The 71,379-nt window shown below is 44.2% G+C and overlaps 1 protein-coding gene across 2 annotated transcripts; it reads left to right on the top strand.

Annotated features, from left to right (window-relative positions):
- Nucleotides 1-13,196: 13,196 nt before the first annotated feature.
- Nucleotides 13,197-63,814, top strand: LOC149974505 (inactive rhomboid protein 1-like). 2 transcript variants are annotated; one of them, XM_090212738.1, is made up of 18 exons: nt 13,197-13,853; nt 31,662-31,814; nt 33,182-33,321; nt 33,596-33,742; nt 51,224-51,455; nt 51,917-52,123; nt 53,765-53,893; nt 54,047-54,216; nt 54,444-54,701; nt 55,244-55,355; nt 55,518-55,592; nt 57,318-57,479; nt 57,605-57,705; nt 57,814-57,972; nt 59,312-59,488; nt 61,269-61,422; nt 61,672-61,895; nt 62,415-63,814. In XM_090212738.1, exons 2-18 carry the CDS (start codon nt 31,698-31,700, stop codon nt 62,608-62,610), a joined length of 2,760 nt encoding a protein of 919 aa, XP_090068864.1. In that variant the 5' UTR covers nt 13,197-13,853; nt 31,662-31,697; the 3' UTR covers nt 62,611-63,814. The 2 variants fall into 2 exon arrangements, with proteins under 2 accessions (XP_090068864.1, XP_090068863.1); XM_090212737.1 differs by lacking the exons at nt 13,197-13,853; nt 31,662-31,814; nt 33,182-33,321; nt 33,596-33,742 and adding an exon at nt 35,559-36,315 and having other exon boundaries at nt 51,224-51,332.
- Nucleotides 63,815-71,379: the final 7,565 nt, after the last annotated feature.

Below are 71,379 nucleotides of genomic sequence, written 5' to 3'. Positions count from 1 at the left end.
CTTGGGATAAGGCAGAATGCCTTGTTAACGCCTTGGGATCTTGAGAGCAAGGTGGGACCCACAAATAAATAACAGGAATTTAGTTGAAACAAATAACTGTAATACTTGGTGGTTTGGTCCAGCCCTTTCTTATTGAATTAACACTTTATTTTGAACTGTTATACTGAGGAGGAGCACTGAGGTGAAGTGTCTAGAAAGCTTTAGCAAACGTATCTCTGTACAGTAACTTTTAGAATGGAAGAATTATACTCCTCTAATTTACAGAGAAAAAAACATCTCAATCTGTTTTTCTCCACTATATCCTGTAAGCCTTCACTCCATCCTGACCGACATAGATTGGACTGAAAGCTCATTTGTTCTGCTTGTGCATTGTATTCAGCTTATTCAAAAGGGAAGTGGCTTTCTGAATTTCCTGCACGTAGTTTAGGGCTCACACAGGCTACAAAACAATTAAAAGGGAGGGGAAAGGCCTGCATGCCTTATAAAAGCTATTACACGGTTAAATTTGCTCTCCCTCTCTCTCTCTCTCTCTCTCTCTCTCTCTCTCTCTCTCTCTCTCTCTCTCTGTCTGGCGTTCTATCTCACTGTCCCTCTCTTTCCTCAGTTAAGGTGTCTATACAGAGAGAGAGAAAGAGAATGAGTGAGAGAGTGAGAGAGAGAGAGAGAGAGAGAGAGAGAGAGAGAGAGAGAAAGAAAGAAAGAAAGAAAGAAAGAAAGAGAGTGAGTGAATGAGTGAGTGAGAGCGAGCGAGTGAGAGAGAGAAAGAAAGAAAGAAGTTGAGGGAGAGAGAAATGGAGAGATGAAGAGAGAGAGAAGAGTGGGGAAAAAGCTTTAAAAATAACTAAACGAGGTGGTGTCCCTTGAGGATTATTGACTCTGGGTAATACATTTACATTTGAGTAATTTAGCAGACGCTCTTATCCAGAGCGACTTACAGTTAGGGCATTCATCGTAAGATACCTCGGTAAGACAACCACATATCACAGTTGAAGCAAGTACATTTTTCCTCAATAAAAAAGTCAGGGCGGGATTCTGCCGAGAAGGTAGTTGCTCTGTTAGGTTTTAATGTAGTCTGGAAAGTCTCTCAGACCCTAGCTACTATCTACCCTGCAGCCATAATATCTCTTACATAGGCTTTTCATTAACATCTGAAGCCGCACTTTATAATAAGGAAATGTTTTAGGCTAGCGTCAGGCCACAACGTATTTGAAATGATCTAATAATAAATGGAAGTGACTGTGTAAAAGCTGACTTGCAGAATACATTATGGTCGTCCCTTGCATGGACTTCTGGTTGGTTTCATCTCGTCCCTTCTGTCACCACTGGCCCCAGTATTTTATGGGTCTGACAGTAGACGGTTAGGCCATGAATGTGGCTGCTTGTGATGACATGACCATACACTATTCAAAAGACCAGACCAGACACCCCCTGGCATGTGTGTGTGTGTGGGTCACACACAATGACAACGGCTGAGAAACAGGTACCATAAAGCATGAGAATGCTCCCCTCTGCTCCCTCTCTGACCTCTGTGGGTCTTTGTTATTCCAGTTGAGCTGCGCTCCACTGGGACTGACTGGCCTGTCCAAGTGGCTCTGTCTCGTACTTCCCAGACGTGGCCCTCCAACCACCGTAGTGCCATAAACCATCAGAAACTAGAGTTCTCTCTCTGTTCTGGCCAATTATCTGAGCAGCAGAGGTTCCCAGTAAATCTATTGTATGATAACAGGACATATTCCACAGACATTGGATTACTCTGGTTAATTATGGCATGTCTGTGTTTGTGTATACAGTATCTGTGTGTGCATTTGTATGTATACTGAACAACAATACAAACGCAACATGCAATAATTACATTGATTTGACTGAGTTACAGTTAATATGAGGAAATCAGTCAATTGAAATAAATTCATTAGGCCCTAATATATTGATTTCACATGACTGGAATACAAATATGTATCTGTTGGTCACAGACACCTTTAAAAAATGGGCCTCACAATGGGCCTCAGGATCTGGTCACGTTTTTTTTGTGCATTCAAATTGCCATTGAAAAAAATGCAATTGTGTTCGTTGTCTGTAGCTTATGCCTGCCCATACCATAACCCCATCCACACCATGGGGCACTCTGTTCACAACGTTAACATCAGCAAACCGCTTACCCACATCAAGCCATATACGTACGTGGTCTGCGGTTGTGAAGCCGGTTGGACGTACTGCCAAATTCTCAAAAATTATGTTGGAGGCGGCTTATGGTAGAGAAATGAACATTCAATTCTCTGGCAACAGCTCTGGTGGACATTCCTGCAGTCTACATGCCAATTGAACACTCCCTCAAAACTTGAGAAATCTGTGGCATTGTGTTACGTGACAAAACGGCACATTTTAGAGTGGCCTTTTATTGTCCCCAGCACAAGGTGCACCTGTGTAATGATCATGCTGTTTAATCTTCTTCTTGATATGCCACACCTGTCAGGTGGATGGATTCTCTTAGCAAAGGAGAAATGCTCACTAACAGGGATGTAAACAAATTTGTGCACAAAAGTTGAGAGAAATAAGCTTTTTGTGCGTATGTAAAATGTCTGTGATCTTTTATTTCAGCCTATGAAACATAAGACCAACACTTTACATGTTGCGTTTATATTTTTTGTTCAGTGTATATGTGTAGTGGTTGGTGGTGGTGTATGTGTGTAGCCACACTGCAGCAGCCCCAGTGCCCCAGCTCTCTGACCCTGTATTCTGTGAAGTGCTGCCAGAGCTGTTTCCTGCCCAGAGCCTCAGAGCTCCGGCAGGAGGAAGGGAGCTTTGAAGCGATCGCACAGCGGTGTGTTACCGAACATCAGGCATCCCAAAACAGGTCTGCAGGGAGGAAGTAGAATGCACACACACACACACACACACACACACACACTCAGCAGTCCTGGGGGTATAGATGCTAGGATGTAAAGAGGTTTAAATCATTTGTTGGAAGTCTCCCTGGTTCTTTATATTTAGGTTCTGACAAAGTTCGCAAGGTCAACCTGATGATTGGTTGGGCCTGTCTTCATAGGGTAATAGTATATCAACCTGTTATGAGATGTATTTTACTTTATAACTATTATTTTCTTTGACTGTCCCACAGTCTCAGTAGATGTCAGAGCAAACTGCTTGAGAGGCTCAATGTGATTTACATTTCACTAGAAATGAGTCTGCGCTGTATTACGATTGTATGATTGTATCACCCTGTCAGTGGATGTTAAAGGAAATGGTTGGAGAGGCTCTTGAAGTATTTATACAGTGAAGAATTAAAATATTTATACTGGACACGGCCACTCTTTAAGATACAATATTTGTGTTACCATGCAGCCAGGATGGTATCATGCTACAGAGCATTTGGAGACGGTCCCTGGCTGATGTTTATAATTTTCCCTCTCTCCGTGCCAAATCCATATTTTTCTCTCTGAGAAACATTCTCTGACACCTGCTCCAAAAGCAGTCATGCACCCAATGTACCTGACAGGCCTGTAGAGACATTAAAACAGATGTTATTCTTAACAAGCAGATTTTTTTTTCCCGGGACACAAGCAGATTTTTTTAATTGGATCAAGTCCCTGCTTTGCCTCTGTCCTTTCTTTCTTTCTTTCTTTCTTTCTTTCTTTCTTTCTTTCTTTCTTTCTTTCTTTCTTTCTTTCTTTCTTTCTTTCTTTCTTTCTTTCTTTCTTTCTTTCTTTCACAAGCTTGTCTCACTATCTTAGCTGGCATGCTTGCTGGCCAGTGGCGGCCCGTCATTCAGGGAAGGAGGGGACAGGGCCCCACCTGTTTTGAGCCCCACATTCAGCAAGCACCAAAACAATTATAGAAAAAAAAAGTTTGCACATCTCAATTATCATTAGAAACTACATTTGTTTAAGCAAGTCAGCCATATCAGCTATGTTTTTTTTAAGGCATTAAATAAGGCTGAATGAACTGTTTCGCTACCAGACATGGCTCGCTGATAGCCAGGTGTAGCAGTGGTAAGATGTTGGGACTGCTGGCATGCATCACACTTTCTTGGACGGAAAAGGACCCTGGACGCAGGTCGGGGAGTATCGCCGTCCGAAGGAGGAGATTGAAGCAGCAAAGGCGGAACGGCGACGTTACGAGGAGTTGGAGCAGCGATGCAGGAACGAGAGGCAGCCCCCTAAATATTTTTTGGGGGAGGGCACACAGGGAGATTGGCAGAGTCAGGGTTCAGACCTGAGCCAACTCCTCATGCTTACCATGGGGAGCGAGTGACCGGTCAAGCACCATGCCTTCAGTGCGCATCCACAGCCCGGTGCGCTCTGTGCAAGCTCCCTGCAGTGGCCGTGCTAGAGTGGGCATTCAGCCAGGACGGATTGTGCCGGCTCAGCGCTCCTGGCCTCCGGTGTGTCTCTTCAGTCCAGGTTATCCTGCACCAGCTCTACGCACGGTGTCCCTGGTCTGTTCCAGCTCCCCACACTTTATTTTATTTATTTTTTATTTTATTTCACCTTTATTTAACCAGGTAGGCAAGTTGAGAACAAGTTCTCATTTACAATTGCGACCTGGCCAAGATAAAGCAAAGCAGTTCAACACACACAACGACACAGAGTTACACATGGAATAAAACAAACATACAGTAGAAACAAGTCTATATGCGATGTGAGTAAATGAGGTGAGATAAGGGAGGTAAAGGCTAAATAAAAATAAAAAAAGGCCATGATGGCAAAGTAAATACAATATAGCAAGTAAAACACCGGAATGGTAGATTTGCAGTGGAAGAATGTGCAAAATAGAAATAAAATAATGGGGTGCAAAGGAGCAAAATAAATAAATAAATAAAATAAATACAGTAGGGAAAGAGGTAGTTGTTTGGGCTAAATTATAGGTGGGCTATGTACAGGTGCAGTAATATGTGAGCTGCTCTGACAGCTGGTATTTAAAGCTAGTGAGGGAGATACAGTGGGGCAAAAAAGTATTTAGTCAGCCACCAATTGTGCAAATTCTCCCACTTAAAAAGATGAGGAGATCTGCATGGAGGAATGGGCCAAAAATACCAGCAACAGTGTGTGAAAACCTTGTGAAGACTTACAGAAAACGTTTGACCTCTGTCATTGCCAACAAAGGGTAAATAACAAAGTATTGAGATAAACTTTTGTTATTGACCAAATACTTATTTTCGACCATAATTTGCAAATAAATTCCTGAAAAATCCTACAATGTGATTTTCTGGATTTTTTTCCCTCATTTTGTCTGTCATAGTTGAAGTGTACATATGATGAAAATTACAGGCCTCTCTCGTCTTTTTAAGTGGGAGAACTTGCACAATTGGTGGCTGACTAAATACTTTTTTGCCCCACTGTAAGTGTTTCCAGTTTCAGAGATGTTTGTAGTTCGTTCCAGTTATTGGCAGCAGAGAACTGGAAGGAGAGGCGGCCAAAGAAATAATTGGTTTTGGGGGTGACCAGAGAGATATACCTGCTGGAGCACATGCTACAGGTGGGTGATGATATGGTGACCAGCGAGCTGAGATAAGGGGGACTTTACCTAGCAGGTTCTTGAGATGACATGGAGCCAGTGGGTTTGGCGACGAGTATGAAGCGAGGGCCAGCCAACGAGAGCATACAGGTCGCAATGGTGGGTAGTATATGGGGCTTTGGTGACAAAACGGATGGCACTGTGATAGACTGCATCCAATTAGTTGAGTAGGGTATTGGAGGCCATTTTGTAAATGACATCGTCGAAGTCGAGGATTGGTAGGATGGTCAGTTTTACAAGGGTATGTTTGGCAGCATGAGTGAAGGATGCTTTGTTGCGAAATAGGAAGCCAATTCTAGATTTAACTTTGGATTGGAGATGTTTGATGTGGGTCTGGAATGAGAGTTTACAGTCTAACCAGACACCTAGGTATTTGTAGTTGTCCATGTATTCTAAGTCAGAGCCGTTCAGAGTAGTGATGTTGGACAGGCGGGCAGGTGCAGGCAGCGATCGGTTGAAGAGCATGCATTTAGTTTTATTGGAGGCCACGGAAGGAGAGTTGTATGGCATTGAAGCTTGCCTGTAGGGTTGTTAACACAGTGTCCAAAGAAGGGCCAGAAGTATACAGAATGGTGTCGTCTGCATAGAGGTGGATCAGAGACTCACCAGCAGCAAGAGCGACATCATTGATGTATACAGAGAAGAGAGTCGGTCCAAGAATTGAACCCTGTGGCACCCCCATAGAGACTGCCAGAGGTCCGGACAGCAGACCCTCCGATTTGACACACTGAACTCTATCAGAGAAGTAGTTGGTGAACCAGGTGAGGCAATGATTTGAGAAACCAAGGCTGTCGAGTCTGCCGATGAGAATGTGGTGATTGACAGACTCGAAAGCTTTGGCCAGATCAATGAATACGGCTGCACAGTAACGTTTCTTATCGATGGCGGTTAAAATATTGTTTAGGACCTTGAGCGTGGCTGAGGTGCATCCATGACCAGCTCTGAAACCAGATTGCATAGCAGAGAAGGTATGGTGAGATTCGAAATGGTCAGTAATCTGTTTGTTGACTTGGCTTTTGAAGACCTTAGAAAGGCAGGGTAGGATAGATATAGGTCTGTAGCAGTTTTGGTCAAGAGTGTCCCCCCCCCTTTGAAGAGGGCGATGACCGCAGCTGCTTTCCAATCTTTGGGAATCTCAGACGACACGAAAGAGAGGTTGTACAGGCTAGTAATAGGGGTGGCAACAATTCGGCAGATAATTTTAGAAAGAAAGGGTCCAGATTGTCTAGCCCGGCTGATTTGTAGGGGTCCAGATTCTGCAGCTCTTTCAGAACATCAGCTGACTGGATTTGGGAGAAGGAGTAATGGGGAAGGCTTGGGCGAGTTGCTGTGGGGGGTGCAGTGCTGTTGACCAGGGTAAGGGTAGCCAGGTGGAAAGCATGGCCAGCCGTAGAAAAATGCTTATTGAAATTCTCAATTATAGTGGATTTATCAGTGGTGACAGTGTTTCCTATCTTCAGTGCAGTGGGCAGCTGGGAGGAAGTGTTCTTATTCTCCATGGACTTTACAGTGTCCCAGAACTTTTTTGAGTTAGTGTTCCAGGTAGCAAATATCTGCTTGAAAAAACTAGCCTTGGCTTTTCTAACTGCCTGTGTATAATGGTTTCTATCTTCCCTGAAAAGCTGCATATCACGGGGGCTGTTCGATGCTAATGCAGAACGCCATAGGATGTTTTTGTGTTGGTTAAGGGCAGTCAGGTCTGGAGAGAACCAAGGGCTATCTATATCTGTTCCTGGATCTAAATTTCTTGAATGGGGCATGCTTATTTAAGATGGTTAGGAAGGCATTTAAAAAATAACCAGGCATCCTCTACTGACGGGATGAGAGCAATATTCTTCCAGGATACCCCGGCCAGGTCGATTAGAAAGGTCAGCTCGCTGAAGTGTTTCAGGGAGTGTTTGACAGTGATGAGTGTAGGTCGTTTGACCGCTGATCCATTACGGATGCAGGCAATGAGGCAGTGATCGCTGAGATCTTGGTTGAAGACAGCAGAGGTGTATTTAGAGGGCAAGTTGGTTAGGATGATATCTATGAGGGTGCCTGTGTTTACGGCTTTGGGCAGGTACCTGGTAGGTTCATTGATCATTTGTGTGAGATTGAGGGCATCAAGCTTAGATTGTAGGATGGCTGGGGTGTTAAGCATGTTCCAGTTTAGGTCGCCTAGCAGCACGAGCTCTGAAGATAGATGGGGAGCAATCCGTTCACATATGGTGTCCAGAGCACAGCTGGGGGCAGAGGGTGGTCTATACCAGGCGGCAACGGTGAGAGTCTTGTTTTTAGAGAGGTGGATTTTTAAAAGTAGAAGTTCAAATTGTTTGGGTACAGACCTGGATAGTAGGACAGAACTCTGCAGGCTATCTTTGCAGTAGATTGCAACACCGCCCCCTTTGGCAGTTCATTCTTGTCTGAAAATGTTGTAGTTTGGGATGAAAATTTCAGAATTTTTGGTGGTCTTCCTAAGCCAGGATTCAGACACAGCTAGAATATCCGGGTTGGCAGAGTGTGCTAAAGCAGTGAAAAAAACAAACTTAGGGAGGAGGCTTCTAATGTTAACATGCATGAAACCAAGGCTATTACGGTTACAGAAGTCATCAAAAGAGAGCGCCTGGTGAATAGGAGTGGAGCTAGGCACTGCAGGGCCTGGATTCACCTCTACATCACCAGAGGAAAAGAGGAGGAGTAGGATAAGGGTAAAAAAAAAGCAATGAGAATTGGTCGTCTAGAACGTCTGGAACAGAGAGTAAAAGGAGGTTTCTGGGGGTGATAGCTTCAAGGTAAAATGTACAGACAAAGGCATGGTAGGATGTGAATACAGTGGAGGTAAACCTAGGTATTGAGTGATGATGAGAGATATACTGTCTCTAGAAACACCATTGAAACCAGGAGATGTCATCGCATGTGTGGGTGGTGGAACTAATAGGTTGGATAAGGTATAGTGAGCAGGACTAGAGACTCTACAGTGAAATAAGCCAATAAACACTAACCAGAACAGCAATGGACAAGGCATATTGACATTAAGGAGAGGCATGCTTAGTCGAGTGATCAAAAGGGTCCAGTGAGTAGTGAGGTTGGTTGGGGTCACGGTGATTCAGACAGCTAGCCGGGCCATCGGTAGCAAACTAGCATAGGATGGAGGTCTGTTTTTAGCCACCTCGTGCGTTTCCGTCGGTAGGATTATTGGGGTTCCGTGTGGTAGAGGGGATCAATCCAATTCGCAAAAAAAAAATAGATATAGTTATAGAGGCCCAAGAAAAAAGAAAAAAATTGTCCGATAGGTCTATTCAGATAGCAGCCGATAAGACAGCTAACTATTAGCGGACCGCAGATGGGCGTTCAGGTAACGTTGCGACGGAGGAGCCAGCTGGATAACTCCCTCGGGCAGATAACGTCGGTAGTCCAGTGAAGGCCCGGTGGGGCTCCGCGTTGGCAGTAAAATGGGTCCGGATAGGTGATTGTAGCCCAGGATTGACTGATGGAACTCTTCAGCTGGCTAGCTCCGGAATAATTGATGTTTGCTCCGGAATCGACGTAAGCTAATAGTCACATGGATAGCAGCTAGCTAGCTGCGAGATCCAGGTTTAAATGTCCAGAGCTTGCGGTTGAAATCCGGGGACATGGAGAGAAAAATAGGTCAGGTATGTTCCGGTCCGAGCCGCGCCATACAAAACTGGAGATAGATTTTCGAGCTAAAGGATAGCTGATGACCACAAACCGTGGTTAGCTGAATGCTAACGATTAGCCAGTAAAGAAGCTAACTAGCTTCTGGCTAGCTTCTGATTAGCTTCTGGTAAGCTTCATGCCAGCTTCTGGCTAGCTTCTGGTTAGCTTCTGGTTAGCTTCTATGGAGGATTACAGATTTGTGGTAAATAATACTTTCTTTAAAAAAATATATAAATTGGTGAGGCGGGTTGCAGGAGAGTGCCGGGCTACTGGGGGTATCCAGCCAGGACGAGTTGTGTCAGCGTTGCGCTCCAGACCTTCGGTGCGCCTCCACGGTCCAGTGTGTCCTGCGCTGGCTCTATGCCTCCAATGCGCAGTCATAGCCCAGTGCGTCCTGTGCCAGCTCTCCACATTCACCGAGCTAAAGTGAGTATCCAGCCAGGATGTGTTGCGGTAGCTCCACTGCCAGTACGTCTCCTCAGTCCAGTGAGACCTGTTCCGGCGCCACGTACTAAGCCTCCAGCGACGGTCCCCAGTCCGGAGCCTCCACTTATGATCGGTGGTCTGGTTCCTCCGGCGATAATCAGCGGCCCGGTTCCTCCAGTGAAGGTCCATGCACCAGGGCCGCCACCAAAGCGGAGGGATCTGTGGGCGAAGGGGGGTCTACGTCCGCACCAGAGCAGCCGCCGTGAAGGCACCTTTGGGGGGTACTGTCACGCCCTGGCCATAGAGAGGTTTGGTTAGGCCAGGGTGTGACTAGGGTGGGCATTCTAGTTTCTTTATTTCTATGTTGGTGTGGTTCCCAATCAGAGGCAACTGTCTATCGTTGTCTCTGATTGGGGATCATAGATAAGTTGTCCTTTTTCGTTTGGGTTTTGTGGGTAGTTGTTTTCTGTTTAGTGTCTGCACCTGACAGAACTGTTTCGGTTTTCCCTCTTTGTTATTTTGTTTGAGTGTTTTGAGTAAAACATGTATCATGAACACTTACCACGCTGCCCTTTGGTCCACTCATTCCGACAAGAGCCGTGACATACATAGAATTAAGCATAATGATTATGGCTCTAGATTGCAGAAAAAACAAGTTTCAGTGTTTAGGAAAAATGCTAAAAATTATACTTCTGGACCATTACGTACTTTGTACCACCTCATATTTTGGGGTTGCATGATGCCCTTGAGTGAGTCACACAGTGATTGGTCATGATGACGAGTAACAGTGATCAGGTGAATAGATCAAATGTGGTATTCTGCTCTCAGGTGTTATCCACATCGATGGGACCGCAGTGGAGAAGGAGGAAAGCTTTGAGTTCCTCGACGTACACATCACTGACAAACTAAAATGGTCTACCCATACAGACAGTGTGGTGAAGAAGGTGCCTCTTCAACCTCAGGAGGCTAAAGAAATTTGGCTTAACACCTAAAATCCTCACAAACTTTTACAGATGCACGATTGAGAGCATCTTGTCGGGCTGTATCACCGCCTGGTATGGCAACTGCACCGCCCACAACCGTAAAGATCTCCAGAGGGTGATGCAGTCTGCCCAACGGATTACCGGGAGCAAACTTCCCGCCCTCCTGGACACCTACAGCACCCAATGCCATAGGAAGGCCAAAAAGATAATCAAAGACATCAACCACCCGAGCCACTGCCTGTTCACCCCGATATCATCCAGAAGGCGAGGTCAGTACAGGTGCCTCAAAGCTGGGACAGAGAGACTGAAAAACAGATTCTATCTCAAGGCCATCAGGCTGCTGAACAGCAATAACTAGCACACCAGAGGCAGCTGCCTATAGACATAGATTAGGAAGCACTGGCCACTTTTAAAAATGGATCACTGGCCACTTTAAACATGTTTCTGTATCAAATATTACTTATCTCATATGTATAAACTGCACTCCACACTATTCTACGGTATCTCAGTCACTTTTAAATTGTGTTTACATATTGCATCACCCATTTCATATATACAGTATATACTGTATTGTATTCTATACTACACCACTGACTGTGAAACAGCCATCTCCAGCACATCAGAGGCTGCTGCCTATAGACATACAGTTGAAGTCGGAAGTTTACATAAACCTTAGCCAAATACATTTAAACTCAGTTTTTGATTATTCCTGACATTTAATCCTAGTAAAAAATCCCTGTTTTAGGTCAGTTAGTATCACCACTTTATTTTAAGAATAAGAAATGTCAGAACAATAGTATAGAGAATTATTTATTTCAGCTTTTATTTCTTTCATCACATTCCCAGTGGATCAGAAGTTTACATACACTCAATTAGTATTTGGCAGCATTGCCTTTAAATTGCTTAACTTGAGTCAAACGTTTCGGTTAGCTTTCCACAAGCTTCCCACAATAGGTTGGGTGAAGTTTGGTCCATTACTCCTGACAGAGCTGGTGTAAATGAGTCAGGTTTGTAGGCCACACACTTTTTCAGTTCTGCCCACAAATTTTCTATAGTATTGAGGTCAGGGCTTTGTGATGGCCACTCCAATACCTAGACTTTGTTGTCCTTAAGCCATTTTGCCACAACTTTGGAAGTATGCTTGGTGTCATTGTCCATTTGGAAGACCCAGTCCCTCCTGCCGCAAAGCACCCCCACAACATGATGCTGCCACCCCCGTGCTTCATGGTTGGGATGGTGTTCTTTGGCTTGCAAGCCTCCCCCTTTTTCCTCCAAACATAACAATAGTCATTATGGCCAAAAAGTTATATTTTTGTTTCATCAGACCAGAAGACATTTCTCCAAAAAGTACAATCTTTGTCCCCATGTGCAGTTTCAAACCGTAGTCTGGCTTTTTTATGGCGGTTTTGGAGCAGTGGCTTTTTCCTTGATGAGCGGCCTTTCAAGTTATGTCGATATAGGACTCGTTTTACTGTGGATATAGATACTTTTGTGCCTGTTTCCTCCAGCATCTTTGCAAGGTCCTTTGCTGTTGTTCTAGGATTGATTTGCACTTTTTGTACCAAAGTACAGTCATCTCTAGGAGACAGAACACATCTCCTTCCTGAGCGGTACGACGGCTGCATGGTCCCATGGTGTTTATACTTGCGTACTATTGTTTGTACAGATGAAAGTGGTACCTTCAGGCGTTTGGAAATTGCTCCCAAGGATGAACCAGACTTGTGGAGGTCTACAATTGTTTTTCTGAGGTCTTGGCTGATTTCTTTAGATTTTCCCATGATGTCAAGCAAAGAGGCACTGCGTTTGAAGGTAGACCTTGAAATACATCCACAAGTACACCTCCAATTGACCAAAAATTATGTCAATTAGCCTATTAGAAGCTTCTAAAGCCATTATGTCATTTTCTGGAATTTTCCAAGCTGTTTGAAGGCACAGTCAACTTAGTGTATGTAAACTTCTGACCCACTGGAATTGTCATACAGTGAATTATAAGTGAAATTATCTGTCTGTAAACAATTGTTGGAAAATGACTTGTCACACACAAAGTAGATGTCCTAACCGATTTGCCAAAACTTTAGTTTGTTAACAAGAAATTTGTGGAGTGGTTTTACAACTATTTTAATGACTCCAACCTAAGTGTGTGTAAATTTACGATTTAAACTGTAGATTAGGAATCACTGGCCACTTTAGGGAAATTAAACACTAGCCACTAGCCGTATCATGCATTACTCATCTCATATGTATAAACTGTACTCTACACTATTCTACGGTATGTTAGTCACTTTAATTGTGTGTAAATATTGCATCACCCATCTCATGTATATACTGTATTCTATACTAAGCCACTATATCTTAGTCCAATGCTACTCTGACAAATATGTACTTATTCTTAATCCATTCCTTACTTAGATTTACGTGTATTTTGGGTATAAATTGTGAAACTGTTAGATATTACTTGTTAGATATTGCTACACTGTCAGAGCTAGAAACACAAGCATTTCACTACACCCTCAATAACATCTACTAAACACGTGTGACGAATACATTTGATTTGATTTGAGATTTTTTGATTAGACAGAAAAAGTAACCCAGATGTAAAGGAGGACCGTTAGACAGAACAGAACACGAATGGACACCCTGCCGTAGGAGGGAGAAAAGAGCCCACCTGGATAGGGTTTTGCCAGGAGGGGTTCTGTGGTGTTATTCTTGGCTTCACTGGTTAGGGTATCTAGTATCTGTAGGTATCCATGGCCCATCAGAGGTGAGGGGCTGCAATGAGTTTTAAAGGATAAGGAAAAATATAACATGCTCTCACAACTACATGAACCATATATGGCTGGCTCTCTATGGTAGAACGGTGTATTCTATTTCCTACTCACGCATAAAGAAGACGCACGCGCGCCTGCTATAGCACGGGCACACCGGTTGGCGGTGACGTTTGACAACGCTCGGTTTCTCTCCAGGACAGCACAGTCAACCTCGCGTGTCAACGGTACAGACGGACTGAAATTCCCCGCGGAATTAGCCGAGCCGATTCGGAGACAGCCAGCGGTAAGAGAATGTCTCTGTTATGGCAACGAAGAGGACACGGTTTGTGAGAGTGACATAATCCCCTCCTTTCGGATGCAGTTATAAAATAGGTTATATTGTATATGTCATCCTGCAGTTGCATGATTGAATCATGAAGTGACTTGATTTACACGGTATATTGTCCATCGGAGTGCGACCAACAAGGTGGAGCAAGCTGTTGAGGACCGGAGCATTTTCAGTAAGGTAGGTGTTCTGGCAATTATGAGACCATGCATGCTTTGGTAGGCTACTGTAAAAAAAAAAATAAAAGTGCAGAGAATTACAAACTTAACATTTAGAGTTTTCTACTGGAGATGCCAAATCTATGTTATGATGCACATTGTATAGTCTATTCGAGGGAAAATTGGATTTGAATAATGAGAGAGGATTGCATTTGGCCTCAATCCAACACATTTCAATTGTTCAAAACATGATTTCGACTGTACAGCCCACGGTGACAAGCCGATAGTATTGCATCCGTGATGCTGTAGCATACACGCTTGGGAAGTAAAGGAGCCAGGGCCGGAAGAACCTTTTGGGTCTTTGAGGAACTTCTGTGTAAAGATGTATTTAATTTCAATTGTCAGTGCAGTTTTTCAAAATACACTATAAGTATAAATGTCAAATCAATTTGGTTAAAATTCAAAACAATAAACAATTCAAACAATAAGTAATCAAACCAACTTAAGCTAAACAGGTCAAAATAAAAAACAACAAGAAAAAAAACATATATTCAGTGAATAATCAGGTGTCAATTATCAGTCCATCAATTAGTTAGTCAGTTAGTCATGGTTGGTCTGGTGGAGTGGTTGCCGGTGTGTGTCTTTGTGTTGAGGAGGAGAAGCTGTAGGGTCTGGGCTGGCAGTTGCTGGATGGAGGTGGTAGTTGTGGTTGGTCGGTGCTGTGTCCAGGGTTGGTGCTGCTGTTGGGGCTGGGACCAGGAAAACCTGGGTTGGTGTTGGGGCCAGGTTGGAAATCGTGCTGGTACCAGGGCTGGAAACCAGGGGTTGGTGCTGGTTTTGGTGCTGGGACTGGGGACCTGGGAAGAAACAGGAAAAACAGGAATTGGGAACCAAGAACCGGGAACGGGGGCAGGGTTGGCATCTATAGAGGGCAGGAAGGACAACCTGAGGAGCAAGCAGACACACAAGGGAGCCCTAGACCTGCAGGTCAATGGTGTAATTTCCCTGTGGGCTGCTCACTTCGAGTGAAGGTCTGGTGTTTGGTCCCTTCTCCACGCCTCTTCTGGTGGTCTGGTGCTGATGGTACTCCCCTGTCGCCTGCTTTAGGCGTAGGTTTAGAGTTTTGGTCCTTCCTCCGCGCCTCTTCTTGTGTGGTGATGAATGGTTCCTGGTTCTGGTCTGGTTTTGTGAGAGGGAACCAGACCAGGGGAGTACCAGCCAAAACCGTTCGGAAGAGTTTGTGCATATATTACAACAACATTATGTTAGTTTTGGACTTCGGTAAGTTTTTTTTTTTGGTTGTTCGTGCATACATTGTTTTTCTTGAGTCCACACCCCTTCATCTGTGATAGGTCAATAGTAGGGATTTTTCAGTGAAGTCTTTGTTGTCTTATAACAAGAGACGACTCGTTTTCATGCACATTTCTTAATTGCGAAACACTGCACCAAACATCTTAGTTAGCTGTAAAATTGAGTGACTAAGATCTCCTCTGCAAAAACATCAGTTAATGACACATTTCTTGAGTTATCGTAGATTAATTAGGACTATTTTGAGGAAGTGTATACTGGCTACGGCGCCTCAAAATGAACAAGCAGTACAGGTCTTCTGGTCGGGTCTGTTGTTGGTCTGTTGTTTGTATGGTCTTTTCCGTTTTGACATTTTTGACCACTTTGGGTCATCGTCTAAGAACTGGAGTTGTGAGGTGCGGGGGTAAAAACAAAGAATGATTCATGAATTTGCATACACCTCTATAAGCCTCATTGAAGCTACAAAACTGTTAGTGTTCAACCTTAACATGTGATGACAATACAACAAAACAGATGAACAGGAATGACATTTACTCCCATAGGTGGCCTAAAAAGATCTATCTGAAAGCCACGCCCCTACTAAGCCACACCTCCAGTCCAGGGTTCCTCCAGAAACCCTTTGCTAAATTGAAACATTAAAGGTTCCTCAAAGAACCCCTCAACTAGTCAAAGGTGCAAATATGAACCATTGACTAGCAATGGTTTCTTGAGGTTCTCCAGGGTGGTTCCTCGAGTCACCACTAATTCTAAGAGTGTACAATAAGTAGGCCTGTTTGCTTTCTGTTTTAAAGTACATGCATGACATTTCCTCAGGCACGTCAACACGCATGACATTAAGACAGGTTTCTGTCTACTGCCCCATCACTGTCAAACACACGCACGCACACGCACACACACACACACACACACACACACACACACACACACACACACACACACACACACACACACACACACACACACACACACACACACACACACACACACACACACACACACACACACAGGTCATTGGGGTGGGATCCCCAGACTTGCCTGAGGGAAGTCAACTATGATCTCATGTATTTATTTTGAGTCTTGTGAGGCAGGAAAGGGCAACATGATTTCCATATCCTCTACCTTTACTTTTACTGTCATTCTCTATTCCTTCTCACTGAATGTCTGATAGGGAGTTTTGGATGTAGGGACCACTGGATTATGATTTGGAAAAGAGCACCAATAATATTACCGATAATCCTCTTTTCTGCAAACTACCATTTCATAATCTCTATTTTATTACATCATCAATTGAGATTAGATCACACTGTGGCTGACTGAGTTATGAGATAAACAACACAATACCAAACTAAATATGCTCATTACACTTCAGACTGTGTCATGCCAACTCTACATTCTTAGAATAAAGGGTTCCAAAAGTCTGTCCCCATAGGATAACTATTTTTGGTTCCAGGTAGAACCCTTTGGGGTTCCAGGTAAAACCCTTTTTTGTTTCATGTAGAACTCTTTACACAGAGGGTTTAACATGGAACCCAAAATGGTTCTACCTGGTACCAAAAGAAGTTATCCGATGGGGACAGCCGAAGAACCCTTTTAGGTTCTAGATAGTAGCCACTGTGGGAGCCAGTCGCCAGAGAAGTTCTGTTCATACTGTAGCCAGGGGCCAGATAAGTTCTGTTCATACTGTAGCCAGGGGCCAGAGAAGTTCTGTTCATACTGTAGCCAGGGGCCAGAGAAGTTCTGTTCATACTGTAGCCAGGGGCCAGAGAAGTTCTGTTCATACTGTAGTCAGGGGCCAGATCCGAGTGTTGAAATGAAAGAAACAGGTGGAATGCCATCTCTTTCTCTCTCTCTCTCTCGCTCTCTCTCTCTCTCTCTCTCTCTCACCTTCTCTCTTTCTCTCTCTCTCTCGCTCTCTCTCGCTCTCTCTCTCTCTCTGTCTCTCTCTCTCTCTCTCTATCCTCCCCCTCCAATCCATTTTTGTGCTATTGATGTTTCCCTGGGTACAACTGAGACATGTGACCAGCACAGGAGACAGGTCATTGGGGTGGGATCACCAGACTTGCCTGAGGGAAGTCAACTATGATCTCATGTATGTATTTTGGTTCCAGGTAGAACCCTTTACACAGAGGGTTTTACATGGAAATCAAAAGAGTTCTACCTGGTACCAAAAAGGGTTCTTCAAAGGGTTCTCCTATGGGGACAGCCAAAGAATCCTTTTAGGTTCTAGATAGCAGCCACTGTGGGAGCCAGTCGCCAGAGAAGTTCTGTTCATACTGTAGCCAGGGGCCAGATAAGTTCTGTTCATACTGTAGCCAGGGGCCAGAGAAGTTCTGTTCATACTGTAGCCAGGGGCCAGAGAAGTTCTGTTCATACTGTAGCCAGAGGCCAGAGCCGAGTGTTGAAATGAAAGAAACAGGTGGAATGCCATCTCTCTCTCTCTCCTTCTCTCTCCTTCTCTGTCTCTCTCTCTCTCTCCTTCTCTCTCTCTCTCTCTCTCTCTCTCTCTCTCCTCTCTCTTTCTCTCTCTCTCTCTCTCTCTCTCTCTCTCTCTTTCGCTCTCTCTCTCTCTTTCTCTCTCTCTCTTTCGCTCTCTCTCTCTCCCTCTCTCTCTCTCTCTCTCTCTCCTCTCTCTCCTCGCTCTCTCTCTCTATCCTCCCCCTCCAATCCATTTTTGTGCTATCGATGTTTCCCTGGCTACAGCCGAGACATGTGACCAGCACAGGAGCATTAATAACTTGGAACATTCTCATTTTCCCACCTGTATATGTGAGTATCTGGCTGGTGATATATTTGAGGCAGGTATTAGCCAATCCCGTAGAATATTTGCTGATTAATTATTTATTTAACCTTGATTTATTTTTCAATTGTGCCCTGTGTTATAACAAACAACAATCCCGAAATTCTATACAGAATTTACCCCATTCTCACAACATGTGAGAGACAGGGTCAATTTCCTCTTATCCATCTTGCAGAAGGATGATAGTATCCCATGGAGAGATAAACTGACCCATAACCTCAACTGTTTGTTTTGTTTTCCTGTCTGACAGGAAGTGACTTCTGATGACTCAAGACTTCTCTGTAAAAGTAGTTATTAGTGGACGTCGTTATGGTCCTTCCATAGACTGACTCATCGAACCATCTGAATCATTTGGTCACACTCATTAAGAGTGCATACATGGTGCATTACGTATGGTGTTACATGGTGCATTACGTATGGTGTTACATGGTGCATTACATATGGTGTTACATGGTGCATTACATATGGTGTTACATGGTGCATTACATATGGTGTTACATGGTGCATTACATATGGTGTTACATGGTGCATTACATATGGTGTTACATGGTGTATTACGTATGGTGTTACATGGTGCATTACATATGGTGTTACATGGTGCATTACATATGGTGTTACATGGTGCATTACATATGGTGTTACATGGTGTATTACATATGGTGTTACATGGTGCATTACATATGGTGTTACATGGTGTATTACGTATGGTGTTACATGGTGCATTACGTATGGTGTTACATGGTGCATTACGTATGGTGTTACATGGTGCATTACATATGGTGTTACATGGTGCATTACATATGGTGTTACATGGTGTATTACATATGGTGTTACATGGTGCATTACATATGGTGTTACATGGTGCATTACGTATGGTGTTACATGGTGCATTACGTATGGTGTTACATGGTGCATTACGTATGGTGTTACATGGTGCATTACATATGGTGTTACATGGTGCATTACATATGGTGTTACATGGTGTATTACGTATGGTGTTACATGGTGCATTACATATGGTGTTACATGGTGCATTACATATGGTGTTACATGGTGTATTACATATGGTGTTACATGGTGCATTACGTATGGTGTTACATGGTGCATTACGTATGGTGTTACATGGTGCATTACGTATGGTGTTACATGGTGCATTACATATGGTGTTACATGGTGCATTACATATGGTGTTACATGGTGCATTACATATGGTGTTACATGGTGCATTACGTATGGTGTTACATGGTGCATTACGTATGGTGTTACATGGTGCATTACGTATGGTGTTACATGGTGCATTACGTATGGTGTTACATGGTGCATTACATATGGTGTTACATGGTGCATTACATATGGTGTTACATGGTGCATTACATATGGTGTTACATGGTGCATTACATATGGTGTTACATGGTGCATTACATATGGTGTTACATGGTGCATTACATATGGTGTTACATGGTGCATTACATATGGTGTTACATGGTGCATTACATATGGTGTTACATGGTGCATTACGTATGGTGTTACATGGTGCATTACGTATGGTGTTACATGGTGCATTACGTATGGTGTTACATGGTGCATTACGTATGGTGTTACATGGTGCATTACGTATGGTTACATTGCTTATTACAACGATGTTCCTATATAAAAGCTGGTCGATAGAGTGCTGGGGGTTTGAGACATCCCAAACCCATGCTGTTTCTGTTGTCAACATGATTAGTTGACAACAGATGGGATATGCCTTTTTTTCCAACACGATACTTAGCCTGAAACATAACACACTGGTCTTACACTGGACTAGGGCCTATCCTGCATGCACCAACAGATTGAAGGGCATGAAATCCAATGGTTCCCTGGAGGGAAATTCCAGTGAATGACACAACAGCTTCCGAATTCCTCTTTACAGCAGCAGTACTTTGGAATCAGTTATGCAAAGTGTTAACGCATTATGAAGGGTGTGGCTTGGTCGTGAAACATGCTCACATGTTGTTTATTATACTACAGAGAGAGAGAGAGGTAGCGTGATGGAGAAGAAAGAGATGGGGGGAGAGAGAGAGTAGATAGAGAGAGAGAGTAGATATCCATCTAACCTTTTCTTTGCTCTGTTACATATTGGTGTGTCCCCTTTTCTAATTACAGCGTCAACTTCAATCCCCCTACACACACACAGCAGCCATGGGAAGCGTGTCTGGGCATGTTTTCTGCTAGGCACAGTAGGCAGTAAATCAAATCAGTGATGGTATTTATCATGCTTATATCAGGGCTGATGCTGTTGTGCTATCCTGACCTGTCACCAGCGAAGCTGCTGCTGTAGTAGCAGCATTAGTAGTAGCCAGTAGTAATTTGGGCGGTGCTTATATTTGTCCATAGAAATGTGTTTTTTTTGCATATTCCAACTTCCCCTAAGACACGGACAGGGAGCAATTGGGGTTAAGTGCTTTGCTCAAGGGCACAACAATAGATTTTTCACCTTGTCTGCCCTGGGATTCGAACCAGTGACCTTTCAGTAGTAGTAGTAGTAAGTCAATATCAGTTTACTGTTTCCTCACCTGTATTGTCATCTCACCTGGCTCCATGTGACGATACTGGTTAGGGTCAGTTCCATTTTAATCCTGTCAATTCAGGAGATTGAAAAAGCACACATTTTAAAGATCATTTTTCCTATTCGTATTTTTGGTTGGGAATGATTTGAAATGGAGTCGACCCCATCCCTGCTGGCAGGACTTTATGTTGACATTATCATAACACCATTATGTAGTATGCTTTGTATTAGAAGGTTCAAGGAAAGTGTTGCTAGGATATTTCAGTGAATTGGTAACCCGGCCGGGTTACCAACACCTTAGCCATTACACCCAGAGGTACGAACTTCTTACACCCTTCCCTCTGTGAAGGGAGATTGGCTTTTCCATCAGATCATAGGAATATGACAGCACTGGCATTTACTGGGATTGTTGCTGTAGAACCATTTGTGGTGGTTGCTGTTTGTGTGGGCTTCCCACAGTATGACATGACCAAGATGTGATCTGCGATGTGATCTGAGATGGTCCTCCAAGATGTGATCTGAGATGATCCTCAGTGATGATGATCTGGGATGTGATCTGAGATGATCCTCAGTAATGATCTGGGATCTACTGCTATGGAGGCTGGGGGCAACAGTGGTGTGGGAAGAGTAGATAGATAGATAGATAGATAGATACGTTTCATTTAGGGAGATTGCTGTAGGTTGGGGATAGGGTTATATTTTGGCTAAGATGTGGATTTTGCAGAGAGAAAATACATGTAAATGTAGGTGTGTAATGGAGGCTAGAATCCCCCATAAAAATCTCACCAAACTTGAGTGGTTGAATGGAAAATGCTTCACCAAAGTCTAGTCACTTCTTTCATTGATGTCAATTAACATGGATGATGTCAGTGCTGTCACAAAGGCCAAAGTTATTCATGGTGACTCCAGACTGAGTGCTCCATTTCAAAGCAGCCACAATTATGACATTCTTCATTCTCCTCTCTAAATATTCTTTTCAGTGTCAGTTTTCTCCCTCTCCACCCTCTTTTCTCCAATGCAGCATCTGTGCGCAATTACCATTAGATGTTTTTATCCAGTGCGAGCCAACAGAGGAAGCTGTTATGTCTAAGTCACAGCATGTGGATGGTCCATAAGAGCTCTATTCATCAGAGCAGACTAAAGGCCACACATTGACTGTGACAATGGTCTTCACTTCCACCAGCTAGCTGAGACAAAGGAGTCTTCCATAAAGAGATTGGCTCTCTCTCTCTCCCTCTCCCTCTCCCTCTTTCGGTCTTTGTTATTAACTATGGGACTGTGTCATCTATAGATCTGTCATCTATCACATTCCCAGCAGACATCAGAAAGCCGTTGGTGCCTTTGGCACAATGACAGTGTACAGGCTAAATATCCATGGCACATGGGGCACATTTTCCAGCGAAAAAATAAAGTGACATTGGAATGGCCTGGTGAATGTCTGTGTTGGGCTTTTATGAGTTCATTAATAGATGTATTCGTTCGTGATAGATTCATTGAACTCGTAAAACTGCAACTGCGTGTCCTCTGAAATGTGTGTTGGGCCCCCAAGTCTCCTCCAGTCTCACTGCATATTAGTCAAGCACTAGCCGCTGGCTGTCAGTATCAAAAACAGCATTGTTGAACTGGAGGATGGGAGCAGATTGACCGCCGTTGTAACTGTCATTTACAGTGTAACGTGAGTGTAGAAGGTAGACCAGGCAGCAGCCGGAGTCCATTTGAACCATGTCATTTTACAAATATGACACCATGTCATAAAGTGGTGAAAGGTCAGTGGAGTTGTGTCTCCTTCAGGTTGAGTTACAGGTGGATCCTTCCTGCTGCATCATAGCGAACCAACGTAATGTAGGATTAGAATTGATTCACACCGTCATTAGTCAGTGGGCTCCATGAAGCTTATAGCAGCTTAGAGACAGTGCTCTCAGTGGATGTGTACCCCTATGAAACTGCAGCTAATGCTTCATAATTCCCTCTTTGCTAATGGACACTATGGGCCGTTACCTCTGGTGTGTTTCTGATAGGCAAACAGCTCTCAGAGTTCCATTCCGGAATGGAATGAAGCAGAATTGGAATACCGACTCCCAATCCATTCTGAGCTTGTTCCACACGGTCTTTATGGTATTGGATGACATTTTGTTGTCAGGTGATAGGACTGTTGGCTTGAGACTGTGATATGTGAAGCCACATCACGGTAGTGCACTATATGGAAAAGTGTGCCATGCATTTGAGCCCTTAGTCTGCCGACTGACTGGAGTGGGTTGTGGTGACAGCGGAATAGTGTTTATTTCCCCAGGCAGTTTGTTCAGTGCCAGTTGGAGAAGAGACCAACCCTCAGACTCCTAACTGTGTCTGTATTCTCTCCTCTCCCCCGAGGGACCGCTTTGTGGTAGGTCTGGCTATTTCCTCCCTGCCGCTCACTCTTTCCCTCTCATTCTGGGTCTCTGTTGTCAACTCACTGTTTAAAAATGACAAACTGACAGACGGGAACCAGGCTATGCCTTCTGCTGTGCCTTCTGCTCAGGCTTTTGAAGTAACTTGGTATGATGTTGGGGAGAATTGCAACTTTTTATTTCAAGGTTTCCTGGCAGTCAAATATGCTGTGATAAGATATTGGAAATGTTGGAACTGCAGTTTTCACTATAGGATTTTTTTTATATATATATTTTTTTGTTTACATTATTTCTGAGATATCTTCATAAACTTAGAACAGTCATTTATATTTCTAAGGTATGCAAATTGAGTGAATGTTATCTCAATAAGCTTGATTTAGAAGCAGACCTGACACAATCATGTTAGTGCAGGAATAAAGCAGTGCCTTGTGTGGGCTTTCCTTTGGCCATAGAGAGGCTTTTATTCTCTATTTTGGTTAGGCCAGGGTGTGACTAGGGTGGGCATTCTAGTTTCTTTATTTCTATGTTTTGGCCAGGTATGGTTCTCAATCAGGGACAGATGTCTACCGTTGTCTCTGATTGGGAATCATACTTAGGCAGCCTTTTTCCCACCTGTGTTTCGTGGGTAGTTATTTTATGTTTAGCTGCCTGACAGAACTGTGCACGTTCGTTTTTCTACATTGTTGTGGTGTTCGGTTTATTAAATATCACGAACGCCTACGATGCTGCACCTTGGTCTCCTTCTTCAACCCACGAGAGTCGTGACACTTGAACTCAGAAACTAACTGAGTTAAGGGGAATACTGCGATATTCTGGCAATGACTGGAAGTCTACAGCTACGATAGCGTATGCAATGGAAATGATGTCTGTGAGTTATCCAGGGGAAGAGACCCATGGCCAGGGAGTCCGAGGGCTCTGGAGGGAGGGATGGTGGGTCCCAGTAGAATTACCACCATGCTTCTCTTTCTTCTCTCTTTTCTTCTTCTTCAATACGTCCTGTGTTTTTCTCCACCCCACCCCCTTTGTATGTCTTCTCCTCCTGTTCATGTTCTCTCCTCTCCTCCTTCCTCTCCTTCCTTTTCCACGGTGATCCCCTGAGGGACTGAGAGCTTGGCTGATAACCAGCCTCTTACACATGCTGTCAGAGTGACATTCGGAGCTCCAGCAGGGCTGGAATCCTCCTGCAATCCTGAATACAAATAGTGTTTACTACTGTATATAAATGCCTGGTGTGCACTTTTTTTAGGATCGAAGGAAAACCCGCATTCACTGTAAATGGTCTTGAAAGATTCGACCTTGTAACTAGTGAGACCGTTTCGGTTTGTCGAATTCGGGGGTTCAGCATAGCAAGCCTGTACACTTCTGTGATTTTGACATACAGTATTAAACCAGCCCAGGACAATGAATGACTGAAACTGTTGATGTTTGAGGGCTTAATTTATGCGTGTGAATATTCTCTATTGGACTACTGAGAACTCTTATTGTGAAAACAGCTGGTCTTTTGCTTCGCCTGCATTTTCATTGCTATGGCTCAATAACAGAGTCCTAGGGGGTGAGTTTCCCGAAAGCCTCGTGGCTGAATCAGGCTGGCAGAGTGGTTTTGGTTCTGTAGCTGTACAGCCATGCCACACCATCACGGTTCACCAGAAACAGAACTGAGTGGGATGAAATGGGGTGGAACGGCCTGGTCTCTCAGGAGGGATGTGAGGTATTTCCGAGCATGTGCACCACAGAGTGTCGAGCCAACCAGGCGGTGCGCCATGACTATCAAGGGCACCACTACCACAGGACTTCTGGTATGGTTAACTTACCCTGGTCAAATAAAGGTTGAGAATGATCTGTGCTAGCTTGGTGGTGGTTTGTGCAGTAGAGGACTTTGATTATACCTCTACTTCCCTAGCGATACATAATGCATTATAGACCGGATCTTAACTTGAGGAATGCACACAACAGCCGTTCTCATAAATCTTGTATTGATGTGCATGGGATTTGGTTTTAAATTCGAGTTATGCATATACATTTACGTCAGGATTGGGCTTTATGAAAAAAGAGAGGAAGTCTTTAGTCAAAAGCTTATACTTCCCCTTGTTTCCTGGTTGACCACTGGGTCTGAGGGTTGAGACAAATAGAATGGACCCGTAATACCAGATTAAACTTGGTGACATATGTCAATAGTAGAATGAGTTGGAATACAAAAAAGATGACTGTATTTTCTCTTTATCAGATCATATTTTGGCTTGGTTTTGTTCTGCTGGGGATGATGACGGTGTGGGCGGTTTATGGAACAGTTAGTCCAAAATGTGGGTAAACCTTAGTGGAGTCAAACTAAAATGTGACCTCTTGTTTGAACTTCTTAAAAAATCCATAAGTTCTCTTTCCAATATGATAAGGAGATGAACTACTTTCTGTGCCAATGAGTGTACCCTCTTCTTTACTGTAGGTCAGGGATGGGCAACTGGCCGCCTGCGGCCCGCGGCAACCCTTTTGTATTCCCGCGGACCAATTAAATCAGGGTCTCAACTTACTGTTGAGAGTTAGAATAGTAGAAGACACAAGGTGCCATTTCAGCTATTCTATTTATCTATTGGTCAGTGAGTCTAGCGGCCAGCTATCTAAACTTGTAGTTAGCGTGGACGAATGACCAAACGGGGCGGGGTCCATTGATCATCAGCTATCATATTAAAAATGACGAACATTTGCCTCCACCCTGTGACAAAATGTATATAGAATTGCAGGAAATGTGTTAACTCTTCTCTCCGCCCCATGGCAAAATGTGTAGAATTGCAGCAAACTTGCTTTAAAATGGCAACATTTTCTCTACGCCCCATGGCAAAATGTGTAGAATTGCAGGAGATGAACTTTAAAATGATTTTCGCTGTCACTTGGGGGGGGGGGGGGGGGGGGGGGGGGTGCTAAAATGTTTTGCTCACAAGGTAGTGGTGTTTTTGTTGGGGGGGAGGGGGTATGGTTGTGGGTACGCAGACCCACAAGCCACTGCTGCCCCTCATAATGAGTTCAGTTTCTTTGTGGCCCCCACCCCCATCAAAGCAGCCCATCCCTGCTGTAGGTCATACGTTGATTGTGCATTCATTCTGTGGCTGTTTTCTCTGTTATACTCACTGTTGTTAGGTAGATGTGTTTTTTGCAGATGGCCTGAACGTGTGCTGCAGTCAAACAAAGCGAGGGTAAGGCACCGGAAGAGGGACACAACACAACAAACACAACACAGCACCACTCTGCAGAAAGGAAGCAACAAAATGAGGTCATCCATCGCTGGAGAACACACACACAAAGAGATATGACTGTAACATCTGGCACAGATCAAACCCACTACACAGACCTCTGATGATGTCACGGGGGGGACATAACTAGGACTTATCTAAGAGCAGATGGCGGGTTCGCTGGGGTTCGATTTTTCCAACACATCAAATATTGATTTCAGCCAAAGATTCATAACACACGAGTCCATTTACATGACACAAGAGAATAAATATCATCACTTTTTGAACTGAGATGATATCAGGCCCATTGCTTTGTCCATGGGGCATAAAGCATAACATGCAGAGCTCCTCTACAATACTTTGTCAAGCTGAAATGAGAAGAGGTGGTATTGGGCTCTGTAAGGTTACACTGACCTTATCCTGAGTTCTAAATCGAGCGATTGTTTCGCATAAAAAAAAAAAAATGCTATTTTGAGATGCAGCATAACACAGTCGGTGAAGGAAGTGTCAATTACAATGTCAAATACAGCTTGGCATTTCTGTACTCGAGCAAGGAAGGTTGAAATGAGAGAGGTAGAAAAAGAGATGAAGAGAAAAGGAAGGAAAGATGGAGAGAGAAAGAGAGAGAGAGAGAGAGAGAGAGAGAGAGAGAGAGAGAGAGAGTAGGAGAAAGATTGGTTTGGAAAGTGCAAGGCTATTGAAACAGACACAATGAGGAGTAACTTGAGCTCAGTTCAACCCCAGTACTGTCCGGTGCAAAGCTCTTTCCATGAGCACAGCAAAGAGGGTAGGAGAGGACAATGTTTGGACAACTCTTTTATGCAATGTGACATTCTGTTTAATTTCAGCAAGATGTGTCTGGAAGAAATGTCCCTGAATGCAAAACAGGCCTAAGTAGTTGATATTGGGCAGCTGCTTCTCCAAATCCATCCATATACTGTAGTTTACAGTATTTTGTGGGCCGTCATTGTAAATGAGAATTTGATCTGGCCTAGTTAAATAAAGGTTCATTATTATTATTTTTTTAAGTAGTGAAATCAGCACTTGCATAACACAAGATCAAATCCATTCAAACACTTTCATTCAGTTTCATTCAGTGATAACTCATTTCCATTCAGTTCCTTTTGACTCCTGGTGCAGGGTGACTTCCTGGACATTCTTTATGTTTCTCACCCGTCCAATCCATGTCCTGATCTCCTGCCAGGCTGACGGACAGGAGGAGGCGTATTATCACGTGGTCTACTGCAGGATTAAAGCCTGTCCGTTGGACCTTAATCTGCTTGTCTCACACACACACACACACACACACACACACACACACACACACACACACACACACACACACACACACACACACACACACACAGATGGAAAAAACTGACCGGGTGGAAGAGGGATAGAGGGATCATGGAATAGAAACAATGTGTATGTGTGTTGATTGCTGTTTTGCGTCAAAAGGGGATGAGAGAAAAAGGGAGTGTTTTCGTTATTTTCATTTTACCTCTCGTACTGCTAACTTCTGACTTAGGCCTTAACCGCAGTTTGTGTGCGTACATGCAACTGTGTGTGTGCATATGTTAGCGTTTGTGTGCTTGTGTATGTGCGTGCGTGTGTGCGGCCATAGGATATGGTCATATTGTTCTGGTGAGATGCTATTTGTAGGAGTGTGTTTACTCTCTCTGTCTCTGAAGGAGCACACAGGGTTCTAGAACCCGCCACAGAATGACCTTCAGAACACAGCCAGCTGAGGGATAACTCTTTATGTGCTGCTTTTCTCTGAATTCTTACCGTAAACTCCATTCCCTTGGGTTTGGAAACACACCCACTCTGACTGCCTGGCTGGCTAGTGTGTCGCTGCTGGTATTGAATAGCACACCGCTTGTTGGACTTGGCTTCAGTGAGTCTCAAGCCTCAAGAATCAATGATGATATAATAGACGATTGTTCTGTTAATGATTTCATGGCAAGACCAACGACTGTAATTTCCCTTCTGAGAAATATTTCAAAATGGACCTCAAAACCATCCACATCTGATATCTCCTTAAATGGTGGTTGTCTGTTCAGTCTTACAGATGCTGCATTCAGATGTCCTTTTCATGATCATCTCATGTTTAACTCTTATTTAACATTGGCTCTAGGACTTCTTTTCCAGATCATAGTTAGATCTCACATTGTCACCACACAGACATAGGACAGCCTCAATGCTCAATACGGCCTGCTGTTGATCAGCCAAGACCACCCTGCTGAATGGATGAAGGATTATGTGGATACAAGTTTGCTTACATCATATCTTAGCTCTTGACACATGGCAAACAATCTATTAGTCAACTGCTTCAGTGAGGAAGCCCTGCTTGTCTGGAGACAGTGTGGGTTTAGGTTTGACTCAGTGGGTGTGCTACTGTATGTGTACAGTACACCAATCAACGACTCTCTGTGGTTCTTCTATCCACAGGATTCCTTAGTAGTGTATGTTTGTATGTGTGGAGTGGAGCCCCTAAGTATACTGGGATTGAGTCAGGCTGATCCTTTGATGCAGGGGTTCTGGTGCTGACGGCTGTGTGTGTGTGTGTGTGTGTGTGTGTGTGTGTGTGTGTGTGTGTGTGTGTGTGTGAACATCCTCAGGGGTGGCTGAGTTCAAAGACAAAGTACTCGGGGCTCCTGAGTGGCGCAGCACTCTAAGGCACTGCATCTCAGTGCTAGAAATGACACTACAGACCCTGGTTCGATTCCAGGCTGTATCACAACCGGCCATGATTGGGAGTCCCATAGGGTGGCGTACAGTGTCGTCCGGGTTAGGGTTGGGTCGGGGTAGGCCGTCATGGTAAATAAGAATTTGTTCTTAACTGACTTGCCTTATTTTTTTAAAAATAAATAAATAAAGTACAACATTGAGTGGGGTTGGATGAGGAGAAGTTTTTGAGGCAATCAACGCCCCCTTGTGGGAAAATATACTAGTACAAAGTCTTAAAAAACACACAGTCCATGGAAATCATAGGTCTGCTTTGATATAAGCATTTCGCTACACCCGCAGACAGTGGACACAGGGCAGGCTGTGTCCAGACGGGCAGACAGACAGTGGACACAGGGCAGGCTGTGTCCAGACGGGCAGACAGACAGTGGACACAGGGCAGGCTGTGTCCAGATGGGCAGACAGACAGTGGACACAGGGCAGGCTGTGTCCAGACGGGCAGACAGACAGTGGACACAGGGCAGGCTGTGTCCAGATGGGCAGACAGACAGTGGACACAGGGCAGGCTGTGTCCAGATGGGCAGACAGACAGTGGACACAGGGCAGGCTGTGTCCAGATGGGCAGACAGACAGTGGACACAGGGCAGGGTGTGTCCAGATGGGCAGACAGACAGTGGACACAGGGCAGGCTGTGTCCAGACGGGCAGACAGACAGTGGACACAGGGCAGGCTGTGTCCAGATGGGCAGACAGACAGTGGACACAGGGCAGGCTGTGTCCAGACGGGCAGACAGACAGTGGACACAGGGCAGGCTGTGTCCAGATGGGCAGACAGACAGTGGACACAGGGCAGGCTGTGTCCAGATGGGCAGACAGACAGTGGACACAGGGCAGGCTGTGTCCAGATGGGCAGACAGACAGTGGACACAGGGCAGGGTGTGTCCAGATGGGCAGACAGACAGTGGACACAGGGCAGGCTGTGTCCAGATGGGCAGACAGACAGTGGACACAGGGCAGGCTGTGTCCAGATGGGCAGACAGACAGTGGACACAGGGCAGGCTGTGTCCAGATGGGCAGACAGACAGTGGACACAGGGCAGGGTGTGTCCAGATGGGCAGACAGACAGTGGACACAGGGCAGGGTGTGTCCAGATGGGCAGACAGACAGTGGACACAGGGCAGGCTGTGTCCAGATGGGCAGACAGACAGTGGACACAGGGCAGGCTGTGTCCAGATGGGCAGACAGACAGTGGACACAGGGCAGGCTGTGTCCAGATGGGCAGACAGACAGTGGACACAGGGCAGGCTGTGTCCAGACGGGCAGACAGACAGTGGACACAGGGCAGGCTGTGTCCAGACGGGCAGACAGACAGTGGACACAGGGCAGGCTGTGTCCAGACGGGCAGACAGACAGTGGACACAGGGCAGGCTGTGTCCAGATGGGCAGACAGACAGTGGACACAGGGCAGGCTGTGTCCAGATGGGCAGACAGACAGTGGACACAGGGCAGGCTGTGTCCAGATGGGCAGACAGACAGTGGACACAGGGCAGGGTGTGTCCAGATGGGCAGACAGACAGTGGACACAGGGCAGGCTGTGTCCAGACGGGCAGACAGACAGTGGACACAGGGCAGGCTGTGTCCAGATGGGCAGACAGACAGTGGACACAGGGCAGGCTGTGTCCAGACGGGCAGACAGACAGTGGACACAGGGCAGGCTGTGTCCAGACGGGCAGACAGACAGTGGACACAGGGCAGGCTGTGTCCAGATGGGCAGACAGACAGTGGACACAGGGCAGGCTGTGTCCAGATGGGCAGACAGACAGTGGACACAGGGCAGGCTGTGTCCAGATGGGCAGACAGACAGTGGACACAGGGCAGGGTGTGTCCAGATGGGCAGACAGACAGTGGACACAGGGCAGGCTGTGTCCAGACGGGCAGACAGACAGTGGACACAGGGCAGGCTGTGTCCAGACGGGCAGACAGACAGTGGACACAGGGCAGGCTGTGTCCAGATGGGCAGACAGACAGTGGACACAGGGCAGGGTGTGTCCAGATGGGCAGACAGACAGTGGACACAGGGCAGGCTGTGTCCAGACGGGCAGACAGACAGTGGACACAGGGCAGGCTGTGTCCAGATGGGCAGACAGACAGTGGACACAGGGCAGGCTGTGTCCAGATGGGCAGACAGACAGTGGACACAGGGCAGGGTGTGTCCAGATGGGCAGACAGACAGTGGACACAGGGCAGGCTGTGTCCAGACGGGCAGACAGACAGTGGACACAGGGCGGGCTGTGTCCAGACGGGCAGACAGACAGTGGACACAGGGCAGGCTGTGTCCATACGGGCAGACAGACAGTGGACACAGGGCAGGCTGTGTCCAGATGGGCAGACAGACAGTGGACACAGGGCAGGCTGTGTCCAGATGGGCAGACAGACAGTGGACACAGGGCAGGCTGTGTCCAGACGGGCAGACAGACAGTGGACACAGGGCAGGCTGTGTCCAGATGGGCAGACAGACAGTGGACACAGGGCAGGCTGTGTCCAGATGGGCAGACAGACAGTGGACACAGGGCAGGCTGTGTCCAGACGGGCAGACAGACAGTGGACACAGGGCAGGCTGTGTCCAGACGGGCAGACAGACAGTGGACACAGGGCAGGGTGTGTCCAGTTTGGAGGGCACGTTGTCTGTTTGTGTTAGACTGGCTGGCAGCATCACCTGCATTAGGATCAGCCAACATCCAATCATGAAAATTACTCCAAAAAGCTGCTTCATGTGCTCTGCTCTGAGTCAGATCACTGGGTTTTTCTGTAATACGGCTGCAATGTGTGTGTGTGTTCTGAACTTCTGTCTCAGATCTCTCCTTCTCTCCCTGTGTCTCCAGCTGGCAGGCGTAGCACGGTAGGGGGCGGTAGAGAGCATGGCTGAGCCAGGCCAGCCCCAGGAGAGCAGCAGTCTGCAGAGGAAGAAACCTCCATGGCTCAGAGTGGACATCCCCCCACAGCTGTCCCTGGATGAGCCCTCAACATTCATACAGGTATGATGACACATCTCTCTCTCTTTCTCTTTCTCTCTCTCGCTCGCACACTCACACACACACACACACACACACACGTTTGTTTTACTATACTTGTGGGGACCAAACAATTGATTCCCATTCAAAATCACATTTTTCCTAACCCCTATTTTACCCTTAACCAAACCCTAAAACTAACCCTAACCCCTAACTCCTAACCCTAACACCTAACCCCTAACTCCTAACCCTAACTCTAACTCCTAACCCTAACTCTAACTCCTAACCCTAACCACTAACCCTAACTCCTAACCCTAAACCCTAACCCTAACTCCTAACCCTAAACCCTAACCCTAACTCCTAACCCTAACCCTAACTCCTAACCCTAAACCCTAACCCTAACTCCTAACCCTAATCCCTAACTCTAACCCCTAACTCTAACCTCTAACTCTAACCCCTAACTCTAACCCCTAACTCTAAACCCTAACTCTAACCCCTAACTCTAACTCCTAACTCTAACCCCTAACCCTAACTCCTAACCCTAACTCCGAACCCCTAACTCCTAACTCTAACCCCTAACTCTAACCCCTAACTCTAACCCCTAACTCTAACCCCTAACTCTAACTCCTAACTCTAACCCCTAACTCTAACCCCTAACTCTAACCCCTAACTCTAACCCCTAACTCTAACTCCTAACTCTAACCCCTAACCCTAACTCCTAACCCTAACTCCTAACCCCTAACTCCTAACCCCTAACTCTAACCCCTAACTCTAACCCCTAACTCTAACCCCTAACTCTAACCCCTAACTCTAACTCCTAACTCTACCCCCTAACTCCTAACTCTAACCCCTAACCCCTAACTCTAACTCCTAACTCTAACCCCTAACTCTAACTCCTAACTCTAACCCCTAACTCTAACTCCTAACTCCTAACTCCTAACTCTAACCCCTAACTCTAACCCCTAACTCTAACTCCTAACTCCTAACTCTAACCCCTAACTCTAACTCCTAACTCTAACCCTTAACTCTAATTGTAACCCTAAACCTAAAAAAGCCTTTTTCCTTCTGGGGACCAGCAGAAGGCTTTCCTTGTTTTACTACCAACAGGTCCCCACAAGGAAAGTACACACACACACACACACACACACACACACACACACACACACACACACACACACACACACACACACACACACACACACACACACACACACACACACACACACACACACACCCCACACACATTCATACATACATGTACAGTTGCTGTAATCTGGCCTAGACACAGGTTCAATACAGATTCAATACAAGCGTACAATAGAGACCAGCTACAGTAAGTCCACTCAGCTGTTGAGGTGCAATGTCTTCTTGTTGTCTGGTGTGTGTCACAGCCGGTGAAGAGGCAGGGGTTCCTGCGCAGTGTGAGCATGCCTGGCGAGAACATACAATCAGGCATCGCAACCTTTGACCCCAGCAACTATCTCCAACCCCCCTTGCAGCGCCAGCCCTCCATCACACAGACCATCAAGAGGTGAGACCACACACACGCACACGTGTATCACACAACACACCTTCCACTCTACTTGCTTCTGCATTCCCTGAATATCTTTTCTAAATAACACTTTTACTAACTGACTCTTACTCTTTTCCAGCTGATCTGAACTTATACTCTTTTCATTTCCCTTTTTACTCCTCTCCTTTATTTCCCACTCTCTCTCCTTTCTCTTGGTGTCACTTCCTTCTCCTTCCCCGTCTGCCTACCTGCCTCCCCGGCTTTCCTCGGTCTGGTGTGTGTATGTGTGTAGTGAGAAGAGGGTGCATTTCAAGCGGGTCAACACGGTCCCTCCTAAGGGCCAGAGGGGCCCCCGACGGGTGTCTGTGCTGCGCAGGCGCTCCTGTGTCCCCAAACTGGTCACCCGCCGCCGCTCGTCCATCCCCAAACAAATCATCAAGTAAGAGTGAGAGAGGGGGGAGGGGATGAGGAGGGATATGAAGAGAGAGAAGGATGAAAGAAGGAACAAGGGAAGAGAGAGAAGGAACAGATTAAGATAATGTGTCAATACGACAATGTAAGAATCCTCACTACGACAATGTAAGAATCCTCACTACGACAATGTAAGAATCCTCACTACGACAATGTAAGAATCCTCACTGCGACAATGTAAGAATCCTCACTACGACAATGTAAGAATCCTCACTACGACAATGTAAGAATCCTCACTACGACAATGTAAGAATCCTCACTACGACAATGTAAGTATCCTCACTACGACAATGTAAGAATCCTCACTGCGATAATGTAAGAATCCTCACTACGACAATGTAAGAATCCTCACTGCGATAATGTAAGAATTCTCACTACGACAATGTAAGAATCCTCACTGCGACAATGTAAGAATCCTCACTGCAATAATGTAAGAATCCTCACTGCGACAATGTAAGAATCCCCTGATGATATAACGCAAACTTCCAGCAATTCGCTCACCAAATCATGTGTTTAAGGATGAATCGTCAGAGCAACACGCAGGGACCACATCTGCTGTGTGTTATGTTTTCATGTTTTTGACTGTGTTCCATGACGCATAGAGGATGCATTCACACGTTCCACCCACCACCCCTTATGCAGACACACACTCACACACACAATGACTCATAAAGAGTAGCTACCTGGCCTCCCACATCAAGGCCGCTGTGAATCCATCGGAGCGCCATGTAGCTGGCTTGTGTGTTCAGCTCATTGTGTGACAGTGGGCCAACACCAAAGACAGCTAGCTACCTCTTCAAAGGCCTGCCTGAACCTTCGCATTCGAAAGGTGGAACCACGGTGTGTGTGGTCCAGTTGGCTCCAGTAGGACTCTATCAATAGCATGACAGTAGCACACTGAGGGGGCACTTGTACTGGCAGGCTAAGGCCTGTGAGAGGGACAGGAATGTCAGCAATGCTAACTTTCTATTGACAGCTATTGTCACACCTATGGAGTTATATTCATAGACATGATGATACAGTATGTGACTGACTGAGTTTGAACCCCCGTGTTAGCAGTGTGTCTGTTACAAGACTGTGTTAGCCTGCTGAGCGAAAGGCAGTAGTTAACCTTTTTCACACCTCACACTAAGGTAGTTTCCTCATGATCATGCAAGGGGTTCATGACTTTGCTGCGTCAACCTTGTGTGCATTCTTTCTCTCTCTCTTCCTCATTCTCTCTCTCCCTCTCTCTCCCCCTCTCTCTTCCTCATTCTCTCCCTCCCTCCTTCCCTCTCTCTCTCTCTCTCTCTCTCTCTCTCTCCCTCCCTATTCTGTTCTCTCTCTCCCTCCCTCCCTCTTCTGTTCTCTCTCTCTCTCTCTCTCTCTCTCTCTCTCTCTCTCTCTCCCTCCCTCTTCTGTTCTCTCTCTCTCTCTCTCTCTCTCTCTCTCCCTTTGTCTCTCTTATCCTCTCTCCCTCTCTCTCTCTTGTTGAGACAGGTTCCACACACTCCCTCCACCGCCTGATATGTACAACCTACCTTGTTTTTTCTCTCCTTCTAATCTCTCTCTTCCTGGGAAGTGCTGGTATGTTAGTGGGAGCGTTGGCCAATTTACACAAACTCCCCAAACAGGGGGGGGGGCAGAGAAAAGGGGAGAGAGGAGGGGTTAATAGAAAGAGAGGGCTGAGAGAGAGAGAGAGAGAGAGAGAGAGAGAGAGAGAGAGAGAGAGAGAGAGAGGGAGAGAAAAAAAGAGGGAGAGGCATGTAGAACTAAGTGTGTTAGGGAGGTGAGAACAGAGATTCACAGAGAGCAGATATGTAGAGCCGTTGTCCATTCCCACTGAGGATCAGGCAGCTAGAGAGGATTCATGGAGATACAGGCGGAAGGATTTCACAACCTCAAGTTCAGAGAGACAATCTTCTGTTGAATTAAAAGGAATCCTGGAGAGAGAAGACCGTTTTGAGGAAAACTGGATACTCAATTCTTCCAAGCACAGTAGACGGATCACAGATCATAGCCTAGAGGTTATGGAACTGAAGACAGCAAATTCCTGTAATAGATACAGACTAGAATATCACACTGCGTCAAGATTGTCTCAAGTTCAGAGAGCACATCTTCTGTTGAATTAAAAGTCTGTTGGATTCTATTTCCAAGCACAGTAGACGGATCATAGTGCTGCAGGAGAAAGACAATTATTTCGGAGTCACACTGGAGTTCAGCCAGCTTCTAGACGACACGTTCTCTTAGTGTGATCCGCTGGTCGGAGGAACATCAACTTGGCCAGGCCGTTTGATTGACCCCCTCTCTGGGAAGAACATACTACTGAATGGAAGTACATTTCACATCATCACCCAGTGGATGTATAGCAGCTCTCAGCCTCAACGGACCTTCAATTATTCTCACCAGCTGTGAACCAGAGGGTGACTTGGGGTCAGACGTTGGACAGGAGTTAGGGGTGAGACCAGGACATTATGTGGTTGTGGCTCCAGGCTGCTGTAGCTCTGTGTGAGCCAGAGGCATGACCCTACCTGCTTCCTGGGACTGGGATGGACTGGACAGGTAAGAGGACTTTGGGTGGGGGGGGGGACAACATGGGAATGTCTGGACAGGTAAGAGGACTTTGGGGGGGTGGGCAACATGGGAATTTCTGGACAGGTAAGAGGACTTGGGGGGGTGGGCAACATGGGAATGTCTGGACAGGTAAGAGGACTTGGGGGGGTGGGCAACATGGGAATGTCTGGACAGGTAAGAGGACTTTGGGGGGGGGGCAACATGGGAATGTCTGGACAGGTAAGAGGACTTTGGGGGGGGGGCATGGGAATGTCTGGACAGGTAAGAGGACTTTGGGGGGGGGGGCATGGGAATGTCTGGACAGGTAAGACAGTGTGGAACTGGGTAGAGGAACATGTGGGAAACAGGAGGGAGGGAAGGAGTTGGGGAACAGAAAAGAAGAGAGGGAGCGAGAGGGAGGGAGAGGAAGGAAAGAAGAGAGGGAGCGAGAGGGAGGGAGAGGAAGGAAAGAAGAGAGGGAGCGAGAGGAGGGAGAGGAAGGAAAGAAGAGAGGGAGCGAGAGGGAGGGAGGGAGAGAGAGGAAGGAAAGAAGAGAGGGAGCGAGAGGGAGGGAGAGGAAGGAAAGAAGAGAGGGAGCGAGAGGGAGGGAGAGGAAGGAAAGAAGAGAGGGAGCGAGAGGGAGGGAGAGGAAGGAAAGAAGAGCGGTCAAGGGGAGGGGAGATTAGAGGAGATGATTTCCAGCTGTGCGGGGATCACTGACAGTGTTTTACAAAGGAACTGTTTATCTTTAGATTTTTCATAGTTGAGGGATGCTTGTTTCTACAATGTTAGGTGCTCCAATGTGACCCACATGTAATAGAACAAGGAATATAGAACATGCATGGATCAGTGTAACATAAATAAGGATGTTCAACCCTCACTAAATGTCTCCCCAAGCTACACATGACCTTTGTCTGTATGTCTCTGGTAGTGGAATAATACCAAGAGCTTCTGGCTCTACTGGCAATAGCTGTTGATTGTTATGATCTCTGCCGGTCTCAGAATGATTGGAGAAAGTGGTAGCATTGGCTATCCTTATAGGGCACTACTTTCTGTTGGCATCTTTGTCTTTCTTTGAGTGGCAGATTTATTGCTTTGTGTGTGAATAGTCAGCTAAGCTTCCCCTTCAGAGGTAGATAATGATTGTGAATGAAATAGTACACTGTGTGCACCAGCCAACCCTACCTTTAGGATATCAAAAAGCCTATTGATGTAGGGTGATGTAGTTTCAATCGTTGTCGCTTGGCAGACTGGTGTACTCATGAACCAGTTGTTGTTGTGTTATTTAGTGTGGGTGTGACTGTGACACGCACACACATCCACACACAATCACGCACATTCAAATGCCGACACGCAAGCGTGCACACCAGGGTTTCCGTTAGCCGGTAATAGCCAGCTTTTGGCCTATAAAAAAAATAGAAAAGCCGTTAAGTAAAATTGCCGCCGGCCAATTGTCAGGGGAAGAAGAAAAAATCCCATTGCGAAATAATTCCTTTTAGCCTATTCATTATGGAATTACCAGTTGATGTCAATACATTTGACTGGTCTATTGGTAGATTTGCATAATTTTGTGGAATTAAATTTGCGCGTGTGAAGGCTACAGTATATTCGTTATGTATCTTATTTACACTACATGACCAAAAGTATGTGGACACCTGAACATCTCATTCCAAAACCATGGGCATTAATATGGAGTTGGTCCCCCCTATACTGCTATAACAGCCTCCTCTCTTCTAGGAAGGCTTTCTACTAGATGTTGGTACATTGCTGCAGGGACTTGCTTCCATTTAGCCATGAGCTTTAGTGAGGTCGGGTACTGGTGTTTGGCGATTAGGCCTGGCTCACAGTTGGTGTTCCAATTCATCCCAAAGGTGTTTGATCGGGTTGAGGTCATGGCTCTGTACAGGCCAGTCAAGTTCTTCCACGCCGATTTCGACAAACCATTTCCTTATGGACCTCGCTTTGTGCACGGGGGCATTGTCATGCTGAAACAAAAGGGCCTTCCCCAAACTGTTGCCACAAAGTTGGAAGCACAGAATTGTTTAGAATGTCATTGTATGCTGTAGCGTTAAGATTTCCCTTCACTGGAACTAAGGGGCCTTGCCCGAACCATGAAAAACAGTCCCAGACCATTATTCGTCATACACCAAACTTTACAGTTGACTATGCATTCGGCCAGGTAGTGTTCTCCTGGCATCCGCCAAACCCAGATTCCTCCATCGGCTTTCCAGATGGTGAAGTGTGATTCATCACTCCAGAAAATGTGTTTCCACTGCTCCAGAGACCATTGGCAGCAAGCTTTACACCACTACAGGCATTGCCGCATCAGTGGAGGCTGCTGAGGGGAGGACGGCTCATAATAATGTCCGTAATGGAGCAAATGGAGTGGCATCAAACACATGGAAACCATGGAAAACATGTGTTTGATGTAATTGAGACCATCCCACCTATTCCGCTCCAGCCATTACCACGAGCCTGTCCTCCCCAATTAAGTTGCCACCAACCTCCTGTGTTGCACATGGTGATCGTAGGCTTGTGTGTGGCTGCTCGGCCATGGATGCCCATTTTATGAAGCTCCCGACAAACAGTTCTTGTGCTGACGTTGCTTCCAGAGGCAGTATGGAACATGGTAGTGAGTGTTCGAGGACAGGTGATTTTTACGTGCTACTTGCTTCAGAACTCGGCGATCCCGTTCTGTGAGCTTGTGTGGCTTACCACTTCGTAGTTGAGGCGTTGTTGCTCCTAAATGTTTCCACCTCACAATAACAGCACTTACAGTTGACCATGGAAGCTTTGACGGTGCCACGTTGAAAGTCACTGAGCTCTTTAGTAAGGGCCATTCTACTGTCAATGTTTCTCTATGGAGGTTGCATGGCTGTATGCTTGATTTTTTACACCTGTCAGCAACGGGTGTGGCTGAAATAGCCTAATCCACTAATTTGAAGGGGTGTCCACATACTTTTGTATTTCTAGTGTATCACACCATACAGCATAGAGCTGCAGAGCATGTGGACAGTTAATCTGTCAGACAGTGCAAAGGTTGCTGCTGCAGGACCTCAAACGGCAACTGAAGGTAGGCTTCATCAGCGCGTCACACACCAATGAGCTGGAGGCAGTAGGCTATGCATTTTGAAAACGTCCTTATTTGAAACCTGAATGTTTAAATACGTATTATGAGGCATGTCTTACCTTGCTTCAAAGTAGCCTATTATATCTCCTCTCTTTCTACATTTCTAACAGGTATTTCCATCTCTGTCACATGAAACCACTTGACAACCGTGTTCATTTTGGAATGAACATTCACCCGTACGTAGCCTATTGCCTTGTGCGCATTGCTATGAAGAAATAATAGTTAATCAACATTTTAAGCTAAACATTCTGATCTGTTGCATCAGACTCATTGCTTAATTTTTTTTTATGTAGCCTAGGCCTTCTGGTTGTATGAATTTGGGATCTATCGTCCCCCAACTCCCAGAGTGTTTGGAATAGGCTATTCCTCGACAAGTTGACCAATAGATTAGGTTAAAAAAAATCTATGGGGGATAGTAGATTGACATAGGCTAGTGATTTTGCTGTTTCTAACACATCTTGTTGACTGAGGAAAAGTAAATGTGGCCAGTCTTCAAATTAAACATCAGAATTCAGTAAGAAGCACCTCACATTGTTGCATCCTCCACTTGCATGTTCTGTTAATATGAATTACCATCATCTAAATGTGATTTCTGTTATTCTGAGCACCGTGGGTGGACGCCCTAATCAGGTTACGAACCCAATGCATTTGGGTCTGGCAGATTTCTCAAATGTCCGGTAAATTAAAATGTTGCCGGTCAAATGACCAGCGCCACATTTTCCTAACGGAAACCCCGGTGCATACACACACGCACAAACCTAGTGAATCAAGGTGTTTATTTTCCTAGAAACAACCTTCCACAGAGTAAATGAGTCTTCCCAGAACCTCATCTCACAGAGTGTGTTTAACTGGAAAGATGGACTGCATGTGTCACTCTGTTTTCTTCTTCTGTGGTGTTTACGTATCCTGATACCCTGAGAGCCTCTCTCTGTCAATCACCACCACTCAGTCTACCCCCCCCCCCAACCCTCCTAAACCCTCTCAACCACCATTCCCTCTAAGCTGCTCGTGTGCACGGGACTGCCATGCGGCTTAGAGGGACTGCCACGCAGAAGAAATATCAGCCTGGGCAGAGAAGTAAGAGATTGAACTTCACTCAACTTTGTAGAGTTTTCACCGTTAATTAACACAATCAACGTTTCCCTTTACTGTGGGAATTGTGATCGAATCAACGCAGTATTTGCCCCTTTCAGTGCAACATACCGAAACAAAACTAACTATGAAATATATTTTTTTTTAGGCAGAATGCATTGGAGTAGGATTCTATTGCACTGACAGGCACGACTCAGGCCTGTACTCTACACAGACTGGGGCGCCATAGCCAATCAAAGCTGCAGTAGGCCTATATGCAAATGGTCATTACCATATTTGGATCTGTGCCATTCACTTTGAACTGGACTGTTTTTACAGCATGAGCAGTCATGAGTAGATTGTTTGAGATCAAAGCGAGAGCTGCATGTAGCCACGTGTGCACATTTCTTCATATCCTTTGCTAGTTACTGAGCTATTAGCCCAGTTATAGATAATTTGTAGTTAGCAATGGGGGAGTGGTTGCTTCCTACAAGAGCACAAAATGTGTGCATTTCTAGCCATCTTTGAATAGTAAAGAGCTTTTTTTTGTCTTAAAGGGGCAGTGTTGTATTTTGAGGCAGGATTGAATAAGCTAAGTAGCCAATAGCCAGCCAATAATGATGCATTTTATTTTGTAGAGTGCTTTCTTGCATCAAACAACACAACAAATGTTCAGTCACCTCCTTGTCTGAAGGCCAAGTGGGATAAACAGGTTAATGTCATGCTCTGCATGCAGGCCTACATTGAACACCACACATTGGCTGCTACTGTAGGCTGAATGTTAAAATGTTATGGGATGATGGTAGGCCACTCTGGCAGGCCTACATAATGATCAAACAGCCACATTAGCCTACTTGAACACTGTTCAATTGTAATTTAAAGCGGGTACAGCCTCAGTGCGTGCCAGAAGTTGCACAGAATTTTCACAATGTTCAAGTTTGCACTCAGCAGACCTGCAATTTGCTCAGTGCCTAAAATAATTTGAGGGAACATTGCTCCCAACCTAAACCTGTGACCCCTCTTAAAACATTACTCCCTCCTGGGAGGAATCTCCCTCCCTCTCTCCCCTGACGGTGCGCAGCCTTAAAAGGCTTCCCCAGCTGGCTGGTTTCTCTCTAATGATGGAGACTGTGTTATTACTGAATGTCCTCTACTGTAAACACTCCTCTACCCTCTGACCCGCATCCTTCACAGAACACTTCTTCTCCTGATTTACACACTCTGAGACACTCCTACATATACAGAGGGTCACTAGGGGAAGACATACACATGCAGTATAATGCACACACACACACACACACACACACACACACACACACACACACACTAATACTAATGCATACACTCACACTCACACTAATACTAATGCACACACTCACACACTCACACACACACTAATACTAATGCATACACTCACACACACACTAATACTAATGCATACACTCACACACTCACACAAACACACACTAATACTAATGCATACACTCACACACACACTAATACTAATGCATACACTCACACACACACTAATACTAATGCATACATAAACACACACACACACACACACACACACACACACACACACACACACACACACACACACACACACACACACACACACTAATTACTAATGCATACACTCACACACACACACACTAATACTACATTTTTTTACAGTCACTTTGGCACTAATTTCAGAACCTTGTGGTCATTTTTCAAAACTCTAGACACAAAACTCAAAACGGTCATCACTTGTAACACAAGCTGTCCAATGTTCAAAACATTGCATTGTACATTCATATCTTTAAAGAAACCTTGCACTTGCAGAATCATTGGTTCAAATAACTAATTTATCACGAAATACCATAGGAACATTCATTTAGATCACCCACACACAAGATACCGATAGTTTCAGTGTGTAGTTGTTCGTACAATCATTAAATATTGTAGTACAAAATATGTGATACATGTTTCGTTATGCTACTACACGTAAATACATCACTGTAAAAGGACTAGTAGAGAGAATACTACAGACACAGTGGAATCATTGAACAAAATATGAAATTCATTGATGAAATACAATAAAATCACAACATAGGTTTCTTTGAATCAAAGCAAAAATAATAGTAGCTACAAAAAAAGAAAAAAACTACAGTAAAACATCAACTGCAGTGTTCCTCACCTGGCTTGCTGTTAAAAGCAAAACAAAGGATTGATTACCGTACTTCTATATTTCCCTCAACCCTGTCTTGTGGATTTGGCCATAGGTTCTCATCCACATCACAATGGATGTTTTCATTAGCCAAACATCTTGGGAAGAATCTTCGGGCGAATCCAGGCCTGACACTGGTCTGCCGTGATGTCATTGCATGCATCATCCATGGCCTGGAGAAGGGTGGCTTGTTCGTGAGGGCGCCTATCATATACAGTGGGGCAAAAAAGTATTTAGTCAGCCACCAATTGTGCAAGTTCTCCCACTTAAAAAGATGAGAGAGGCCTGTAATTTTCATCATAGGTACACTTCAACTATGACAGACAAAATTAGAAAAAAAATCCTGAAAATCACATTGTAGGATTTTTAATGAATTTATTTGCAAATTATGGTGGAAAATAAGTATTTGGTCAATAACAAAAGTTTATCTCAATACTTTGTTATATACCCTTTGTTGGCAATGACAGAGGTCAAACGTTTTCTGTATGTCTTCACACACTGTTGCTGGTATTTTGGCCCATTCCTCCATGCATATCTCCTCTAGAGCAGTGATGTTTTGAGGCTGTTGCTGGGCAACACAGACTTTCAACTCCCTCCAAAGACTTTCTATGGGGTTGAGATCTGGAGACTGGCTAGGCCACTCCAGGACCTTGAAATGCTTCTTACGAAGCCACTCCTTCGTTGCCCGGGCGCTGTGTTTGGTATCATTGTCATGCTGAAAGACCCAGCCACATTTCATCTTCAATGCCCTTGCTGATGGAAGGAGGTTTTCACTCAAAATCTCAAGATACATGGCCCCATTCATTCTTTCCTTTACACGGATCAGTAGTCCTGGTCCCTTTGCAGAAAAACAGCCCCAAAGCATGATGTTTCCACCCCCATGCTTCACAGTAGGTATGGTGTTCTTTGGATGCAACTAAGCATTCTTTGTCCTCCAAACACGACGAGTTGAGTTTTTACCAAAAAGTTATATTTTGGTTTCATCTGACCATATGACATTCTCCCAATCTTCTTCTGGATCATCCAAATGCTCTCTAGCAAACTTCAGATTGCCCTGGACATGTACTGGCTTAAGCAGGGGGACACGTCTGGCACTGCAGGATTTGAGTCCCTGGCGGCGTAGTGTTTTACTGATGGTAGGCTTTGTTACTTTGGTCCCAGCTCTCTGCAGGTCATTCACTAGGTGTGGTTCTGGGATTTTTGTTTTTCTTGTGATCATTTTGACCCCAGGGGGTGAGATCTTGCCCCAGATCGAGGGAGATTATCAGTGGTCTTGTATGTCTTCCATTTCCTAATAATTGCTCCCACAGTTGATTTCTTCAAACCAAGCTGCTTACCTATTGCAGATTCAGTCTTCCCAGCCTGGTGCAGGTCTACAATTTTGTTTCTGGTGTCCTTTGACAGCTCTTTGGTCTTGACCATAGTGGAGTTTGGAGTGTGACTGTTTGAGGTTGTGGACAGGTGTCTTTCATACTGATAACAAGTTCAAACAGGTGCCATTAATACAGGTACCGAGTGGAGGACAGAGGAGCCTCTTAAAGAAGAAGTTACAGGTCTGTGAGAGTCAGAAATCTTGCTTGTTTGTAGGTGATCAAATACTTATTTTCCACCATAATTTACATATAAATTCATAACAAATCCTACAATGTGATTTCCCTCATTTTGTCTGTCATAGTTGAAGTGTACCTATGATGAAAATTACAGGCCTCTCTCATTTTTTTAAGTGGGAGAACTTGCACAATTGGTGGCTGACTAAATACTTTTTTGCCCCACTGTACCTTCCACCTCCATGTGGAGAAAAATTCCTCAATCGGGTTAAGGAAAGGAGAGTATGGGGGTAAGTACAGGGTGATAAATTGTGGTTGGGCCTGAAACCATGCTTGCACCATTTGAGCATGGTGGAACCTGACATTATCCCACACAATGACATAGGTCATACCATCAGCTCTACAGACCTGATTTAGCTCATCAAGGACGGTTACATCCGAACAGCGAATCATGTGGCTGCCTGCAACTCAATATATAGAGTATATAGATTAGAGAGCTTTAGATGTTGTTCGACCAAACATTAGAACAGACAAGATGAGTAATCTAAGCAACTTTGACCGTGGTATGATTGTTGATGCCAAACATGGTGATTCCAGCATCTCAGAAACAGCTGTCCTCCTGGGATTTTTACACACTACAATCTCTAGAGTTTACAGAGAATGGTGCGATAAACAAAACACATTCAGTGGGCGGCATTTCTGTGGGCAAAAACACCTTGTTAATGAGAGGGGTCAGAGGAAAATGTCCAGACTCATTCAAGCTAACAGAAAGGCCACAAATGGTCAAATAACAGCTGTTTAAAACAGTGATGTGCAGAATGGCATCTCTTAAATTATAATTCAGGATTTTGTGGAGGCAAAAGGGGGTCCTACACAGTACTAGATAGGTGTACCTAATAAAGTGGCCGTTGAGTGTAATGTCAAATCTGAAAACATGGTCTGGAAAAGTGGTACATGAGACCATAGAAACAGTGTCTGATAAAGAATGATGATGAAATATTACATCCATAGATAATGTAGACCAATTGGTTCATGTTAAATGGTAATTGGTGTCAATGGATCTCGTTATCCTGAAACTTTCATGATCTAAACATGGAATATTGTTTGTCAGTTTCCATAAAACTGCATTAAGAGTAATGCAACAGTTACTTATCATTTTGAGCAGTTGTATCAATTGATAGTGAGATCATTGTAATGAAATTAGTAGACAGTCATCTCAGATGTAATGTGTGAATTGCATTTTGAAATGGTAATACTTTGATGTCAAGTTGTGTCATTTTGAACAGGTGATTTTAGTTCAATGAACAAATGATCTTAGCATTATGTGTATTGTATCCAAGCAATTGGAAGAAGTATTAAGAGTTTTGAAAAATGTGCATTTTAATCATTGGTTGTGAGTTTTGTGTCTAGAGTTTTGAAAAATGACATCAAGGTTCTGAAATTAGTGCCGAAGTGGTTGTAAAAAACTGTAATACAGACACACACTAATACAGACACTCACACTAATACAGACACTACTAATACAGACACTCCTAATACAGACACTACTAATACAGACACTCATAGTAATACAGACACTACTAATACAGACACTCCTAATACAGACACTACTAATACAGGCACACACACTAATACACCCTACTAATCCAGAGACTACTAACACAGACACTCCTAATACAGACACTACTAATACACACACACACACACACACACACACACACACACACACACACACACACACACACACACACACACTCACTCATACTAATACAGACACTACTAATACAGACACTCACACTAATACACACTCCTAATACAGACACACACTAATACAGACACTACTAATAAAGACACTCCTAATACAGACACTACAAATACAGACACTCACACTGATACACACTAGTAATACAGACACTACTAGTACACACACTCACACTAATACAGACACTCCTAATACAGACACTACTAATACAGACACTCCTAATACAGACACTACTAATACAGGCACTCACACTAATACAGACACTACTAATACAGACACTCCTAATACAGACACTACTAATACAGACACTCACACTAATACACACTACTAATACAGACACTACTAATACAGACACTCCTAATACAGACACTCCTAATACAGACACTACTAATACAGACACTCCTAATACAGACACTACTAATACAGACACTCACAGTAATACAGACACTACTAATACAGACACTCCTAATACAGACACTACTAATACAGGCACTCACACTAATACACCCTACTAATCCAGAGACTACTAACACAGACACTCCTAATACAGACACTCACACTAATACACACTCCTAATACAGACACTACTAATACAGACACTCCTAATACAGACACTACTAATACAGACACTCACACTAATACACACTACTAATACAGACACTCCTAATACAGACACTCACACTAATACAGACACTACTAATACAGACACTCACACTAATACACCCTACTAATACAGAGACTACTAACACAGACACTCCTAATACAGACACTACTAATACAGACACTCACACTAATACAGACACTCACACTAATACAGACACTCACACTAATACAGACACTCACACTAATACAGACACTACTAATACAGACACTACTAATACAGACACTCACACTAATACAGACACTCACACTAATACAGACACTACTAATACAGACACTCCTAATACAGACACTCCTAATACAGACACTACTAATACAGTCACTCACACTAATACAGACACTACTAATACAGACACTCCTAATACAGACACTACTAATACAGACACTCACACTAATACTCCCTACTAATACAGAGACTACTAACACAGACACTCCTAATACAGACACTACTAATACACACACACACACACACACACACACACACACACACACACACACACACACACACACACACACTCACTCACACTAATACAGACACTCACACTAATACAGACACTACTAATACAGACACTCCTAATACAGACACTCCTAATACAGACACTACTAATACAGACACTCCTAATACAGACACTACTAATACAGACACTCACAGTAATACAGACACTACTAATACAGACACTCCTAATACAGACACTACTAATACAGGCACTCACACTAATACACCCTACTAATCCAGAGACTACTAACACAGACACTCCTAATACAGACACTCACACTAATACACACTCCTAATACAGACACTACTAATACAGACACTCCTAATACAGACACTACTAATACAGACACTCACACTAATACACACTACTAATACAGACACTCCTAATACAGACACTCACACTAATACAGACACTCCTAATACAGACACTACTAATACAGACACTCACACTAATACACCCTACTAATACAGAGACTACTAACACAGACACTCCTAATACAGACACTACTAATACAGACACTCACACTAATACAGACACTCACACTAATACAGACACTCACACTAATACAGACACTCACACTAATACAGACACTACTAATACAGACACTCACACTAATACAGACACTCACACTAATACAGACACTACTAATACAGACACTCCTAATACAGACACTCCTAATACAGACACTACTAATACAGTCACTCACACTAATACAGACACTACTAATACAGACACTCCTAATACAGACACTACTAATACAGACACTCACACTAATACTCCCTACTAATACAGAGACTACTAACACAGACACTCCTAATACAGACACTACTAATACACACACACACACACACACACACACACACACACACACACACACACACACACACACACACACACACACACACACACACTCACTCACACTAATACAGACACTCACACTAATACAGACACTACTAATACAGACACTACTAATACAGACACACACTAATACAGACACTACTAATACAGACACTCACACTAATACAGACACTCCTAATACAGACACTACTAATACAGACACTGCTAATACAGACACTACTAATACAGACACTCACACTAATACAGACACTACCAATACAGACACTCCTAATACAGACACTACTAATACAGACACTCACACTAATACACCCTACTAATACAGAGACTACTAACACAGACACTCCTAATACAGACACTACTAATACACACACACACACACACACACACACACACACACACTCACTCACACTAATACAGACACTACTAATACAGTCACTCACACTAATACAGACACTACTAATGCAGACACTCCTAATACAGACACTACTAATACAGACACTCACACTAATACTCCCTACTAATACAGAGACTTCTAACACAGACACTCCTAATACAGTCACTACTAATACACACACACACACACACACACACACACACACACACACACACACACACTCACTCACACTAATACAGACACTCACACTAATACAGACACTACTAATACAGACACTACTAATACAGACACTCACACTAATACACACTCCTAATACAGACACTACTAATACAGACACACACTAATACAGACACTACTAATACAGACACTCACACTAATACAGACACTCCTAATACAGACACTACTAATACAGACACTCCTAATACAGACACTACTAATACAGACACTCACACTAATACAGACACTACCAATACAGACACTCCTAATACAGACACTACTAATACAGACACTCACACTAACACACCCTACTAATACAGAGACTACTAACACAGACACTCCTAATACAGACACTACTTATACACACACACACACACACACACACACACACACACACACACACACACACACACACACTAATACAGACACTCACACTAATACAGACACTACTAATACAGACACTACTAATACAGACACTCACACTAATACACACTCCTAATACAGACACTACTAATACAGACACACACTAATACAGACACTACTAATACAGACACTCACACTAATACAGACACTCCTAATACAGACACTACTAATACAGACACTCACACTAATACAGACACTACCAATACAGACACTCCTAATACAGACACTACTAATACAGACACTCACACTAATACACCCTACTAATACAGAGACTACTAACACAGACACTCCTAATACAGACACTACTTATACACACACACACACACACACACACACACACACACACACTCACTCACACTAATACAGACACTCCTAATACAGACATTCCCACTAATACACACTCCTAATACAGACACTACTAATACAGACACTACTAATACAGACACTCCTAATACATACACTACTAATACAGACACTCACACTAATACACACTACTAATACAGACACTACAAATACAGACACTCACACTAATACAGACACTCCTAATACAGACACTACTAATACAGACACTACTAATACAGACACTCACACTAATACACACTCCTAATACAGACACTACTAATACAGACACACACTAATACAGACACTACTAATACAGACACTCACACTAATACAGACACTCCTAATACAGACACTACTAATACAGACACTCCTAATACAGACACTACTAATACAGACACTCACACTAATACAGACACTACCAATACAGACACTCCTAATACAGACACTACTAATACAGACACTCACACTAATACACCCTACTAATACAGAGACTACTAACACAGACACTCCTAATACAGACACTACTTATACACACACACACACACACACACACACACACACACACACACACACACACACACACACACACTCACTCACACTAATACAGACACTACTAATACAGACACTCCTAATACAGACATTCCCACTAATACACACTCCTAATACAGACACTACTAATACAGACACTACTAATACAGACACTCCTAATACATACACTACTAATACAGACACTCACACTAATACACACTACTAATACAGACACTACAAATACAGACACTCACACTAATACAGACACTCCTAATACAGACACTACTAATACAGACACTCACACTAATACACCCTACTAATACAGACACTCCTAATACAGACACTACTAATACAGACACTCACAGTAATACAGACACTCACACTAATACAGACACTCACACTAATACAGACACTACTAATACAGACACTCCTAATACAGACACTACTAATACAGACACTCACAGTAATACAGACACTCACACTAATACAGACACTCACACTAATACAGACACTACTAATACAGACACTCACACTAATACAGACACTACTAATACAGACACTACTAATACAGACACTACTAATACATATATCCACTAAAAGAGGAAAGAGGGCTTATCTTTAGACTTTATTCTCCCAGGTCCTTTTTGTCACTGGGTTTGATGTGTGTGTGTGTGTGTGTGTGTGTGTGTGTGTGTGTGTGTGTGTGTGTGTTTGCGTACATGCGTGTGTGTGCATGCATTGGGGCTGTATTGTGTGTGTCTGAGCATGTTTTTGTGTAAGTGGCATGTCATTGGTACTGTAAGGCACCTATTTTGCAGCTGGAGTTGACTTCCACTCTGTGTGAGTGGAAGTGATGTAATCCTGCTGTGCTCTGTCATTGTTTGACTGAGTGGTGACGCACAACACTAATGCCCTGGCCCGGTCACTAAATATCTCAGGCTTTACACTGGGGTAGGGTTTGAAATGGTGGAGCTGAGGAGAGAGGAGTAGGGAAACACACTCACATGGTGACATCAAATGGCCACACTCCATATACAAATAAACTACAAACCTACTACTTTGCCTGGGCTGTTTAATCTATGTCATTGTCATCTGTTTCTGTCTTTTCTGTGCACTCTCTGCAAAGAAAAGAGCCCACACTCAGCCCGAATACTGCCTGTTTGTTTCGTGCCATTTCTCTTTGAATTAAATTGGAACTTTTTCTACCAACTATTACTACCAAGTACAATAGTGAACTGAGATTCACCCTGACCTAATCTCCGTCTCTGTCCCCTCAGGGGCACGGCAGACTGGTTCGGGGTCAGTAAGGAAAACGACAGCACCCAGCGATGGAGGAGGAAGAGCCTGCAGCACTGCAACCTGCGCTACGGCCGCCTCAAGGCCCAGGTGATGAGGGAGATGGAGCTGTCCAGCCAGGACAACCTGTCTCTGACCAGCACTGAGACCCCACCACCCCTCTACCTCCCCCCACACCACCACCACCCCCACCACCCATATGCCATGCAGCGGGTAGGGCAGAGCCGCCCACAGACATACTATACATTCCTAGACTCTCTGTATATCTCTCTCTTTCTCTGTCTCTTGCCATACATATGTGCATATGTCATGTGTTGTGTTTTTTTTACCCAATGTCAATCCTATGTCTCTCCCTTGGGAACAATGATGTTATTCAATACAATTCCAAATAGATATCAGAATTGACATTTTGCTTGTTTGTGGTTTTTGTTTCTGTGATGTAAGCTGATGAGTGTATTAATACATGGAGTAATGCAACTATTAGAGGTCCATCACTATGGTAACCTGTGTATTGATATGACCGTGAACTTGATCTGTCATGTAGCCTCTTAGCAGAGCCCCATTGTTGTAACTATTCAAGTGAGTTCACCACCAAATAACCTAAAAGGATATTCTTGGCTCCGTGGTGTTTACAATCCCATGGGACATTACAGTGTCTGCCTCTGTGTGTGTAGATTGTGGACCCCCTGGCGCGGGGCCGTGCATTCCGCATGGTGGAGGAGGTAGATGGTTACAGCGTACCCCAGACCCCCATCACCCCTGGTGCCGCCTCTCTCTGCTCCTTTTCCAGCTCACGCTCCGCACTCAACAGGTTACCGCGGCGACGCAAGCGAGAGTCGGTCGCCGTCATGAGCTTCAAGGCCGCCGCAGCGCTGGTTAAGGTGTGTCGCAAAGACATTGTCAACAGTGAGGATCAGAGTGTGTGTGTGTGTATGTTTGTGTGTGTGTGTGCATGAGGATCAGAGTGTTTGTGTGTGTGTTTGTGTTTGTGTGTGTGTGTGTGTGTGTGTGTGTGTGTGTGTGTGCATGAGGATCAGAGTGTTTGTGTGTGTGTTTGTGTGAGTGTGTGTGCATGAAGATCAGAGTGTGTGTGTGTGTGTGTGTGTGTGTGTGTGTGTGTGTGTGTGTGTGTGTGTGTGTGTGTGTGTGTGTGTGTGTGTGTGTGTGTGTGTGTGTGTGTGTGTGTGCAGGGAGCAGATGTGTTTCCCGCATGTTTACCACTGTACTGTTGATGAATCATCCCCGATACTCCAGCAGCTGAGATAAAACAGTTCTAGTAACAGACACTGCTTTGATCTAACTAAATGCATCATTGGGAGTCACCTTGACTCATATTTACTATCTCAAGCCAAGTATGCAAACACCTTAGTCTCTGTAGTGTCAGTACCTCTTAGATGCTGTCTGTCTGATATGACTCTGGTCATTGAACAGTTTCTGCTCTGTGTCTTTGTTAATGGTGGCACAATAAAACGCAACTAAACACAGCAGAACCCTACTGGATTGCGTTGTTTGTTCTAGGCATTGATCTCTTTGCCCAAAATGGTTATTGAGAGACTTAATCACACAACCCCAGTTTACTGTTGCCTGCTTATGGACACACAAACGCACACGCACACACACACAAGCACAAACACACAGAGTATGTGTATGTTTATATCGTATAGGACGATTACCAATGTCAGTGTTATGTAAAAGTTGAGCTCAGGCTTGTATTGTAGGATTAGACTTTGGTGTAACAGTACAGTACAGAGGCTGTTCCTCTCTCCTGTCCTGTGGTGTCAGGCAGGGTGGTGGGGGGCACATAGGTAGATGATTTGGCTGGGGAGGGAGACAATGTTTGCATCCCAAATGGCACCCTATTCCCTATTATTTAGTGCACTACTTTTGACCAGGGCCCTGGCACTAAATAGGGAATAGGGTGCCCTGGTTAAAAGTAGTGCACTAAATAGGGAATAGGGTACCTTGGTTGAAAGTTGTGCACTAAATAGGGAATAGGGTGCCATTTGGGACATATACATTAACAGATGGCATTAGGATAACCCTGCTGTCAGTCCCGTCCTCCAGTCAGAATGCTCAGCTGTGTGTCTGTTCTGTTAGCCAGTAGAATACTGTGTATTCTGGAACTGAAACATTGAACGCTGCAGGGCTAATCCCGCCTCAAGAGGTCAAAGCATCATAATCATCATGGCCACTGGCCACAGATGGTTGTCAGGAGTCAGAAAGGACACTGGTCTGGGGCTTTGGGGATGCTGTTTACCGGATGTGTTTTTGATCCCGGGTTGGGGTCAATTCCATTTCTATTTGAAATTGAATTCCCTTCTTGAACTGACGGAATTGAAATGGAATTGACCCGTCATGGTCTCATTGTCAAACACAACAGTAATGTAATATCATCCAATAAATGTGCATCAGAGAGTATTTATTAGCGGTTACAACGACGGTGATGATGATGACAACGTGATGATGATGACAGTGATGATGATGACAGTGATGATGATGACGATGATGATGGTGTGTGTCAGGGCCGTACGGTGAGAGAGAGGGAGGGCGCTGCCCGGCGGTGTCGCAGGCGGAGCTTCATGCCAGTGAGTTTCCTGGAGGACGACACAGTGGACTTCCCTGACGAGCTGGACACCTCCTTCTTTGCTAGAGTGAGTAACACACACACATCCCATCACACATTCACGCACAGATAGCATACTCGCACAGTTCCTCCTGTCCCTCTTCATCTCTTTTCCTTCTCCTCCTCCTCCTGCTCCTCCTCCTCCTCCTGCTCCTTCTCCTCCTTCTCCTCCTCCATGCAGGATGGTCTGAGGAGAGGAGATGAGGAGCTGTCTACCTATGCAGACGATGTGTTTGATTCTCCGTCTGAGGCCGCCATTAAAGAGGAGGAGTCTAACACAGCAGTGGATGAGAGTGACCTCACAGGTGGCGCCTTGGACAAGAACGAACTGGAGAGGAGTCACCTGATGCTGTGCGTGGAACACACAGACATCACACACGCAAGTTGTTGCTGCTACTGTAGCCAGTTTCACTTAACACACATCTCTCCCTCTCTCTCTCTCTCTCTCTCTCTCTCTCTCTCTCTCTCTCTCTCTCTCTCGCTCTCCGTCTCTCGCTCTCCCTCTCTATCTCTCTCTCGCTCTCGCTCTCCGTCTCTCGCTCTCCCTCTCTCTCTCTCTCTCCCACTCAACTCCACAGGCCCCTGGAGCGGGGCTGGCGTAAAGGTAAAGAACCTGGACTGTCTCAGGTCCAGCCCAAGGTGCGTCTGCGCCAGGAGGTGGTGAGTGTGAGTGGGCAGCGACGGGGCCAGCGGATCACAGTGCCCGTCAAGAAGCTCTTCGCCAGGGAGAAGAGGCCCTACGGCCTAGGGATGGTGGGACGGCTCACTAACAGAACCTACCGCAAACGCATCGACAGCTTCGTCCAGCAGCAGATAGAGGACATGGACGACCACAGGTACACTTTATTGTCAATGAAGATTTTCAGATTCTTTCATTTCAATGTGGAATTCTGAACTTGCTACATTGCTATGCATTTGACTTCAACTCTGGCATGGTCACATAGTCGCACTGTAACATCAAACATGTCTAAGATTTAACCACACTACAGGAGAAGAGCTCAGCCACATCTGTAGTGGAGGTTGGAGCTGTGTCTGAGGTTGCCCCAGATAAGATACAGTATGAGTCATCACGGATAATAGAAAGCACCTAATTTTTGTGACTGGCCTGGCCTCTAGATTAATAAACAAACCAGGACTGTGTGACTCAGTAACAGATGGTCGAGTCCCAGCACACCATGTGGGAAACAATGGTTTACACAGTTGTTGTCATACATTACTAACTCCTATCCTAGTGGATGCAGCTGTTGTCCGTGTGAAGTCCACGCTGACATACTGAGATAGTTTTTCTAACAGACGAGGCAAGCTGCTGTACTATGTGATATACCGTTTTGATATTGTGTGTGTGTCTGTCTCTCTCTCTGTGTGTGTGTGTGCGCAGGCCTTTCTTTACCTACTGGATCACATTTGTCCACCTGTTAATCACCATCCTGACTGTTTGTCTCTACGGCATCGCCCCTGTGGGCTTCTCCCAGCACGAGACCGTCGACTCGGTCAGTACAGTGACTGTTATATAACGTAGTTTGCGTTATGAATGTTACAGTGATGGTTGTATAGTCTTTGCTACAATGTGATACGTGATCCGTTGCGTCAATGCGTTATTCTTTGCATGTCACTTCGTAAAGACGTCTGGCTTCTCCCTTGTCTCTCTTTAGGTATTGAGAAATAAAGGTGTTTATGAAAATGTCAAGTTTGTGCAACAAGAAAACTTCTGGGTGGGACCAAATTCTGTAAGTGTAACTTTTTTTCGGCTAACGGACTTCATTTGATCATTTAAACCGATATGTCAGCTATGAGACTCTGTTGTATTTGAAAAAACCGTACCCGATGGTAAGTCATAGCGCTGGTAGCATAACTCTCTGTTATGCTGCTCCCAAACGTAATCTTTTAATACAACTTTGGTGCTTAAGATGTTTATTAATACGGAGGGTTTCCGGCACAAAAAGCACATCTCCGTTCTTGTTCCATGAGCATAAGGGAACTGTGTGTCACAGCTGGATGGGCTGCGCTTTCGCTCACAAAATCCATGCCATTACCAACCGCGTTACCGCTAATACCTGCTTTTCGTTGGTCTTACATCTCTCGATATGCGCTCCAGGGGTTGGAAGCAAAATACTTTTTGAACAGAACCATTATTTTCTGGGGGTTCTTTCCACTGTTCCGACCAGATTTACTTCACCAATCAGTACGGATAGAGCAGCTTGCTATGGAGCAGGCAGTCTATAGTTACATGTGTGATGGAAAGAAAAGTGTAGGGCATGAGATGCGACTAAAATTTTACGGGTGGGGAGAGAGCAAGAGAGGGTGGAGAAGGACGTTTGGCTTGAAGCACTGGGGATCTTGTTTTGACATGCATTATCTGAATTAGGCCCACAGAATTATACCTACGGAGGTGCAGCTTCTATGGAGGAACTTTGAATGTCTTTGATCTTCAGAGAAATGGCTTAATGTTGGACCTAACAAGCTTGTGTGTGCAGACCGGCACCAGAATTCTGAATCATGCTTGTAATGTCAGTAGGCTACAGGAGCCTATGCTTCAGAGGGGAGGGGCAGGTAGCCTAAACACGCACGCACTCTGACAAAGATTTTCTGCTGGCAGGCAGACACTGGAAGAAGTTTCTGAGAGACAGAGGGAGGGCTTTGCATAGCTGTGTTGTTGCGCTTTTTGTGGGACAAAAAAAAAATGCCTGCAACGTTAAATAATGTTATTAACCGGTTCCCATGCTTTTAAAATAATGGTTCTGTTTCCCAGAAAAGTATAGATCACTTTTGTTCCCGGTTCTGATTCTGTTCCTTTTCTGTTTCAGTTCTGTTCCCTGAACTGATTCCAACCCCTGCTTTTGCGCTTGTTTTCAAGGACATACCACAAATATTCCTACCTCAGCGCAAGCTAGCTGATATTAGATAGGTAAATTGATATTAGACAGGTAAATTGATATTAGACAGGTAAATTGATATTAGACAGGTAAATTGATATTAGACAGGTAAATTGATATTAGACAGGTAAATTGATATTAGACAGGTAAATTGATATTAGATAGGTAAATTGATATTAGACAGGTAAATTGATATTAGATAGGTAAATTGATATTAGATAGGTAAATTGATATTAGATAGGTAAATTGATATTAGACAGGTAAATTGATATTAGACAGGTAAATTGATATTAGACAGGTAAATTGATATTAGACAGGTAAATTGATATGAGACAGGTAAATTGATATTAGACAGGTAAATTGATATGAGACAGGTAAATTGATATGAGACAGGTAAATTGATATGAGACAGGTAAATTGCTGAACCTGGCGCATGTGGTGCAAAATGCCGGAGTATCTGTTTTTACATGCTGTAATGTCAAAACGAACTTGCGTTTGGCACTTGTGCTGCCGTAGCGCCAGCCGAAAATAGAGCCCCTTGTCTGTGTTCTGACTGTACACCCTCCCCCTGACCTGCAGGAGGCGCTAATCCACCTGGGGGCTAAGTTCTCTCCCTGCATGCGTCAGGACCAGCAGGTCCATGACCTGATCCAGGAGAAGAGAGGAAGAGAGCGGGAGTCAGCCTGCTGTGTGAGGAACGACCGCTCCGGCTGTCTTCAGACCTCACAGGAGGAGTGCTCTGTGAGTTACCCTGGTGTTCCACTACTGTTACAGTCATATTATATTATATATTATATTATATTATATATCCTACAATCTGCAGCAATTCACCCCTGTCTCTCTCTCCTCCTGTTCTCCCTCTCCAGTCTACTCTAGCAGTGTGGGTGAAGTGGCCTCATCACCCCAGTGCTCCTCTCCTGGAGGGGAAGGTCCGTCAGCACGGCTCAGTCTGCCACCAGGACCCCAGGTAATAAACTGCTTCTCTCTCTCCTCTTCATCCATCTCCCTCTCTTCTTCTTTATCTCCTCTTCCCTCTATACATTATATGTTCTTTCCTCTGTTCCTCTCTTTTCAGAATATGCCTGGAGCCAGCCTCTGTGTCGCCTCATGAGTGGCCTGATGACATCACCAAGTGGCCAGTGTGTACCAGGTACAACCCAGGCAACCACACTAACCTCCCCCACATAGACTGTGCCATCACCGGACGGCCATGCTGCATTGGGACCAAAGGGAGGTGAGGACAGACAGTACCCTCCACAAACTGCACGGTAGTGGTGAATACTATATGAGTTTCCTCAACAGGCCCCTCAATTATTCTGATTTGAAAAAAATTTTACTTTTTTTTAAATAATTATTGTTGGACATAAAATACTGGAAAAGGGTTGGAAAATCAGCTCCAAGTGATTAACATTTTGGAAATCTATTCCAAAGTATTTTTACGCACAATATAAAGATACAGCTCTAGAAAAAATTAAGAGACCACTGCAAAAGTATCCGTTTCTCTGATTTTACTATTTATACGTATGTGTTTAGGTAAAATTAAAAAAAAAAAAAAAAAAATTCTGTAAACTACTGACAATATTTCTCCCAAATTCCAAATAAAAATATTGTAATTTAGAGCATTTATTTGCAACTGGTCAAAATAACAAAAAAATATGCAGTGTTGCCAGACCGTGTTGCCAGAATACGTTCGTATTCATTTTTAAACAACACAATACTAATGTTTTAACTTAGGAAGAGTTCAGAAATCAATATTTGGTGGAATAACCCTGATTTTCTATCACAGCTTTCATGCACCTTGGCGTGCTCTCCACCAGTCTTTCACATTGATGTTGGGTGACTTTATGCCACTCCTGGCGCAAACATTCAAGCAGCTAGGCTTTGTTTGATGGCGTGTGACCATCCATCTTCCTCTTAATCACATTCCAGAGGTTTTCAATGGGGTTCAGGTCTGGAGATTGGGCAGGCCATGACAGGGTCTTGATTTGATGGTCATCCATCCACACCTTGATTGACCTGGCTGTGTGGCATGGAGCATTCTCCTACTTGAAAAACCAATCCTCAGAGTTGGGGAACATTGTCAGAGCAGAAGGAAGCAAGTTCTCTTCCAGGACAACCTTGTATGTGGCTTGATTCATGTGTCCTTCACAAAGACAAATCTGTCCGATTCCAGCCTTGCTGAAGAACCCCCAGATCATCACCGATCCTCCACCAAATTTCACAGTGGGTGCGAGACACTGTGGCTTGTAAGCCTCTCCAGGTCTCGCACCCATTGTGAGGATAATTTTTTCCAAAGCTGTATATGTGATTATATAGTGATTATGTTTTAGTCATCTGTTTGGGCTTCTTGTGGTCAATCTGCGGTCTATAAATGATTTGTAATTATGTTCTGGCCTCCTGAGCATCCGCTCAAGAAAATATCTAGTTCATGATCCCTGTTATATGAAACAATGAACTATGTTTTGAAAGTGTGTTGCTGAGGAGCCTGTACTTTATGCTGTTCAGTTCCCTCAGTCTTCACAGACATAGGTAGTTGATGTTGTAATGGCTTGTCTTGTGTGTTCACTATTCAGGTGTGAGATCACGTCCAGAGAGTACTGTGACTTTATGAAGGGCTACTTCCACGAGGACGCTACTCTCTGCTCCCAGGTGGCCTGTATGGATGATGTGTGTGGCCTGCTTCCTTTCCTCAACCCCGAGATCCCAGACCAGTTCTACAGACTCTGGCTCTCTCTATTCCTCCATGCAGGGTGAGTAGTGTTTCTCTGTAAAGAATATTCATTAGAATATTTTTATGTGTCTATTTTTAAAGGGTTAAACTAAGAACATTTAACAACTTCATAGTTAAGAACACTACAACAATATGGAAGAAAATGAAACGTATTCTACAAGAACCAATATGACTCCCTAAAAACACAACCCTATGGAACAATCCTTGGAAAGCTTTTCAGAAATTACCAGATAAATTGGTCCACATGGAAAACTAAAGGCATAGAATCCGTAAATGACTTGGTAACAGGAAATACATTTATTTCCATGACAGAATTAAAAAAGTCATTTTGGACTGACCAGTATAGATCGTTTCAAATACATCCAACTTAAAAGTTACATATCACAAAATGTCAGTTTTAAATCTTTAAGACATCAGAGCAACATTGTGGGAATCTTATTTGAGTCAGAAAGGTATGTTCATTTGATAGGAAAGATATACAAAACCTTGCGTAGAGCATATCCAAATGACAATCTCTTAGAATTTTTTTTTCAAAAGAACTGATGTTGTCACAAGATGGAGGGAAAGTTGGAGCATAATTAAAGAAATGACAAAAAACGTATGCTCAATCCAGTATAAACGAATGCATAGCATTTATTATACAAGAGATAAAATTCACACATTTCAGAGTCGATGTCTCAAGTGTAAAACTAATAATGACTCAATAATCCATGCTTTCTGGGAATGCTATAAAGTCTGGAAGTTGTGGGCGGGGCTAGAAAGTTGGCTGTATTACAGGAAGTACTACAATGTAAACTTACTTTTGATCCGTTTGTCTGCATATTTGAAGACATGGAATATGGGGGTGTAGTGAGATACCTGGTGAGCTGGATGATTCTCTTCTCATCACTCATCTTGAAAAAACGTATACTAAATACTTGGAAGTCAATCAATCCGCCATCATTGACACAATGGAAAAATACAATTATTTATTATTGAAATAGCATGAGCGACCGTGGTAAAATTTAAGGCCAAGTGGCAAACAATAATGCAGGCACTAGCGATTGGGGTGTAAGCATGCGGGTCTGGGCAGATGAGATGTAGTCATTGTTTGTGTGTGAGTTTGTTTTTAAAGTTTAAAAAAAGGGGGGGGGGGGGGGGGGAACTAAGATATATATAATACCAGTAAAAAGTTTGGACACATCTACTCATTCCAGGGTTTTTCTTTGTACAAATAAAGAAAAACTCTTGAATGAGTAGGTATGTCCAAACTTTTGACTGGTACTGTATATATGTAAAATAGTAAATGGTATTAGACAAGTTGTGTTCAATATGTTTAAACTTTGTCCTGCACAATGTCCTGCATGATGTGTCAAACATCATGAATAAATTAGGAAGCTACTGTATTTGGGCAGAAAATCGTATTTTTGCGTCTCAAATGTTCTGTGAATGCGCAACCTGTAGACTTTTGTTTGTCTTGTGTATTGCGAGTCAGCTTTGTTCCAGGGCGTTAGTGTGCTTCACACATACCAGTCGACACACTAGCTCTGTTAACCACTGTTACTTGTGCAGCTAGTGAGTACATACTAGCTAGGCTCGGTAGCTTCTAATTATACATGTCATTTCACCACCCGTGCTGTTGGGGGCGGTAACGCACCATCGTCTCTGGCACCAACCTCCTGTCTCATGTTGTATGTCTCACAGTGTCTGTATCGTGAAAATGCATCTGCTGGAGCCAGACCCTATTGGAAAATAATGTTGTTTGTAACCTGCTGAGACTCTCCATGTCTTTATTTATTTGCTCATTTGTATCCCTGTAGGATCCTGCACTGCCTGGTGTCGATGCTCTTCCAGATGACCATCCTGAGGGACTTAGAGAAGCTGGCCGGCTGGCTGAGGATCTCTATCATCTACATCGTCTCTGGCATCACTGGCAACCTGGCCAGCGCCATCTTCCTACCCTACAGAGCAGAGGTACAGTACTGTAGATTCACTGATCATATAGGTCTAGTGATATCACTGGTGTAATTATGGGATATATGTTTGTTTATGATGCTATGAAGCCATACTAAACAAGAATCTCAAATGTCATTTATTTTGTTTTGTTGTCATTCCACTGGCTGTCCCTTAGGTGGCAGGAGGCCAAGTATTTAACTGCCAATATGACACAATGTGTGTGTCTCTCTTTCTGTTCTCCTGCTCCCTCTCCCCCTTCCTCCCCAGGTGGGTCCAGCTGGCTCTCAGTTTGGTATCCTGGCCTGTCTCTTTGTTGAGCTGTTCCAGAGCTGGCAGATCCTGGAGCGTCCGTGGAGGGCTTTCACCAAGCTGTTGTGTGTCGTCATCTTTCTCTTCTCCTTTGGCATGCTGCCCTGGATAGACAACTTCGCCCACATCTCCGGATTCATCTCTGGACTCTTCCTCTCCTTCGCCTTTCTGCCATACATCAGGTGAGAGCTGGTTTGATTTAGTAATATTTGGGGGATTTTTTGTGTATGTAATGTAAAGCGCTTTGAACTACTTAAAAAAATAATAATAATGTGGCTCAGATGTAAATGGCTCAGATCTAAATGGCTCAGATGTAAATGGCTCAGATGTAAATGGCTCAGATCTAAATGGCTCAGATGTAAATGGCTCAGATGTAAATGGCTCAGATCTAAATGGCTCAGATGTAAATGGCTCAGATGTAAATGGCTCAGATGTAAATGGCTCAGATCTAAATGGCTCAGATGTAAATGGCTCAGATGTAAATGGCTCAGATGTAAATGGCTCAGGTGGTTCTGGGTTTGCGGCCTCATATACCTGAATATATTAGGTTTTACTGTAACTTTAAGTTACTTTGGGTAAAATTTTTATATATTTTATAATTACATTGAAATGAAATATGTCCTCAAGGTTATGCTATACCCTTTAATACACTTAAAACACTAATATTGATTTTATGATCTTATTCTCCTTATTATTTCCAGTTTTGGCCGTTCGGACATGTACCGTAAGCGTGTCCAGATCTGTGTGTTCCTGTTGGTGTTCCTGGGTCTCTTCTCAGGACTGGCTGTACTGTTCTACATACACCCGGTCAAGTGTGAGTGGTGTGAGTACCTCACCTGTATTCCCCTCACTGACAAGTTCTGTGACAAGTACGACCTCAACGCCCACCTCCACTGACCAGGCCTTTGACTGTACAATTGCAATGACTAGAATGGACAATCTCAAAGAACTATAGCCTCACGCGCCAGGATAGCAGGACAAAAGGGTCGGCTGGTGAACAAGACTCTAAGCAACGTCACGGCATGGACCAGACCGGCGGCCATATTTGTTGTAGTATTCAGGACATTGGATGTGAAGATTGCCAATCTTGGAAAAATAACTGTTGATCTTAATAACTGTTGATCTGTCTCCATTTGATTTTGTTTATATGGACATTGCTAGCGAGTGACCTGTCACTTTCAAAGCATAAAGACTTAAAGACAGAAGGGGGGGTTAAATGTGACTGTTGCCTTGCCGCTGCTCTTATTAAAAACAGACACAACAGCACCACCTTGTGGCCGTCAGACCACATACAGCTGTGGAGGGATTTTGTTTTGTATTTTTCTACACACGTCATAAAGCTGACGAAAAGTTGTATTGGTTTATTGGATGACCTCAGACAGGGAACTATCTCACAGGAAAGAAAAGGGATTCCTGTAGTACTGTACGATGACTGCCTCTGGTGCCTTGGTTATTACTGCCATATCTAGGTCCAAGTCTCAAATGGCACACTATTCTCTATACCAGAGGTTCCCAAACTTTTTCACTCAGGCCCCCTTCCAGCGTTGGAGAACATCTCACAATGGCACAAGCATTGTTCATGACACCAAGTGTTCACACCCCTCTTGTTGGCAGAGAGTTGTAAACGCTTATTTCCTGCAATTATAGACATTTTGCAGAGCCTAATGTGTATTCATGTGATATTTGAGTAACTAAAAAATTACAACAAAATCTATGGGCTAAAAAACATTAGCTGACATGGGTTAGTTATAAATAGGTTAGAAATAGCTCTCTAATGTATGCAATGACTGACATGACAAGAGGAACTAATGATGCACTACCCAATATCGAAAATGCACCTTTTGCATTCAACTATTACAAATTACAAGTGTTTTTTGTTTGGGGGGGGGGGGCTGCCGACCCCTCACCCCCCCCTTGGGTAACCACTGCTCTGTACAGTGAACTATATAGGGAATAGTGTGTCATGTGTGCCCTATATTACACTAGACAAAACACTTGTAGGTTAACATGTGTACTGCTGTCTAAGTGGTGGTGAGTGTTTGGAGGGTAGCGTTTTAGCTACCTGCTTATCTGTACCTGCCAATACAGCAACACAAACTGACGCTTTCTGTCTGTGTGTCCAATTTATTTCTGTTGTGTGAATGTGTGTGTGTGTGAGGGATCTGAAACTGTCTTATGCATGTTGCACATGCTTGCTTCCCCCAGTAGATGGCAGAGTTGCTTTGAGTAAATGGCTGCCATCAGGAACATGTAACATACACAAGATGCATGTCTGATGTCCTCATATACCCTTAAACAAACTTAGTCTGAATGGCTCTTAAAGTAAGATATATAATGCACACATTGTGTGCATAGAAACATTTCTAGTACTCTGTGTTATCCACATTGTCTCTGCTAGGGGATTTGTAGGCTAATGTCGACTACAGACCTATGTTGTTCCGTGGCTCTGGCCTCGTGATTTAAATGTGATATGTTTATCCCACACAACTCTTAATGGTGCACTTCAAGACATTGCTTTTGTCGCTGACTAATTCTCTCTGCCTCTCCTTGAGTCGCCAGCCTCTTCCCACGCACACACACACACACACACACACACACACACACACAGTCTGTAATTTATGGTGCACTTCAAGTCCTCTCTCTTTTGCCGTTGACTAATTCTCTCTTCCACCCCCCTCTCCTTGAGTCACCAGCCCTTACACACACACACACACACACACACACACTGAGTCTGTAATTCAAAGTTAATCAGTGCGTCGACTCCACTCAAGCCTCCTGTCGATAGAAGCTGAATATGACAAACCCTTATTTGCAGCCAAGGTATAATAGCTAGGTAGTATGTTTAGGAGCTATTCCATGAATCCCACCTTACAGATGCTTCTCTGCCTGTAGACTGAATGCCATACTACTTTCACCCATCCAGCCCTTTTAGATGGGACTAGTTTAGGCTCACTTTCTCCTCTCAACTGAATGCATTTTCTACCGTATACCTCTCCCCCTAAAAACGTCTCTCTCGCTCTCTTTGTTTTTCTCCCATTCTCTCTCTAAGACAGCTGAACAGCTGAGGCGGGCACACAGTGCTGTTAAACTCACCCAGCCTCTCTCTTCCCATCCTATCCTCCCCACCATCCCCTTCCTCTCCTCCATCCATGGCCCTATGGAGATGCTAATTTGATTTTAAGTGGGCAATACCCCTTCCTTTCCCTCTCCACATCAGCCGACTAGATGACCTCTGTCTGATTAGCAAACTGCACTGGGTCATATGGATCAAAGAGAAGGGGACATGCTGTCTAGCCTTTTTACCTCTTTCTCTCACTCTATCCACTCTAGTTAAGTAAATGTTTTATTCATTTTCTGTGTCTTATTTGGACTTTAGTCATTGGTCACCCTTTACAATACATACCCACTTTAATTTAACTAGGCAAGTCATTTAAGAACAAATTATTATTTTCAATGATGGCCTAGGAACAGTGGGTTAACTGCCTTGTTCAGAAGGACAGATTTGTCAGCTCGAGGATTTGATCTTGCAACCTTTCAGATTACTAGTCCAGCGCTCTAACCACTAGGCTACCTGCTGGTTACTAGTCCAACGCTCTAACCACTAGGCTACCTGCTGGTTACTAGTCCAACGCTCTAACCACTAGGCTACCTGCTGGTTACTAGTCCAACGCTCTAACCACTAGGCTACCTGCTGGTTACTAGTCCAACGCTCTAACCACTAGGCTACCTGCTGGTTACTAGTCCAACACTCTAACCACTAGGCTACCTGCTGGTTACTAGTCCAACGCTCTAACCACTAGGCTACCTGCTGGTTACTAGTCCAACGCTCTAACCACTAGGCTACCTGCTGGTTACTAGTCCAACGCTCTAATCACTAGGCTACCTGCTGGTTACTAGTCCAACGATCTAACCACTAGGCTACCTGCTGGTTACTAGTCCAACACTCTAACCACTAGGCTACCTGCTGGTTACTAGTCCAACGCTCTAACCACTAGGCTACCTGCTGGTTACTAGTCCAACGCTCTAACCACTAGGCTACTTGCTGGTTACTAGTCCAACGCTCTAACCACTAGGCTACCTGCTGGTTACTAGTCCAACGATCTAACCACTAGGCTACCTGTTGGTTACTAGTCCAACGCTCTAACCACTAGGCTACCTGCTGGTTACTAGTCCAACGCTCTAACCACTAGGCTACCTGCTGGTTACTAGTCCAACGCTCTAACCACTAGGCTACCTGTTGGTTACTAGTACAACGCTCTAACCACTAGGCTACCTGTTGGTTACTAGTCCAACGCTCTAACCACTAGGCTACCTGTTGGTTACTAGTCCAACGCTCTAACCACTAGGCTACCTGCTGGTTACTAGTCCAACGCTCTAACCACTAGGCTACCTGCTGGTTACTAGTCCAACGCTCTAAGCACTAGGCTACCTGCTGGTTACTAGTCCAACGCTCTAACCACTAGGCTACCTGCTGGTTACTAGTCCAACGCTCTAACCACTAGGCTACCTGCTGGTTACTAGTCCAACGCTCTAACCACTAGGCTACCTGCTGGTTACTAGTCCAACGCTCTAACCACTAGGCTACCTGCTGGTTACTAGTCCAACGCTCTAACCACTAGGCTACCTGCCACCTACGTTATTAATCCCGCCTTCCATAGAATAACCATTGTGAAAATGTTATTTCTGTCTTTCCAATCCTAAGCCATTGTCTTACATCAGATTGTGCAATGCAGTGTTGTAGTACTTGAGTCCAGAACTCAGACTTGATGTTGTCAGCAAATCTTTCTCCCTTGCTCAATTCACTGCAGTAGCTACTGTATTAGCTAGCTATCCCTACTAATGTTCAGCACCGTAAGTCAGCTAGCTTTCTACATTATTAAATGGAACTTCAAAGATTGCTAGACCGCAGCTTTTAGCCTATCAAGGGACTCGCGACTCTACTTGGGACTCTATAGGACTCTGACTCAAACACTAGGGACTTGGGACTCTATAGGACTGACTCAAATGTTAGGGACTTTGGACTCAATTTGGACTCAAGTTGTTGGGACTTAGCGAACCATTGTATGGGTAGTTCATTTAGTTAAACTGCTACAATTGCAACTGCTCCAGCCTCTCTAACTTATTGTTTGTGTGTGTGTGCATATCGGAGGGATTGAAAATACATTTCCGTCCCGTATAGACAAATAAAGTAAATATTTGATCTCTTATGAAAGGGAATTTGAACTGTATCAATGAAATAACCTGCGGAAGACATTTACTGCAATCAGAAACTGTCTTTCCCTGTTTGTCACACCGGCTAGTCTCTCCACCCACTGGTGCCCATTGCCCAGTAAACTCTTGTTATACTAGAAAGCACAACTTTGGCTATATCGATTCATTAAGGTTATTGGGAAATCGATGCAATCAGAACTACTTCACAAAAATTCAACAATCAAGTCTCTGCATGATAATTTAGTCAAATTGCTACAATTTAGGAGATAAAACTGAATTTCAACAGTATCCACCTTTTAACCATGTCAACGTTCCAAACATAACTTTGCCTGATTTGATCTTTGTGGCATATTGTAAGAATGCAGGTGATCAACAGAGAATTAAACATGCAGTGACATTATTCTGGAAAGAACATTAGATTCATGATGATATTTGCCAACCATTTAGTGGTGGAAGAAATAAATTGACCTCAACTGTTCAGCTTTTATTCAAGAACAACATATATTTTCATTCAGTTTAAGGTTAGGGTTAAACTAACCTACCGTAGCAAGCGTGAAAAGACATGGATGGATGAAGGGATGGATAAATGGATGGATTGATAAATGAATAGATAGATGGATATATGGGCAGGCAGGTAGGTAGGTGGGTGTGCTACTGCCTCCCTGGCTGGAAAGCCGACCCTGAAACTGGACCCTGACAGCTGCTCAGCAGGTGGTCACTGACAGGCTCTCTCTCTTCATTGTGCCTGGAGCAACACACACACACAGACACACACACACACACCAGGCCCCCAGGCTCTTAGCCCAGGTGAGAGGGGTGGGAGGTGAGGGGGGTGGTAGAGGGTCCACAGTGCACCTGTCTGAGCCCACCTCCACCCCCTCCAATGACCCAGTATTATTGTGAATAATAATAGCCTGAATCACACTTGGCCTATCTGCCACCTGGGCTGTGACTGACTGGCCTACTTCCCCCTGGAAGAGAGAGAGGAGGGAGTTTAAGCACTAAGACAACACTGAGCTAAGCGTATCCATACTGGTTCTCTTTTCTCGGTTTGTTGTTCTTGTGTGACTGACTGTCCCCCTTCCCTCTGGCAGAGAGGAGACACACGGAGAGGAGAGTGTGTGTACTAAGAATCTACATCTGCTCTTAAAAGGGTGCACATTCAAAAAACACCCTCCTGTCCTGCTGTCCCCCTCCTTTCCTTCACCCCTCACCTGTCAGCTCCAGAACCCGTCCTGCCAAGTCCCTGTGTCCCCCAGCAACCCTACAGATGTCCCCCCCGGCCTTGGCCCTGATCCCCTAAGCCCCTTCTCTCTGGTCCTCTGTTTCCAATCACACACACAGAGAGGGATTTGGGTGCCCTTTATAGGACAGATGCATTATGGGTAAGGTCAGAGAGTACAGCGGACCTTATTTATCTAATAGTTTATTTTCAAAAGATGAGAGCAGAGGCGAGGAGAAGAGAGGGAATCAGTGTAGTAATGTATTCACATCCTTTCAAACACACAGATGATTCAGCACATCTCTGTTTAACCCGGTTAGAGGAAGTAGAAATATTTCCATCCATCATGGTGTATGACGTCACTCCAGAATGGAATGTCCACTTGAGCTCCTGTTCTAAAGAACTAGAACGTCTTGTCCACCTGGGCTGTGTTCCACTGACTGTACTGTGTGTTGGGTCAATAGTTGTGAAGAAGCAGGCACCCAATTGTTATATTATGTGTCCTGTGTAAAACCATCAGTGAACAGGGCAGGTAGAGATCTGCCTGGACTGAGGAGCGGTCCGTATCCCTGGTCAGGCTTAATATATTGTCCCCTTCTGACTCAGCACTGGGAACAGAACAAACACACAAACACATGCATTCACATTTATGCAGGCACGCATACACGAACGGGTGCACACACGCAGGAAAGCTGCTGTAGATTTGGATGAATGCTCATATTATTATTATTTCTCTCAAAATCTTTTGACCTGTGGAAAATCACCCTACATCACTATATTGAATGTGGAAGGCCAGGATCAGCCAGTCCCCACCACTGAAAGTAGAAAAACAAAGAAATCTCTCTCTCTATTTCTGCTTCATTTAGGAAGAAATTAATTTGTTAAAAACTGTTCAACTATTTTCTTTCTCTCTCTTTGAGTCAGCTACTCACCTCATTTTATGCACTGCAGTGCTAGCTAGCTTATGCTTTCTGTAGTCGATTAATTATCTGAACCTTTGATTGGGTGGACAGCATGTCAGTTCATGCTGCAAGAGCTCTGATAGGTTGGAGGACGTCCTCCGGAAGTTGTCATAATTACTGTGTAAATCTACAGAAGTGGGTGAGAACGATGGTGAGAACCTAGTGAGAACTAAGTTTTGTATTGAAGTCAATGTACTCAGAGGACGGAAGCTAGCTGTCCTCCGGCTACACCATGGTGCTAACAAACATAGTGCTGTTGAGGCTACTGTAGACCTTCTTTGCAAAATAGTGTGTTATAATAAATTATTTGGTGACGTGTGATTATATTTAGTATAGTTTTATCCAAAAAGGATAACTTTTTTAATGTTTTAATTTGTATGAAATTCAATGAGAAGGACAGTCCTCCCCTTCCTCCTCAGAGAAGCCTCCACTGTCATAAAGATATATATTTTTAACCACTAACCTGTTGATAAAAGTTTGTCAGAAGCTGATCCATCAAGTCAATTAATTAAGGCATAATTCTAATGATGTCATGTATAATTTTCAAACATTCAGTCACTTTTTGATATTTTGCTAACATTATAAAGGCAATATGAACTACAGGAGACAATGGCCTGTGCTTAAACAATTTTACATTTTATATCATCAGTTTACGTTGTATTACTCGTCTCTCCAGTAACTTCTCTCAGGCTAACATCCAAGACTAGCTAGCATGATGCTTGAAACCTATGCTGTTATTAAGTCATTAAATGGGTTAAGAAAATGACATGTGTTTGGAACCTTAACGGTTGAGGATTATAGAGCCGGTTTCAACCCTTTAATTCCTGATGCCTTGACAAGCCTTGTGTTTATTGTCTTTGTCCTTTCAGTGCAGCTAAAAGAGCAGGCACACTCTTTCTGTCTCTTTTTTTACACAAACCGTCCAAAACATTGTAATAGGGACCACAATGGAAATAAATCTGACTTTTTTGTGATATACCTGTCATGTTTTTAAAACTGTGCATACATTTTAAAAACGTGTTTTTTTTAAACTGGGAAATAAAATCAATCAATAAACCTGTATTTACCTCAAGATGGTTTTTTAATGTCACATACACCGGATGGGGTGCAGTGAAATGTGTTGTTTTGCAGGGTCTTTCTCAAGGCCACATGGACAGATTGTTCAGCTCAGGTATTTGAACCAGCAACAATTCAATGACTGGCCCAACTTTCTAACTGCTAGGCTACCTGCCACCCAACCAAGATCACTTCCCTAACCCCCAAAACCACAAGAACAGAACCCTTGTTATTAGGTCAAGGGGACTCTGTGTTCTATCCGATCTATCTCTGCGGTGGTTGTTTGTTGTCTCACCTCCCGCTCTTCTCTTACCCTTTATATTTCCTCTGTTTTATATGTGTCCTGCTCGTCCCCATTCCATTCAGGCCTCACTTACCATCACAATGGCCGCCCGGGGAGACCCTCTACCCAGCTATAGCCCAGGCCGCTGTGGGCTCCTGGCAGCTTCATTCACTGGGCCAATCCATTGTGAGCTGTAAAGGGGTGGTGGATGTCTGGGTTGAATGTATAGGGCCCCATAGTAAAGATTCAGACCACGCTTGTTGTGTCTGGTGGATGTAAAATGGAGGACCGGGACGGTTTGGGACAGGATGGTGCTGCTATTGGTTTTATGTGCTGACTGTGCGGAAGGTGCACTCTTGAATGGACAGGAAAGCTGTTGGACTGCAATTGTGCAGAGTTAAATTTGAAATAGACAATGGAAGAAGAAATTGCCACGTATGGTGCAATGTTGTTCCAATTGTTGTACTTAGTTTCGGTATTATAACCATTGGGAAAACAACTGGTTTTGGTACTGAGTAACTAGGACTGTTGTAGTTGCAGTTCCGCCATGCATCAGGTTTCAGACAACCTTTCCTATCTTTTCAAATCTGCCAACAGATTTCTTTGTCTGAAGTGAATAATGGTTACGTTAGAATCTCTCTCTCTCTCTCTCTCTCTCTCTCTCTCTCTCTCTCTCTCTCTCTCGCTCTCTCTCTCTCTCTCTCTCTCTCTCTCTCTCTCTCTCTCAATTCAATTCAATTCAATTCAATTCAATTCAAGGGCTTTATTGGCATGGGAAACATGTGTTAACATTGCCAAAGCAAGTGAGGTAGACAACATACAAAGTGAATATATAAAGTGAAAAACAACAAAAATTAACAGTAAACATTACACATACAGAGGTTTCAAAACAGTAAAGACATTACAAATGTAATATTATATATATATATATA

Source organism: Oncorhynchus mykiss, chromosome 20, assembly GCF_057628025.1.
Source record: "Oncorhynchus mykiss isolate SJ-2025 chromosome 20, ASM5762802v1, whole genome shotgun sequence".
Lineage (NCBI taxonomy): Eukaryota > Metazoa > Chordata > Actinopteri > Salmoniformes > Salmonidae > Oncorhynchus > Oncorhynchus mykiss.
This window is presented reverse-complemented; position numbering and strand designations above follow the sequence as displayed.

What these genes read in the sequence shown, in the direction of transcription:
- LOC149974505 (XM_090212738.1), top strand. Translation starts at nt 31,698, where the DNA reads ATGGCTGAGCCAGGCCAGCCCCAGGAGAGCAGCAGTCTGCAGAGGAAG. An exon ending in CCTCACAGGAGGAGTGCTCT is followed by an intron (nt 57,480 to 57,604) that starts GTGAGTTACCCT and finishes CTCCCTCTCCAG; the next exon opens with TCTACTCTAGCAGTGTGGGT. An exon ending in TCCTACCCTACAGAGCAGAG is followed by an intron (nt 61,423 to 61,671) that starts GTACAGTACTGT and finishes CTTCCTCCCCAG; the next exon opens with GTGGGTCCAGCTGGCTCTCA.